The sequence below is a fragment of the Andrographis paniculata genome, unplaced genomic scaffold (genome assembly GCF_009805555.1).
Source record: "Andrographis paniculata isolate CXL003 unplaced genomic scaffold, ASM980555v1 Contig59END, whole genome shotgun sequence".
Lineage (NCBI taxonomy): Eukaryota > Viridiplantae > Streptophyta > Magnoliopsida > Lamiales > Acanthaceae > Andrographis > Andrographis paniculata.
The window spans coordinates 4551097-4608043 of NW_026137594.1; the positions used below are offsets into that span (position 1 = coordinate 4551097).

The 56947-nt window shown below is 34.8% G+C and overlaps 5 protein-coding genes across 9 annotated transcripts; 4 read left to right on the plus strand and 1 right to left on the minus strand.

Moving 5' to 3' along the window:
- Positions 1–18381: 18381 nt before the first annotated feature.
- On the plus strand, positions 18382–23113 carry LOC127258457 (glucose-6-phosphate 1-dehydrogenase, cytoplasmic isoform). Of its 3 annotated transcripts, none has more exons than XM_051285306.1 (16): positions 18382–18781; positions 19178–19404; positions 19568–19653; positions 19814–19868; positions 19962–20148; positions 20570–20727; positions 20816–20884; positions 20950–21008; positions 21198–21234; positions 21400–21471; positions 21589–21736; positions 21829–21924; positions 22047–22117; positions 22263–22378; positions 22468–22513; positions 22593–23113. In XM_051285306.1, exons 2-16 carry the CDS (start codon positions 19231–19233, stop codon positions 22758–22760), a joined length of 1542 nt encoding a protein of 513 aa, XP_051141263.1. In that variant the 5' UTR covers positions 18382–18781; positions 19178–19230; the 3' UTR covers positions 22761–23113. The 3 variants fall into 3 exon arrangements, with proteins under 3 accessions (XP_051141263.1, XP_051141261.1, XP_051141262.1); XM_051285304.1 differs by having other exon boundaries at positions 18382–18724; XM_051285305.1 differs by lacking the exon at positions 18382–18781 and adding an exon at positions 18788–18922.
- Positions 23114–32646: 9533 nt separating this feature from the next.
- On the plus strand, positions 32647–35669 carry LOC127258535 (F-box protein SKIP14-like). Its single transcript, XM_051285408.1, has 3 exons — positions 32647–33023; positions 33117–34139; positions 34382–35669. The coding sequence occupies exons 2-3, from the start codon at positions 33243–33245 to the stop codon at positions 34934–34936; spliced, it is 1452 nt and encodes a 483-aa protein (XP_051141365.1). The 5' UTR covers positions 32647–33023; positions 33117–33242; the 3' UTR covers positions 34937–35669.
- A 6539-nt stretch (positions 35670–42208) lies between these two features.
- LOC127258129 (cytosolic Fe-S cluster assembly factor NBP35) lies at positions 42209–44600 on the plus strand. Its single transcript, XM_051284813.1, has 3 exons — positions 42209–42445; positions 42527–42628; positions 43503–44600. Exons 1-3 carry the CDS (start codon positions 42403–42405, stop codon positions 44429–44431), a joined length of 1074 nt encoding a protein of 357 aa, XP_051140770.1. The 5' UTR covers positions 42209–42402; the 3' UTR covers positions 44432–44600.
- Positions 44601–45342: 742 nt separating this feature from the next.
- On the plus strand, positions 45343–48310 carry LOC127258130 (glyceraldehyde-3-phosphate dehydrogenase, cytosolic-like). 3 transcript variants are annotated; one of them, XM_051284816.1, is made up of 12 exons: positions 45343–45595; positions 45720–45776; positions 45954–46054; positions 46299–46414; positions 46508–46607; positions 46710–46856; positions 46942–47002; positions 47113–47210; positions 47349–47491; positions 47610–47693; positions 47774–47863; positions 47971–48310. In XM_051284816.1, exons 2-12 carry the CDS (start codon positions 45749–45751, stop codon positions 48014–48016), a joined length of 1014 nt encoding a protein of 337 aa, XP_051140773.1. In that variant the 5' UTR covers positions 45343–45595; positions 45720–45748; the 3' UTR covers positions 48017–48310. The 3 variants fall into 3 exon arrangements, with proteins under 3 accessions (XP_051140773.1, XP_051140772.1, XP_051140771.1); XM_051284815.1 differs by having other exon boundaries at positions 45670–45776; positions 47971–48309; XM_051284814.1 differs by having other exon boundaries at positions 45344–45776; positions 47971–48309.
- Positions 48311–48382: 72 nt separating this feature from the next.
- LOC127258083 (prohibitin-3, mitochondrial-like) lies at positions 48383–50801 on the minus strand. The gene is made up of 4 exons (XM_051284725.1): positions 50695–50801; positions 49845–50182; positions 48819–49423; positions 48383–48492 (listed from the first exon to the last, which is right to left on the minus strand). The coding sequence occupies exons 1-3, from the start codon at positions 50799–50801 to the stop codon at positions 48825–48827; spliced, it is 1044 nt and encodes a 347-aa protein (XP_051140682.1). The 3' UTR covers positions 48383–48492; positions 48819–48824.
- Positions 50802–56947: the final 6146 nt, after the last annotated feature.

Here is a 56947-nt window from a genome sequence, read left to right on the forward strand (position 1 = left end):
TGGGTAGAATTCCATGGATGCAGCGAGCGAATGATGAAATTGTGTTATCGGAAGCATATATGTATTTTACGAAAATGATGACAGAAAGATGTTGTAATTATATAAACTCGATTATAAAGAACTTATCACACTGGTATTTTGGCCTGGGGGGGGATTTACAACAAGACTTCAATGACGCCCAGAATTAAGACATTATAAGAAAGAAACCCTACTGTCACTAGGAATTTCTGCGACCTAATAGACCCCCGTCTATGTCCCGTTAATTTTCCCAATTTCTGCCTCATTAGTGGCTTTACCCCCTGATGTTGGTACTCTTTTATCAGAATCAAATTCAGCGCAGTAATTAAGTAGGTCGACAAGGCTCCCGCGTACTTAACTACGTTGAACTACCTTGAGACCGCTTTTGGCGTATCACAAGGCTTAATTAATTAATTCGTCTTTCGCTCTATACCAGTGATATGAAATTCTCTAAATTGATTTATATAAGTATGGAAAATTGTGAAAGGATTTAAATTGAAGAAGAGTGATATTTCTTTATATACTATGAAAACTGCGAAAAGAATTAGACTACAAAGCTGTAAATGAAAGCAGTAAGCTAGTCTAAGAAAGCATTAAAGATGTGGCCAAGGGAGGGGAATACACCCACTCCCTTGGCCTTTCCTGTGGAGAACTCCCTTACAGGGTTGGAGCTCTCGGAAACAGGAAGACAATGAACGCTGTGTATATTCTGAAAATCGTCCAAGAATTCGATTCTCCTATATGTTTTTACATACAGATATCTGGCCCTATTTATAGCAGCTGTAACAGGACGGTTGCAAGAAGCTGTTGGGTAGTTCCAACCGCTGGGCAGTTAGGCGGTTGCAGGTGGTTATTCTGTTGAAGCAGTTACTGGCCATAACTCCCAGGGTGTCCGCTTCGCTTGCGTTGATGGCACAGATCTTCCTCGCTTGCTGGAGAGCAGGAGGGCATCAGCGTAGCACGGCTCGCTTGAGCTAGCTGGAATTGGAATAGCTGTACCGCTGCATTTGAAGTACTTAGTTGAAGTGTGGTGATAGTCTGCAGCGGCGGGTATCTGGACTGTCGCTTGCAAGCGGGAGGGGCTATCGCTTGCGGCTATGAAGGTGGCCGCTTGCCCCTCGTGCCTTAGTGTTTTCAAGGTGCGTCTTGGGCGCTTGCGAGCGAAGGTGGCTGTCGCTTGCGGCGTCTGCCTTAGCTTTTCTGGCTCCAGAATACCGCTTAAGAGGGCAAAAATCGTTAATAATCTCAACAACGAATTCTGGGTCATGCCTGGTGATATAAATCAATATTGTATGCCGATTACGAATTATTTTGATGGTTCTTATGCAAAAATTCAAGTAACACACATTTTTGTCAAGCTAAGAATATGCTCATATTTGGAGTCATCAGTCACCATCAAGAATGCAAACAAATTTCGCAGGGCCATCATATATGGACAACACACTTCCAAGCGCCACAAATTTCAATCGAACAGATAGGGGAAAGACTCCTCTGACTTTCCCAAATAATATTCCTTTGGGACCAAGGGTTGAAAATGTGCAACCGAACATTATAAGAGAGGAAAGGCCAGGGGGACATGTGCAGGATCCCATTCATATTCCTGTGCAAAATCCCATTGATGTTCCTGATCATCAACAGTTTCGTTTAGGTGATGAAATTGCTCACGTATCGAGGGTTTAGTTTGGTCTAAATCCTCAGATGGCCAACCGACCTACTTATCAGAGACCATTTCCAGAAAGGATTATTAATGAATATCCTCTTCCAAGGAATTACAGGCCACCAGATTTTCATGCTTTTTCTGGAGAGGATGAGTCCTCCACTATAGAGCATGTGGGGCGTTTTACAGCGCAGTTAGGGAAAATTGGTAACAATCCTTTTTACAAGTTACAACTGTTTGGATAGTCTCTTACAAAGACAGCTTTTTCATGGTTTGTAAGTCTGCCACCTGGGCAAATACAAACTTGGGAAGGTTTAGAAATAGCGTTTCATGCCAGATTTTTCAACCCCCTGCCAACAGTTTCTCTGACTGATTTATTGGAGATGAAAAAATATCCAGAGGAATAAGCTTCACAATTTATTGAGAGGGTGCGATTAATGAATGGACGATGTCCTACTATAATCAATTAGAAGGAGATGACCAACTTAGTGGTCCGAAATATGCATGGTCGCCTAAGAGATGCGCTCACTGCACATGATGTCGAAGATTTGGCAAGCCTTGCATCCAAGGCTGGACGTTTAGAATCTCTTTTCAAAGAAATGGATCAGAACTTCAGGCATAATAAACGCCAACATATGGCTAGTATAGAATCAGAGGCATACGATTTTGATTATGATCAAACAGAAGAGATGGCGTCCAAAATAATTTCAGGGAAACCTTATGTTTGCTCTAATTTAAAACCAGCACCAGGAGTAGAAACTAAAGGACAACCGACTTTTGACAGTTCAAAGGCTGATGAAATATTTGATATTCTGTTGACTGATGGTCAGATCCGAATTCCAAAGGGACAGAGGTTGGCCACCAAGGAAGAAATTAAAGGGAGGCCATATTGTAAGTGGCACAATTCCTTCACACACAGTACAAGTCAGTGCACCTATTTTCGAAATGAGATCCAAAAAGCTATTAAGGCAGGACGGCTCAAGTATATCACTTTGGGAGTGGAGCAGCAACCATTTCCAAAAGTAACCACAACGATGGTTAATATACAAGCAACTCCCATAAAGGAAAAAGGGAACACATCAAACAGTGTCCGACCAGAGGAGAAACTCAAGGTTGGTGAAAAAACAGTGGCTGAAAAATGGGACAACCAAGATAGTTCTTTTAATGTGGAATTAAAGGACCAAGTTGTAGTTCGGGACCACCCGACCAGGAAGACGGGTGCGGTTGGAAACAAATGGACTCGAAATAAGAAACCTCTACCAATTGATGTAGATCCTCGCTTCCCAGGAATGAATCATACTCAGATTCGGAATGCCAAACGCAGATATGCTGCGAGATATAGAGACAAGGTCGCCTCATCAAAACAACCGAACAATAGCCGAGGCACTGCCAAGTATACTGAGCAAGGTCGGTCCATCAGGGTCGTTTCGTTTGAGCAGCCGAATGAGGCAGAAGAAGGTCGGTTCATTGGGGGAGCCTCTTCTGAGCAGCCGACCAGCGTCCGGTACAATGAGGGAGGTCGGTCCATGCAGAAGATAAATAAGGGCTTGTCGGATGAAAGAGTTAAGGGTTTCAGATGTCAACATTGTGAGAAGGTTAACTTCAATCCATTAATAGAGGAGTTTGGTTTGAAGTCTTTGACTTTTCAACCCGAATTTGAGGTTGATAATGAAGTTCCAGAGAAAGATTCAAGGTCTGTCAAATCTCGACTAGGGCCACGTATCCCCTGCTGAATGACAGATATTAATTGGTTTGAGGAAGAGCCTCCGTGGGCAAGTCTGGTGGATGAGTCTATAGAAGAGCCAGAATGGGCAAAGATTGCAGACCCTAACTCTCAATTAGAAGTCCCTCAAATAGTCTTCCCTCCCATTCCAGAAGGTGTGGCGTTTCATTTGAAGCCCCTGTATGTTAATGCTCATATTTGTGGGAAACCAATTACAAAGGTTTTTTATAGATAATGGGGCCGTTTTTAATGTAATGCCACTAAAGACTCTCAAAAAGTTGGGGAAGGGGATTCATGATCTATCTCCTGTAGATTTTGAGATGACTAGCTTTATAGGGCAACCGACCAGACCAGAAGGCATGCTGGTCGCTTCCATTGAAGTCGGTCCAAAGACGATTTCTTTTGTCTTCTTCGTGGTGGATGCAGACACCACATATTCAATTCTGCTTGGACGAGATTGGATTCATGCATCTAAATGTGTGCCGTCAACAATGCATCAACAATTGATCAGATTGTGAAGCAAAATGAGATCAGGGCCAAGACTTATCGAAAGAAGATCTTTTACAGAACATTTAAAGAAGGAGACTTGGTCTGGAAGACTATTCTGCCAACTTACAAGAAGGTTGATCAATTGGGAAAGTGGTCCCCAAATTGGGAGGGGCTATTCATAATTCAAAAGGAAATTGGAAATGGTGCCTATATTATTATAAATCAAGAAGGTAAAAGGGTACATGACTGTATTACTGTTAGATATCTGAAGAGGTATTTTCCTGCCTTTCCAGATTACAAGAAAGCATGAAACAATAAGTTTTCAGAACCATTTGCCAAGGGTTCGAACCTAACAAGGGTTCATTCATTGTCAGATGTTGATTCGTGCAGAGGATTATCTTCTTCTGAGTCAGAGGCTTCATTCCAGCGGTTAGGGATTAGTTCTGGCTCTTCATCAATAAGGTCGTCTAAGCTGGGTCAGTACTTTTCCCACTGATCTTGCAAATTCTCAAGATCATAGTCTGTTCGGGCTTTCATATCTGTCAAAACTTGTCGTTCACGATCAACAAGAGTGCGTAATCTTGAAAAGACTACACGTTGGTTGGAGAAGGTGTGACCCCAGCCAAGGTCTGGAAGTAGGGCTGTCACATGGTGTTCAATTAAATCCATGTGCTGATCAATATCGGGAAGGCGACTTTGAATATCCCGAAGGGTCTCATATCCTTCTAGCACGTTTTCCATCAGGCGAATGACACGGTGGATGGTCTTTCGGCCTCGTTGAGAAAACCTGAATTTGTAATCCAATTGTTGGAGGATGTATAGTAGGTCTTCAGCGTGACCTCCAACTGGATGATTATCCATGAAGAAGGGCTGAATGACGTCTTGCCAATTGTTTGCAGGAACATGGGGATAGTGAGATGGCATTTTAAGTGCTCGTGAACAAACGTGTTCAAGGTTGAGTAAACGTTTATCTGTTGGTTTACAAGGACTGCAAGTGTTTATAAAGAAGATGAATTGTTTGGTTCCCGAAGAGTTGGAGTTTTGGAAGGTGATCCTTAATAAAATGAGAGAAATTTTATTTACCAAGTCAAAAATTACAGAAGAGATCCTAATACAAGTTTTATTTGAGACCATTTGTCTTCCGTTCTGGAGCGTCGCCTGTTATTAGCAGCCGACTGGTACTGCTTTATGAGTTGGGATCGGGCCTGAATCTTCAACTCCTGGTCTAAGTCGGCTGCATTTCTTTGGTATCGATCAATCAAGCGTTGCTCGTCGTTGATATGTCCTTCAATGACAGACCTTTCTTGTTAAAGCGCCCTCAGCTCTGCCTCTTTTTGCTGGATTGACCCCTCTATTTGTGCCTTGGCATTATTCAGGCCTTCTAGTCGGCCAATTGCCTGTTGGATGGATTCTTTTGTTTTGGTCAAGGAAGTCTCTAGACTTATTCATTCCAAATCAGGTGAGGGTGTCTCCGCTGTCAAAAGTTGGCGAACAGAACTTCATTCCGGAATTCGGATAGTCATTCCATTAATTGATGGAGAATGGGGGCAGCAGCCGACTCTGAAGACATTTAGAACAAAAGACCACCAACAGCTTGAAGAAGGCTATCAAGCAAGTCTGACCCCAGGCTGGGGAAAGATTGGTCAACAGCCTGTGCAATTACAGTTCGGACGTCCGTTAGAATGGAGACTGCCGACAAGAGGTCTAGATCAAGACATCCCTGAAATAAAAAATGTTTATCTCAGGCTGAATGGAGAAATAAATGTTAAGAATTAATTGTGCAAGGTGGCACGTACCTTTGGACGGATGGTGGTCGCTGAAGGTGCCAAAATAACCCTAAGTTTGGAGGGTTGGGCGGCGGGTATTTTGATAGCTAATTCGTCGGCTGCTTCGAGTGGATACTGAGGTACGGATCTAGGTCCCTGAATGGTGGAAATATAGTGTGTCAAAGGTCATGCTAGCTTGTATTTTGGTACTTTGGAGGAAGGGATTTCAAGTGTTTACCAGATTGACAGAAGTCTCTGATTCGGAAGAATGAATCTTTTGTAACTCCCGTAAGAGCCCCCTTGGTTGAGCAAGTACAGGTTCTTCATCCTGTTTGTTCGCCACTGGAGGTGGGTCGGCTGCCCCTGGGTCGGCAACTTCCAAGTCGGCTGCCCCTGGGTCGGCAACCGCCAGGTCGGTTACTCCCAGGTCGGTTGCCCTTTGAGTTGACGCGTCTGGAGCGTTTGTATCAGGGGCAGCAGAAGCAGATATGAGCATGGCGACGGGTGCCATAATAGGCAGAGAAGGGTCTGAAGTGACGTAAGGTAACCTGCCCATCTCTGAAGCAGTTGCCTCACTGGCAGATGAGACCCTTGTTGTTGCCTGCTCGATGGGAGGAGGTAATTTCTTTGAGACTCGGCGTTTGGTCGGGGACTCGAGTCCTGGTAGTTGGTCGGTTGGTGACTTTGCTGCGTTAGCTGGTCTGAAGACAGGTTGGGCGGTCGCCCGAGCCGAAGTCACACCTGAGTATAAAAATAAGATTTAATACTATGTTAAGGTAAGGATCAAGTTAAATTGAGAATATGAGATTATACCTGGACGGGGTCGGGTCCTCATAGGGGGCCGACCTGATGAGCGCTTTGTTGGGGACGGTTGACTGTCCCCAGAAGGGGGAATAGTTTGAGTTTGAGAGGCTCTTCTTTTCCTCTGTGGAGCACCCGACTCAGTACCTTGAGTGATCAAGTTCCTTCGGGGGTTGGTCAGAGGGGTTGCCCCTAATGTTATTGCAGGTGGGGGAAGAAGGATGCCCAATAAACGATCCTTGTCAGGGGCGATCAAGGCCCAAGTAACCGACCACCACTCCTGAAAAGATTCAACTGAAGTTGGAGAAGATTTGTAAGGAATGTAAGAGTTGGAAGTGATATAATTTATGAGTTGGGATATGTATGGGGCGATTGCATCAGGAATGGCTCTACCATCCGGACTTTGAATTATTAAATGGGGATGAGCAATGGGACTAGGCAAGCCTTGTTGGCAGCCAAATTGGCGTGCCACAAATTGAGGTTGATAGTTGAAGGTATAAAATATCTTGGGGCTGTTTTTATCGATTTTCTTGCTGGTAAATAAAGATCTGGGTTTAAGGGCAACATCCCAGGAAAAAGAGTAAGTTGGATGTGGAAGTGGATTTGGTTGAGACAATGGTGATGGAACAGGGAATGGCCAAAACAGGCTGGATGCATAACCGATATACCTTTTGTGTGGGTAAAAGTGGTTATCATTTCGATTATCAGTAAGGATAGAAGTTATGATTGGATCAGACGCTTGGAGGTTATTACGACCTAAGCAAAGGCAGTTAAGGGCTATTCCTAGGGATTTCTCAAGTGTTGGGGCAACAGGAGGATGACCAAGTTGAAAGGCGTCGGGAAAATAGAGACGGAACCATAGTTTCAGGAACCAAAAAAGACCCGACGCAGCAGTATCTAACTTTTTACCATCTTTATCAGTAAGGCGGGCACTAACTCTAGATAATCCTTCAAAAAGGTTGGCAAGGAAAAGGGTGCCTAATGAAAAGAATCGACCCGAGGCTATGTGTATAGCAAGATCAAGGTGAGAAGGGAGGACACATTTTGAAGGAGAGACTACAATATACTTACAGAGGCAAAATAGCAGAAAGGTTGTGTGTTCTCGGTCGGTTACAGGGGTCCCATCGGCACCTTGGTGGTCATTTAGAAATTTAGTCCAGCCCCATTCTTTCACATCTGTCAGAGACCAGCCCAAGTGGTCTGAGTTGGGCTCTTGCCCATCTAGGGCACCCATTACAAGGTCTTCCCAACGATTGGCAGATGAGCGATCATGGCCACATCCATGAGGGTGGGGCCGATAGGGGCTGTTAGAAGAAGGAAGGTGCAGACCTCAGAGTGCCAGAACATTGCCATGGCCAAGAGGACTTTCTCATGTAAATGACATGGGAGAGTTGACAGACGTATGGCTTGATCGATTTGTTGAGTTTGCCATTGACCCTGGTAATGTTCTGCTACCCTTTGGTACCAGGTGCGATATGAATCCTTGGGGTCTGTCAAGTGTATTTTGATGTTGTCTTGGAGGCAGGTTGCGTTGTAGTTGGGGTTGTTGATCGCCAGCAGATTTCTTGCTTCCAAGACTTCTCTCATACGGTTGGAGTCTTCGGCAGTTGTGCAATACAGACGAACAGTTGGAGTACGTATCTTCGTCGATGCAAGAGTAGTTTCAAGGAGTGATTTGTCGATGGGAAGTGCAGGGATGTATCGATTTGCCATGGTTAGAGTTGTTGAGATTGTGATTCACAGAGGCTCATATTGAAGAAAGAGAAGTTAATCAGGAGTGCTGCAGTAACTAGTGCAGTTGCTAAGGGAGTTTTTTAGGGGGGTGGTGATTTATGAACTTCCAAACGACGATTGATAAATGGTGTTTGAAAGTCCCTTGGCGGCGGGCAAGTTGTTACGTATGAAATTTAGAATTAGGTTAAAAAGCCCAAGGTAAAAGAAAAGATGGGCCTGGCAATAGAGTTGATCGATTTGACTGAAGGGCACCGTGGGGAACTCAAGGAAAAATAGGTTTATTTCTAAGGAAAATGCAGGTCGGGAGGTCATCAGGTCGGGAAGTTCTCAGGTCGGGAGGTCCTCAAGACGGAAAGTCGTCAGGGCGGAAAGTTCGCAGGTCGGGAGGTTCTCAGGTCGGGAAGTCCGCAGGTTGGAAGGTCCTCAAGACGGAAAGTCGTCAGGGCGGAAAGTTCGCAGGTCGGGAGGTTTGCGGCTGGATCAAACAAGTCGGATGGTCTTTTAGTTGGGAGGTTTGCGGCTGGACCAAACAAGTCGGATGGTTTGCAAGTCGGGAGGATTGACAGTCGGGCTAAAAGGGCGGAAGGTGTTTGGTCAGCTCAAAGAGTGAAATAGAGTGATAATTTTGATCTGCTGAGGACACGCGTCAGCAGGAGAAGGGTTGGCAGACGGTTGAAAATGAGACGTTGTAACCGTTCGGGCGACAGTTTCCAGTACAGTTTCTCAGGGAGTATTTAAGGATTTAGATTTTTCGTCTACAATCATCTTCAATCAACTTCAACAAAGCAAAGTCAGATTTGGCGATCACCACTTTAAATTTCCAGTATTTTAATTTCCAGTTAATTTCTTTATGTACCGTACAGTGTTTAGAGATTCCTAATCTTATACGCTAATTAATCAAGTTTAAAGATATTTTTTATATCTTTGAATTTTACTTTTTGTTTGTTGAAAAAATACATCAACAACTTATAAAGGAGATTTTTTCAAAAAGAAAAAAAATCAAAACTAAGAAAAATATTATTGTTTAATAGGATTTTTGGATATATAATAAAACTGAAGAGGAAATAATTATTTAATTAATTCCCACGTCTCTCACCCACTACCACAATATTAGGATTATGTTGCAAATCAGTTGCAACGGATTAATTTGACTGTTTCTAATCAAATTTTACAAAATCAAAATTATTTTAAAATTAGATTTAATTTTATTGAGTTAGGCCCACATGGCCCATAAGCCCCTGCGACCCAAAGCCCAAATCTTGACTTTTAATATATCAAGCCCAAACTAGCCAACCCCATGCTTAGTTAGGCCCAATCCAATTCATACTTAATTTTTTTTTTATTAATTATGATATCCATTACAATATATAGTAGGTGGAGCTTGTTTCATCTTCTTATTTGAGACAAAGTCTTTTCAAATTTTCTCTATTCCTCTTTCATTAATACACCAAAAAAACAAGCCCTCCCGAATATAAAAACCGTAGTTGGAGACTCCTACTTGATGGAAAATCGACCAACAACACGTTCATGCCACTTATAATTAACAACTATCACTAGCATAGTTTTGATACCATATGTCAGACGATCAACCGCGAAATTAAGAACATTCAAAGCTAGATTGCTACCCTTATCAGACATAGCTTCTGTGCCTACGCCATTGCTCGCCATTGTGAAGAAAAGACAAACAACTTTGGTATAGTATTTCAAGGCGAAGAAATGAGGAATTGGAGAGGAACCATCAATGGGCAAGACAAGAGCAGATTCCTGGATCGTCACTGAAGGGGCGAGGATGGCTAAAGAATATTTATGTGAAAAAAATTAATTGATAAAAATTGTGTGAGTGCGAAAGAGAAATCTTTGAAGGGATGTCTTCAAATTTAAAAGGTGTAGACGACATAGGTTATTATCATCACATTTACAGGCCTTAGAAGCCAAAAAAAAAAACACCAATTTCAAATAGTCCCATTTAAACGTCACTGTTCACGCACTAATTGAATTTCTGTGTTTGAAATTGCCGAAAATAGGTGGGGAGAGTTGTTACAACACAAGAATCGGCCTTGGAAGTTTTCAAACTCAATTCACTAATCCAATTTAAAGGTCACTAATGTAATGTGTCTAGAAGCTGACACGCCGGCGCTAAGGCCAAGACCAACCGTCCCCTATGCGCAATACGCCCGGAATATACCATACAGTATGGGAGAATCATGCGGAACATGTACCTGCACCAAGATGTATTCCGTCAATAAGCCGTACAGGACAGGGGCTCGTACACATGAGACAAACTATGGCCGAGAACCTGGGGTAGGAATGTCAACCCGTGACAATACTCCTCCACTTTAAGTCACAAACGCCCTCGTGCGACGCTACTTAAGTGCACTGACGTTGTTCTTGCACCTTCGGTATGCCTCCTGCATCACTCCGTCGACCATTTTTTGCATACTCTTCTCTTTGTGCTCACCAACAACCAGCGAGGTCTTTTGCCATAGACAATCCACATGTGGTCCACATTCCGTTGCGCATCTCCACACACCATCTGGGACATCCATTGTTGCGGCTTGTGCATTCTTCGCTCAAACATCGTTCTTAACGTGGTTTTTTCCTCACGAACAAAGCTCGGCCCTCTTGGCCCTTCAGCAACGACAAGCATACTCCCCCTCATTGGGATGTTCAGTTACCTTAGGACATGCTCATCCTTGACGTGCCACCGGAATGCTCCCGGAGCAATGCCCTACTTTGTCGCTTCATTCGCCACCAGTGTCAAGGTCCGCTCTGATACCATATGTAACATTTCCGGAAGCTGACACGCCCGACTCCTAGGCCACGTCCGCGTTGAGGCCCAGACCAGCCGTCCCATGTACATAACACACCCGAGATATACCATACAGTATGGGAGAATCATACGGAACACGTACCTACACCAAGATAGCCGTACAGGACAGAGGCTCGCATACATGGGGCGGATTATGGCCAAGAACCTGGGGCAGGAATATGAACCCGTGACAATACTCCCCCACTTCAAGTCGCACACGCTCTCGTGCGACGCTACTTAAGTGCACTGACGTTGTTTCTTGCACTTTCAGTATGTCTCTGGCGTTTCTCTGTCGACCCATTTTCTGCATACCATTCTCTTTGTGCTCACCAACAACCAGCGAGGTCTTTTTCCATAAACAACCCACATACGACCCACATTCCGTTACGCATCTCCACACACCATCCGGGACATCTGTTATTGCGGCTTGTGAGATATTCACCCGAAGATCATCTTTAACATGGTTTTTCCCTCACGAACAAAGCTCGGCCCTCTTGGCCCTTGAGCAACGGCGAGCATACTACCCCTCATTGGGATGTCCAGTTACCTTAAGACATGCTCATCCATGACGTGCCACCGGCATGTTCCCGGAGTAATGCCCCACTTAGTCGCTTTGTTTGCCACTAGTGTCAAGGTCCGCTCTGATACCATATCTAACATGTCCGAAAGCTGACAGGCTTGGCGCCTAGGCCACACCCACTCTGAGGCCCAGACCAGCCGTCCCATGTACGTAACATGCCCAGGATATACTATACAGGATGGGAGAATCATGCGGAACACGTACCTGCACCAATATATATACCGTCAATAAGCCGTATAGGTCAAGAGCTCGCATACATGGAACGGACTAAGGTCGACAACCTGGGGCAGGAATGTCAACCCGTGACACTAGATTATGAAGTCAACAAAAATCGTCGATTAGAATGCTAATTGGCCTAATGACAATTTTGAGATTAGTTTATAATGGCTGGTGGCGCTTATAAGCAATTTTAGAACGCTTTTTAATCGAAAAGAACCTTTGCATGAATTTCCTATAATTCTATGATCGGAATAACCAATTTCAATTATTGATATCCTCCTTTAAATGCCTCACAACCAAAACAATTTTAGGATCTTCAATTACATTCAAGTTTATTGAAAAATTTATTGGGATCACTACTTTAATATCGTACAATATTTTATATTTTTTCTTATTTTTTTTTTCTAGTAGTTTTGATTTTTTTTTTCATATTTAAAAAATAAAGTTCAAATTGTTATCCTAATTTCATTAATTTGTTGTTAATTTTTTTTGTTTAACAGTATATATTCATGATTAAATTAATTGATTTTATAAAGAAAAATAAAGATGTTTAAATGTAGATAAAAATATTTATTTATTGAAGAGAGATATAAAGTTTGTTTGGTTGTCGTTCGAATTTAATTTGAAATAAGTTATTGATTTGAATTTTTGTATAATAATATTTTGATATGATATTTTCTAAATAAAAAAAAATGTATTTTTATTGTAAGATGAATGAATAATATTAATTTAAATTTAAAATAATAAAAAAATAAACACCATATAAATAAAAAATTTATTGACAAGATTTATTAAACCTTTAAATAATTCAGGACATATAAAATAAAATTTTATAAATTTTTGGGACATAATGAGTATTTAGGCTGCGGATCCGGTGTTTATGGGTGCTGCCGATCAATTTTGAATCCTTGGTTTTGCTCGATGAAATCCAATAGTTTAGATCAAATAAGGGTAAGATGGTCTTTCTAATATTATATTTTTCAGGGTAAATTTTCTCATTCTCGTTCGTTTTTCCTTTTTCTTCTTCAAATCATCGCAAATATCTTTGTCAAATTCGACAAGTAGTATTGCCGACTGCCGTAGCCCTCTAGCCGCGCCGCCAACAACATACGGCTCTCCCTCTTTTCTTCTTCTCTCTCCACCATCTCTGCCACCGATTACAGTCACGCCTAACTCTTTTACATTCTTTCCGGCGACCATTACGCCTCATCACTGATCATTCTCTCTGGTTCCGAACGGCACCGAAAAAGTAAGGAGAAAGATTTATCAATATCCAGATTCTTCTTGTTGTCGAACATGGCTGTGAGTATCTATAGTCTTGTGTGCTTAACACTTCAATTGAAAATGCTTATTGCGTTATTTTTATATGCTAACTTATAGAATTCAGATGCTTATAGTAGAAATTAAGTAATGATATGCTCTTTGTTGCATGTACTATATGGTTTATTTGAGATTGAAAATAATTTTTCCCATAAAAGTGAGAAGAAGTTGATTAAGGATTGAAAGTATCAATTCAATGCTTAATTTTTGGATTGAATACAGAAGAAATTGTATTCAAATATTTTTGCAAAAAGAGAATCGAAGCATTGAGTATGTGGAGAGAGGCGAAGCTTGCTACCGGTGAAGAAATTTTATGTGAAGAAGATGAAAATGCCGATGCTCAACTAAAGAAAGTATGAACGTGTTGACGAGGGTGAGGAAGAAGAAACAACTGACTGTGATGACTGAATGGATTGTTGAATTTAATGAATTGAATGTGAATGTGAATGAATTGTTGGATTTAATGGATAGATTGAATGTTATGTGAAGTTTATATACTATTATTTGTTTTTTCGATAAGTTTTGTAGAAAGTATGTTTACAGTGTTCTTTTTGTAACATTTTATTGTGAGTGATATTGTATCAAAGAAGTATAAATTAAGTTATGTAAAATTATATTTGTAGTATACTTAAATGCTGATTATAATATTTTGATATGATATATTTAGTATAGTAATATATTGATAATAATATTCTAAAATGCTTGTTGAGTTCCGAAGAACACTAATGTTGTTTGATATTGCAGTAATATGCTATAGACAATATAACAATATATTTGTAGGTAATCCAAAAAAAAATACTTTTTTCGGTTTATGTAAATGCTTTTTATAAGAGGTGAATATACTATCTTCAATAGAATAATATACTAACCATAACACAATAATATACTAGATTATGGATGAACCGCTAAAATATCAATCTCCTTCTTGTATCATGTTGTTTATTTATTTTATTAATCCTTTTATACTTCTTTTTTCATCTAAGAGTTGCAAATTGACACGTTTCTTTTAATTTTTCCTTTTGAATTATCCTTCGACTTTAAATTAAATTGTCTACGGTGACTGTGGTTTGTACTTCTCATGTAGTATGAATAATCAGTTAATTTGATATCAAATAAAATTCAATGAAAATAAAATATATAAGAGATGTAACTGTTATTTTGATATATCGATGCTCCTCAATTCATATTTGAACATGTAATTGTATTGTGAAGCAATTCATTGAATTTAACGAAGAATGAATTGTAATTATTTGGCTTAGATGCTATTTACTTTGCAGATCTTATAAAAAAGTGACACAATGATTTGTATCTTCATGAATAATTCATTTCCTTTTGGCCGGATGTTAAGTTTGTGTGATAATGCTGTAACATGTTCTTAGCATATTTTATTCATCTATTCGTATCATATTAGACGCTAAAAAATCTTCCTAGATTGCAAGCCAATATATGGAGCATGTATATATTATACGCTAAAAAAAATATCATATAATATGTTGTTTATTGCATTTTAAAATATTGTTATAGAGTTTAGAAAATGTTGAGTCTTGTATTTAAATTTGTCAAATTTCGTACTATATATTATAATATGAAATATTTCCGATGCACACGTAAATGCTAAATTGAACTAAATTTACTTTAATTAATAGTAATTTTGATGTTTTAATTCAAATATGATTGTTAATACATATTTGCGAAATTCTTAACAAATCACATGAGATTTTAATAGTTCCATTTATCTCTAAATTTTAGAAAACTTAAGTTAACACAATTTCATAAATTATTATTCAAATTTGACTAAAGAAACAATAAGCCGACAATTCGAATCAAGTAAATGCAATCCAATAAATTGATTTAGATATTGATGATTTCAATTTTATTGTCCAAATTTTACTTACTTGGTTAGTCAAGGAGACAAAGTATTGAAACTTAGATATCTTCGTTTCTTCTTGAAGATTGATTGATGTTGAAATAATGACAAATAAATTTACGTCTTCATCGATTTCATTCATTAATTTTGACTCTGTTTTTTGTTTTTCTACTATTTAAATATATTCACAAGGAATGAGAAAAACAAAAAGAAAAATGAGGAAGGAAAAACAATGACTTGCTATATTAGTTAGTCAAAGAGAGAAATTACTCATGAAAAATGAGGAATGAAAAACAATGACTGCTATATTAGTTAGTCAAATAAAGAAATTACTCATGTAATCTTCAATTACTACCCAACATCTAATTTCACCCAAATATTATTGTTGAAACCTAAAATTCAGAGGCTCTAAGACCGTTCGTCAATTCCATCGGTGTGAGTTCCGAAAGTACTCCAAAGAGCCTGTCTGCCGTCAGATTGGGGGCGGCTACTTCGGTGGAGCCTACACGGCTTTGAGCCTAAATGACCGATTTCAATGGATTTAAACTAACATCTACTAAAATTCGGATAAATCTACTGGAAAGTGGATAAAAATATGCTAGAAATATAAATTAACAAGAAATTAAGATAATCTCCTAAAACTTGTAGATAAACTAACAAAATGATAAAGACTTGTAGAAGATATGTATGTTCTTGTCGTGTGTGGGGTCTTTTCACTAGTTTTAATCCCTAAGATCAAGTAACTAGCTTTTCTACTAAAAATGTGGTTTCAATAATTTCTTCAACTACCTCCAACCGTCTAGTAACCTCCTTCCATCAGCTTCAAACCGCTGGATTTGCTTTGAACATCTTCCGTTGCCTCGGACCGGTTCTACTCGCTCTGAACTTCTTTTATTGCCTCTGGACCGGATTTGCCGCTTACCCCGATTTGCTTCCATCATACACTAGCCGGTTGATGACTCCAAGTATGAGCATATTCTTAGCTGGACAAAATTGTGTATTACTTGAATTTCTGAATAAAAATCTTCACAATAACTGGTTAAATGACATACTTTATTGATCTATATCGCTTGACATGATCCAGAGTTTGTTTGTTGAGATTATTAACGATTTTTGCCCTTTTAAGCTGTGTTTTGGTGCCAGAAAGGCTAAAGAAGACACCATAAGCGACAACCACTTTCGCTCGCAAGCGGCGATTACATCACCCAGAAAAACTAAGGCAAGAGAGGCAAGCGGTAGCTTCCACCGCCACAAGCGATAGTCTCTCCCGCTCGCAAGCGACGGCCCAGATGCCCACCGCTGCAGAGTGACAACAACCTAACTCAAATATTGACTAAGTGTCCCAACTGCAGCGGTACAACCATTCTATCACCACCCAGCACAAGCAAGCCCGCCTAGCTGCGCTGATGCCCTCCAGCCCTTTGGCAAGCGAGGAAGATCTGAGCCCCTACAATCCTATGCAAGAAAAGCGAACACCTTACGAGTTATGGCAAACAATTGCTTCAACAGAATAACTGCCATCAACTGCCTAACTGTTTAGCGGTTGAAACTGCCTTGTACCTGCTTGCAACCATTTCTTTTCACCTACTATAAATAGGGCCAGATATCTGTATGTAAATATACTTCGATTGGAGTATTATAGCGATTAAAATTCTGTGCATTTTAGCTGTCTTCCTGTTCTTCGAGAGCTTCAACCCTGTAAGGGAGTTCTTCACAGGAATGACTAAGGGAGTGGGGATTTCCCTTCTTCATTGGCCAAGACTTTACTACTTACTTAGTGTACCTTTACTGCTTTCAATTACAGCTTTGTAGAATTAGCAATTCCAACTTTATTAGTAAGTAATGAAATATCATTTAATTTTTCATCTCTACTTCTTTCATATCTTTTTCACACTTATATATAAACCCTGATTTTAAATAATTTCATTTAACTGGTTTAGAGCATAAGAAGAATTGATTATTCAAGCCTTGTTTTTTGCCAAAAGCGTTTTCAAGGTAGTTTAATGTAGTTAAGTACGCAGTAGCCTTGTCAACTTGCTTAATTTGTTTTGAATTCAATTTTGATTAAAAAAATATAACAGAAGGTAAAACCACTAATGAGTCAGAAGTTTAATTAACGGGGCATAGGCGGTGGTCTATTAGGTCACATAAATTTCTAGTGGCAGTAGGGGTTCTTTCTTATAATATTCTGATTCTGAGTGTCAATAAAATCTTATTGTAAATCCCTTAAGGTCATATTCCAATTATAAGAATTCTTTATAATTCGGTTTATATATTTACATCATCTTCTTCCCCCGCTTTCGTATTATACATATACCTCCGTTAACACACCAACATCACTCGCTGACTTCATCTAGGAAAACCTAGTCATTAAGTAGCACACAATTCAGACACAACATCTCTCATCCACTATGCACCACTTATGTATATACATATATATATTGTGTCATCCGATCATGTCCCGTTCACTTGACCATCACTGGTACTTCACCGCTCACCTCTGCTCCGCTCGCCTCCGCTCATTTTACCGCTTTTAGTGACCGTTTTCAGTAGAGTAAAAACTTAGATCCGCTGCAAAGTGGGTCTTTATTTTCTCGCCGCTTTGACAAGATCTACACTTGATTTGAAATTCATGACTTAAAATCCCTATGTTCGATCTGGACACTCACCCGTAAAAGAGTATAAATAATTGTGATAACTACTCAGGATCTACAACTTGATTTTCGAATATAAAATTCCCTGTGAACATATACAAATTACCTATTACAAATTTTAGTTATCATATTTTGGCGCCGTTGCCGGGGATTTTAAACTCACGGGGATATGTTCACAACAGTCTTGAGTCGCGTGGAGTCTTCGGCTTTCCAACGCAGTCCAATGGAGTCTTGCTTTCAACCCAATGCAGAGTAATTTTTTTTTTTTTTTGTGATCGGAATGGAGGCATCAATTTTTGACTTTATGCAGGCATTGCTCCGATCAAGTTAATGGAGGTTGCTGGCCCAAGGTTAACGATGCCTCAGGGTCCGTAGAGACCGCTGCTTTCGACCATGTGGAGGCAGTAATCATTGCTTTGTGGAGAGATCACAGTCCAATCGAGATTGTTGTTTTCAGTTATGTGGAGTCAGCGTTCTTTGGCTTCGTGGTATGAAGTTCCGGTGTTGTTGAATGGCTCTGTAGCTTGGAAACTTCGGCTCCGCTTTTGTCTTCGAATCACCTTCGTAACCGGGTGCTTTTGAACTTATGTCCAGCAATTATTTATAATGAACTATAAACGTGTAGGAATTCTCTTCGGTTAGAAATTGGCTGGAAAGAGTGTTCAAATTTGACTAAGCATAGTTTATGCAGTCGGGGGGCATAAATGAATGCAATAACAACTATGAATAATGACAGTATGTAATAAATTCTGTGCGCCCACTGAGGTCGATTCGTTATACCCTTTCTTTCATTCATTGCCATTGTTTCCGCACGGGTTTTCTTGTGCCAAATTCGATACCTGTCGATCAATGTATTGTGATTAAATCGAACAGATAGATGAAAGATGCTTAGTAAATGCTTGGGGCATGGCGGAGGTCCAGGAAGCTACGGATTGGGTCGTGTCTACGACGGCGGCTGGATTAATGATGCCATTATTCTAGTCAACAATCTCAAGCACGAGCGGCGAATGCTACGACGCTAGATCAATCCCCACAACATTAGGAGCTTCTCGAACTCGCACGCTTGATTGTCCACTGTTCAGCCAAAGTATCGTTTTCCGAAATCAAATGCAGAGAAGTTCTTTTACTGTTTTGACTTTTTTTCGTGCGTACCAAGATATTTTATTCGCGCTTCCTTCGATCGCTTATGCTTCCTTTCATTTTCTGTCACCTAATTGCTGATTGTGAAATTGGAAGGAAACTAATAGGATAGAGAAGTGCGAAGAGTTGGTGCTATTTCTGTTAGGTGAAACTGCTTGTCTACGTGTTGGTTGATCATGATTCTTGTTCTGTTTTTGTGGTTAAAACTTTTTTATTAGAGTATTACATCTCTGTGCCGATTACTTGCCAAGGACCAAACTGTTGGTTAGCCTTTTGCATTTTCAGTAGGGTTTTGGTTAAGAATGAAGTTTGGAGTAGTTATGATCAATAATTTACTTCTTATGAAGCAGTAAACATTATGAGGAATTGACTCCTAAAAAGATCTAGTTGCATTTTGCAGTGCAGTTGAGGTGATTTTCTTGAGCGTTGGTTTTAGTCTAAGAAATTAGGATAATGGCAGCCTCTGGTGATTGGCACTGTGAAAAGAGATCATATTCTAAAAACGAGTCCATGAAAGACAAAGAAAGTGTGCCGGAAACTGGGTGCCTTTCTATCACAGTTCTTGGTGCTTCGGGTGATCTTGCTAAGAAGAAGACCTTTCCTGCACTTTTTAACCTTTATCGGCAGGTAAGTCTGAGTCCATGTTTCAATTTGACGTAGTCATGAATGCTGTTATTTGTTTCATGGCTTGTTGAGTGTATTTAGACATAGAAAATGTGCTAAATTTGTGGCAGGGAATGATCTACTACTCAATTGTCCTTTTTGTCATTTTGAATTTAACTGTGTTCAGGGATTTCTGCAAATGAATGATGTTCACATTTTTGGGTACTCAAGGACCAAGCTTTCAGATGATGAGTTGAGAAATCGAATTCGAGAGTATGATTTCTTTGTCTTCTGTTTGGAGCTGATAAGTTTTTGCATTATGCTCTTTGTTTGTAGACATTCTCTTTTTCTAGACGAACTTGCTTGCTATTCCTTGAATACCTCTGTACTCTCGACTTTTGGCCTTTGTTTACCACATAAATCCCTGGCTTAGGTATCTTCCTCGGGGAAAAGAAGTCATATATGATGTCCCAAACTTTCTGCAGCTGGTTAGTTACACTAAGATGCCTATAGTTTCCTCATACGCCTGCGAAGATGATTATGTGTGCTTACAGTGGACAAAACCTTCCCTGATAATGTAGATCAAGTACTTAAGTGGCTCTTATGACTCTCCTGAAGGATTTCGAGAATTGGATAAGGCAATATCCAAGCATGAGATTTCAAAAAACAGTGCAGAAGGATCATCCCGAAGGCTTTTCTACCTTGCACTTCCTCCATCTGTATATCCACAAGTCTGCAAAATGATTAAAAGTTATTGCATGAACAAATGTATGTATACTCTTTACAAGCTCTTTGTGGTGATTCATTTTCTTCATTCTTAGATAATCTTCGGTAGTGTGAAGCAGTCTTTGTCCTTGTTCTTTGTTTGAGATTCACATGATGGTAACAGTATCCTTTAGTATTGGTGCATTCTAACTAGATGAAAATTTTGTACTTTGATGAATTTTTGGTGGATTGGGATATTACTGATCTTTTCTAATGGTTCAAGTCAGCCAATCATTTACTAGATCATGATTTAACAGGGGAGTTAAACATTTATATTGTATTTAGAAAAGTTGCAATTTTAGTTATGGGACAGAGGGATATGCTTTTTGATTGAGTCATCTAATGTATGATATCCTTTGAGTACTGGAACTGTATATGAGATAATGAAATATAAATTTTTGGTGACTTGGTACAATTCTTCCAGCGGATCTTGGTGGATGGACTAGAATTGTTATTGAGAAGCCCTTTGGCAAAGATTTGTCATCAGCTGAGGAACTGAGCTCACATATAGGAGAATTATTTGATGAACCACAGATTTATCGGATCGATCATTATTTGGGGAAGGAATTAGTGCAAAATCTGGTAATGCTCTCTGGTGCTATTATTACTATCCAGTATCCAGCACAAACAAGGAAAACATATTCATTTCCATGCTTTGAAACATTTGCAGTTGGTGCTTCGATTTGCAAATCGCTTCTTTTTACCTCTTTGGAATCGTGATAACATTGCAAACGTGCAGGTCAGTTATTTGATTTGTCTTATTTCATATGTATGTGGTGATGGAAAATCACTTCTGACTTGCAGATTGTTTTTAGAGAAGATTTTGGGACAGAAGGACGTGGAGGATATTTTGATCAATATGGGTAAAATCCACACTCACTTCTAGTGGCTTCCACTTGTAACTAAGTATCATCTTCCAGCTGCAGAGAATTATCTTTTGTTTTGAATACCAACGCCCTAGAATATATAAGCATTTATTTCCCACTTTTTGGCAATATTGTGGATATTGATATAAACTTTCTATATGGTTCTTTGTTTTGTTTACTACGTAGGATCATCCGAGACATTATGCAAAATCATTTATTGCAGGTGAATATTGCTGTCATTTTACTAAAAACTGGCTCCCATTTGATCACTTATAATCTGACCCGATTACACTGAAAACCATGACATTATATCCTGATATGAGTGGAATTTTCTGGTATAGTTTCTTTTACCAGAATAATATGACAGATAGTTCATGAGACTTTGCAGGTTCTCTGCCTTGTTGCCATGGAGAAGCCGGTATCGCTGAAACCTGAGCATATACGAGATGAGAAAGTGAAGGTATTAGATCTTTTGGTCCTGCAAGAAACCAATTTGGAGTTGCACTTTGTTCATCTACAGTTTTGTGCTTACTTTTGTTGCCAACTTATGTTTTTCCTTGTTGCCATGGAATGGAAGGTTTTACAATCAGTTGTTCCTATTAAAGATGAAGAGGTGGTGCTCGGCCAATACAGCGGCTATAAAGATGATCCAACGGTTCCGAACCACTCAAATACTCCTACTTTTGCAACTGTAATTCTACGCATACACAATGAAAGATGGGAAGGTAGACACCACATTATTTTAATCTATCATTTATGGAAAACTCTTGGATTTGTATCAGTTATGTTCTCAATAACTGTGAATCATTCATTGTAGGTGTTCCTTTTATACTCAAGGCAGGAAAAGCTTTGAATTCAAGAAAAGCCGAAATACGGGTTCAATTCAAAGATGTCCCCGGTGATATATTTAGAAGTGAGACACTCACATTCGAAACTTCTGACTAGAGAGCGCTAACTTTTTAGTTCATAAGTTTGATTAGCAGAGGCTTTTAGTTCAATCTTTCACTCAAGATTTGCGGCTTTCAATTCATGTAGGTCAAAAGCAAGGGAGAAATGAATTTGTGATTCGGCTGCAGCCTTCAGAAGCCATATACATGAAGCTAACAGTGAGTGCAATTCATCAGTGTCATTCTTGAACCTAGCTCATATCCTACTTCACTTATTCCATCTACTGGTGATTTTTTGTATGGTTGAATTCGACTATGTTTCTCTTCGTTTCTTGCTGAGGTTGCTGAGTTCCCTCTCGTGCAGGTCAAAAAGCCTGGACTAGAAATGTCCACTGTCCAAAGTGAGCTAGACTTGTCTTACAGGCAACGCTACAATGGGGTTGTCATTCCTGAGGCTTACGAACGACTTATTCTGGACACGTACATCTGCTCTTCATCTTTTTGTTTTATGTGATCTCCATCCTTGCTAAAAATGGTTCATCAAACTCTTCTTTTGGTTTTTTCTACAGAATTAAAGGCGATCAACAGCATTTTGTCCGCAGAGATGAGCTAAAGGTAACATGACTGCAACTCCGACACCATAAAATTTCTCTAAGTAAATGTTTCGAAAACTTGGTACATTTTCAATGATCAGGCGGCATGGGAGATCTTCACACCCCTTCTGCACCGCATAGACGAGGGAGAGTTTAAGTGCATTCCTTATGAAGCTGGCAGCCGAGGTCCGGCAGCAGCAGACGAGCTTCTTGAAAGGGCAGGATATGTGCAAACACATGGCTACATTTGGATCCCTCCAACCTTGTAATGCAACAACATGCAGATGCCTTAATTGCCTTACTTCGATCCAAAGCCCACATGTAATAAAAAGGGGTAAAAAAATGACTTGATGAATTTGTCTATGGTTTGGAAATTGCATTTGTTTGTGAAATGCTATATAAAATCCCCTCCCTGGCTGTTGCAACTTAATATTGAATGTGTATTTGATGTGATATAAAAAAGTGATAGAGAGGAGGAGGGATTCATATGTGTGTGTATATTCATTTGTATTGTATGGTGCAAAAGCTTTCTTCAAGGATTGAATGTAAGTAAGAAGGAAGCAAGGAACAAATTTGAATATACTTTGTTGAAACTTGGGAATTGAGACTTGAATGTATGTATGTGTTGGGGTACTGGAAAGAAGAATAATATAATAATAATAATAATAATAATAATAATAAGAAGAATATAAAAGAAACCCGATGGTTGGGTGGGGTGGGGTGGGTAAGGGACATTTTGGACTTTATGCGTTTCTTTACCCCTCTGTTTCTGCCCTGTCTGTGTCCCTCTCTTTTTGTTTCTGCGTGAAGATGGGATCCTATCGTAATATACAAGATCCGGTGATTTTTCTTTTAGTTATTTACATTCGTTCTAACTTCGTCACATATAAGATTCCGTGAAGTTTTTATTTATTTTTTATTTATTTATTTTTATCTTTTACTTTTTGAAATAAGATTTATATTCATTCATTAATACTTTATAAATATATAGTATAATAGAGTAAATGGGATTTGCCTAATGTCACTTGCCACACACATGGTTCAACTAATATGACTGATCTGTCAGACCTAGTTTGCAGGGTATTAGGGTATTAGGTTCGACCGGGTTTACGAGTAGCGACCTTGGATTTTTACATTATAAAAAAAAAATTATATATATTTTACAATTGACATTAAAATAAAAATTATATGAAAAATAGATGTATTTAGGTGATATTTAGTTGAAAGTTACTTTTATTTAAAAAAAAAGATAAAATAAAATGAGAAGTTTAAATTTAGAGAGACTAAAATTGTAAAATAAAACATTTACTAATGGATGAAGAGAGTATTTATTTTTTATTATAGCAAAAATATATATTAATACAAAAATATTATTTAATTTTTATATAAATTACAAGTATATCATACAGTTAATTTATATATAAAGTATAAAGAGCAAAAATTTTAAAATCATCTTAAACACTTTCATTAATCAATAAAATATTATTCCATATGTCAAAATAAATAAATAAAATATTACTCCATATGTCCCAAAATAATTTATTTATATTTCATTTTTTTTATCATTATTACACTAATACTATTACTTTTTACATATATATATACTCACAAGGACATTTTAGATTTTTACTATCTATTTTATTTTAATATAATAATATTATTCTTTAATTTTTGTGTCAAACCTCAATGACATCAAACTCTATTGTTCCGGAATAGAGGGAGTATTATTTTTTATTCTACTACAACACTCTTGGGTGTGTTTGTTTGGGGGTATTAATCCCATTTTTTCTCCAAAAATATCAAATCAAACACTTATTTTTAATTTTTTATATTATACTCCTAAAAATCAATTTTACATTCAAAACATCACATCAACAACTATTTACATCACATCATACAACTATTCAAATTCAAAATTTTTACTATTCAAATCCCAACTCAAAATCCAATCCTCCAAACAAACACAGACTTATTTGAATTAAGACAAAAAAAAAGTATAATATTAGTATTTTATTTTACGAAATACTACCTCCGGTTCTAAGAGTCACATTTACTTTTTGCGTGTTAATATTTGAATATTAGTTATTATACCAAAATATAGTACAAATTAAGAAAAAATTACAAAAATACTTCTATTAATGTCTTATAATACTAATAGAGGGACATTTGTAGAAAAAATTATACAAATATAAAAATATTTTTGTTATTATATATTGTTGATACGTTTTTCAACAATAAAAAAGTAAAATTCGAAAATAGAGAAATATCCCCGAATTTGATAGATGAGTGTCTGAAATTAGAAACCTCTAAACACTGTAGAAATAAAATAAAAATAAAGACCGGAAAATAAAGTGGTGATCCCCAAAAGCGATTTTCTTGAATTTGATGTCGATTGAAGATGCCCTTTCTATACAATACGGAATCTTTAAATAACCCTTTAAAGATACGGTTCGAACCGCTATCCGGTCGGTTACCATAACCGCTGTTAACTCCCCAAAAAGTTCTCTTCTATCGACACGTATGAGAACCGTCCTGTCATGTCCGACTTTTAAAAACCGCTCGCCAGTCGAAACTACCCTCCACAATCAGAAACTGCTTTTTACCCGACCTTCTTACGCCCGACCCTTGGAATTTGTCCCGACTTTTATAATCGATTTTTAGATCAAATCTGGTACATACTAACACACTAGTTTGACAAGAAAATTCATGTCTAAAAAATATTTAATTTTTTATTTCAACTTGAACATGCATTTGGAACCATCATGTTAATGAATGCCAGTTTTCTTTTAACTACTTTAATTTTTGGTTGATATTTAATCAAAGTCCTTGGAATTGAAGCCACCACACACAAATTCTTAGATTTATTTGTTAATTTTGATTTATTAAATATGCAAGGAGTTGAACCTACTTGATCACAAATGAATTAACAATTTACATAGCCACTAAAGCAATATATTTATTGGCCTTTTTATCACGAAGGATTTAAGGCGAATGTTTCATCGATGCTTCAATTAAACCTTTAATACTTTTGAATCATTTGTGGACATGTATTTCTCTAAAAAATTATACCTAAAAGTGTATATACGCATTTGATTAATCATGTTCCCAGATTGCATAATTGAGAGAAGTCGTCAGTTGTACTCTTGATTATTAAGAAAATAAGCGGGCGGCCAAAGAAATCAAGGAGGCCTTATGCGAATGTTGTTAATGATAAAAACTAAAATCTCACGTCAAGGTCTCACACACACTTGTGCAATTTTTCTTCAACGAGGCCATAACAAACGGAGTTACAAGAATCTTCTACATCCAAATACAAGACTCCAGAAGTAAATTTTAAATTGATTTACTTTGATTGTCAAACATGCATGATTACATTAATCGGTTTTAATAATTTATGCAGAAATCAACAACACATTCAGGTGTTGCAACTAAATCTCAATCTATTTAAGTTCCTTTGGAGATTCCATTGACCTATCAAGTTTATTTCCAATAATAAAATATTTAATTTATTTCAACAATTATTTATAAATTTCATCATAGTTCAATCCTTGTGTCTTTTTTGGCCTTTGTGTATAGTTTCGATCGAAAAAATAAAGGGTCGGCATTGGCTCAAAGATCGAATGCTACAACTCTCCACAGGTAAATGTTCTTTTAAATATGATTTTTGACAAATAATTTGGATTGTAAATCATAAGTTGCGTCATTTTAATAGACACAACGTAGTATGACTTAAAGAATGATAGATATACCCATTGAGCTTTCAAACATAGAATCACATATACTTTCATGTCTTTACATTGTAACTATATATCAAAGGAATCGCTTAACCATTTATCCTTAAAACTATGTATTCTTTCCAACAAAAAAATAGATTGACGTCAGGTATACATAATCCAAAAAGAAATATATCATCATGGGATAACACCCGTACTACGATAGCTTCACCTCTTGTAGAGGGGTTTTAATGATTTTTTTTTCCAAGTGTTAAGGAAAAATATTTTGAATCATTATTTCTAATCCGATGGTATGTGTTTTATATATATATATATACATATATATATATATAAATAGTATGCTCATTTCAAAGCACAACCGGAGAAATAAACACAATCCAAGACTGACGGTGCAATTTCTAAACAACATAAGAGTAGATTAACACGCATTTGTAGGACTAACTTGACTCCAAAGGTATCCTCATTCACTGCTCAGCTCTGTAAATATAAAGTTTTCATACTAACCAAGAACGTCAACAGGTTAGTTAAATCAAAAGTGCGATACAGATTCAACCCAAAGTAATTGAGATACTTATGAATTGGATTGATGTGTGATGGATTGGAATTCATAATGGACATTATGGCTAACGGAAGTATAATGCCATATTTTTGTGTATTTTTTTATGTTGTTTGTAATGTTTATAAGATGATTGTCTATTTTTTATTTTTTTTTTGGAATGGTTACATGTTGTTTGTTATGATTTATGATAGTGTATTATGACATTTTTTTTTTTCTATTTCAATGTTATTTGTAATTTTTAAGATGTTTTTTCTATTTAATTTTGTTAACGATAGAAATGTTCCTAATTAAGAAAATGAATATGAACAAAAACAACACATAATTCATAATTTGGACAAGATTATGTCCAAGTTCATTGTAATGCATAGCAACAAAGTATACAAACTACATATATTATTCTTTCAATATATTTACAATAAAGCTTTTCTACAACATGACTCGCAATTCAACATTATATTAATTCAATTTTATTTATTTTTTATCATTTAATGGCTTAAAATTATTTTCAAATTTGGAGTTCAATTTTGATCCAATTGTGCATTTTAGTACTGTTAAACATAACCAAATTTTGCACAAATTTTGCACAAATGCAATACAATATTACTATACAAAACAACAACCTTTAGAGAGTGTTTTCATCCTAATAATCACACATATATATATATATAGGTTAAGAAGACCTACCATCATTGCCGCCACTGCCGCCGCCACTGTTATCAGAAATAGTCTTCTCTCACAAGTCATTGCTATGAATAACAATGGGTCCATCCGGCTTAAAGGATAAATTCATTGTCTTACCAAATATAAATTCAATAAGTCTACTATATTGAATCATAAAAAACAAACACTTCTAATACAACATAGAACATGCGATTACATGCCTTACCAGATACTTAAAGCTTCTATTACTTCAAACAACTTCATCGTATAATCGACGTTAAAATTCAACTTATTTAATCAAGACAACACATCTTATTAGTATAATAGCAACGAGGATACACATTCAATTTTCTTTTCAAAATGATGCAACTCTGTATTCGTTTCTTCACATAGTTTGATCAACCACATAAGATCTTTAACTTCGTTCTCTTTCAGATCGTGCATATTCAACCCCGAAACAACTTCATCTTTATTGAACTTATATACTTTGTGCAGGCTTTCATATTCCTTAATTATGGATTCAAAGGTTCCAACCAATAAAAAAGTTACATCGCCTAAGCTTACAATTGTAAAATAATTTATCTTAAGTATCTTTCGTGTACCCAACAACTCTTATAACCGCATATCTTTGCATGAACATAATGGATTCTTGTATCTCAAATCCAATTTTCCAATATTGTTTCTATGTTTTGGCATCAATAAACTACTTCTTCCGTCATGCAAATGTGTATTCATTTGACCGGGCACGTATTTTAATAAAAGTGAGCAATAATTATTAATTTTTCCTTTTATAGTAAAAAAAGTACAAAAGTGTAATAATTTTTTACTTAAAAAATAAATGAAAATATTTTTTTATGACAATCCAAAAAAGAAAGTGAGTATAAATTTGAATGATGGAGAGAGTATTAAATATAACTACTTTTATCAAAGTCGACAACAAAACAAACACTACTGAAAATGCAAATTAGAACTTTACTTTCGTCTTTAATAATTTACCTTCGACTTATATAGTTTCTTTTCTAAAATCTTTTAATTGCAAATAAAAAAAAACATTCAATTATGAAATTACTTAATTAAGTTCATTTTTTAGCAAAATTCAAAAAATAAGACCCTTCTATAAGACCTAAATCAATCACAATAGAAAATCAAACATAAACCCATCAACAAAACAAGCAATTGCTAAGCTAACACTGAGTAACTTATTTGAAGCAAAGATACTTTTTTCAACAATTAGACAATTTAGTTTTTGCAGTCGACTAAGTTGAATCAAACACAAATTAAAATCTGATTATTTCGCAATCCACTCAATTGAATCAAACACAAACTCAAACCCAAACTCAATGCTTTCACAACTACTCAGTCGAATCAAATACATACCCAAATTCGATGATTTCGCAATCAGCTTAGTCGAATCAAACACAAACCCAAACCCAATGCTTCCGCAATCAACTAAGTCGAATCAAACACAAACTCAAATCCGATGATAATTCTGTCAATCATGACTTTAGTTTTTTGCAACCCGATGCGTTCAAAAATACCAAATCGATTACTACGAGAAGCTTAGATTCAAAAATAAAAATTTACCCTTTCTTCGTAGAATCCACCATCACTGATTACAGAAGCCGCCATCACTCAGTTAACAAAGAAAATAATGACAAATTGTATTAATTGAAAAGACGATCCCTTAATTTTGGAATATATGAAAAGATAGAATTATTTACGCGTGTATATAATTATCGTTAATTAACTACAGTTGATCATTTTGCATCTTATTCTACAAAACACAGAAATAATTGGTGTTATTTTTAAAATATAAAAGAATGTATTGTTGCTAAATTAAAATACTTTGGGACAATAGAATCTATTATTATTATATTTTCTAGTATGATATTAAATATTTACTTATTCTTACTGTTACAGAAATTCCCAGGAGATCAAGATGAGACAACAAAGACAAAAGAACACAAGATTTGGTAACCCAGTTCGATCACGATGATCTACGTCTGGGGGCGCTGCCAAGCCAGGAATTTTACTATAAAGTACGCAGGCACATGTTAAAGTGAAAATACATGGATATTTATAGCCTAAGCCTTTGACAATAATATCCAAATCATATCTCTAAAATCTAAAATATAATATCCAAATCATATCCCTAAATTTTAGGATATAATCAGGCTTCATATCCCAACAATCTCCCATTTGAAGACTGATTTCATCTTCCACTTCAACATACCTTATCCAATCTCCACTCCCCACCATTCGGTGTTCTGATTCGAATCATTCTTTTACCTACAATTTTCAGTGTCTCATCATCTGCAAGATAGACAACACCAAAAAATTACCTGTAGTATAGGATTCCATGATTCCCGAATCACTGCATGAGTGGAATAATGCTCCTGAATCAGCACATCGGATATCTCCTCCGCTGTGTTTGCTGAACCCTGATCCTTCTCCGGCACCCCGCACTCTCGTTTCAAGTGCCCCTTGCAGTTTCAACATACCACCTGACTTGCATCTTCCTTGTCGATCATCTTTTACTCGACTTCATCCATCTTGACTCCCACAAACAAACATAAGGCTCACTTGATATGAGAGCACATCAGATATTCCGCTGCGTTTGCCGAAACCCTTATCCTTCCCTGCCTACCTTGCACCGTCTATCACAAAGGGACTCGCTGCTTGACCTACCAGTCGGGACCAACCCAACAATGCCAGGAGACTTTCGACACAAGGCACTTCCGCAAGTCACAAGGGATTCCCACAACGATCCAACGTCCGATTCCTCTCAATCCACCCTATCAACGAACTAGGCTCTGATACCACTTGTTACGGAAATATCCAAGAAATCAAGATGAGACATGATTTGGATATTATTGTCTAAGGCTAGGCTATAAATATTCATGTATTCTCACTTTAACATGTGTCTGCGTACTTTATAGTAAAATTCCTGGCTTGGCAGCGCCCCCAGACGTAGATCATCGTGATCGAACTGGGTTACCAAATTCTTGTGTTCTTTTGTCTTTGTTGTCTCATCTTGATTTCCTGGAAATTTCCGTAACAAGTGGTATCAGAGCCTAGTTCGTTGATATGGTGGATTGAGAGGAATCGGACGTTGGATCGTTGTCGAAACCCTTATCCTTCCCTGCCTACCTTGCACCGCCTATCACAAAAGGACTCGCTGCCTGACCTACCAATCGGGACCGACCCAACAGCGCTAGGAGACTTTCGACACAAGGCACTTCCGCAAGTCACAAGGGATTCCCACAACGATCCAACGTCCGATTCCTCTCAATCCACCCTATCAACGAACTAGGCTCTGATACCACTTGTTACGGAAATTTCCAGGAAATCATATCTCTAAATCTCGGATATTATCTCTGAATCATATCTAAATCATACCCTAAAATTTAGGATATAATCAGGCTTCATATCCCAACAATCTCCCATTTGAAGACTGATTTCATCTTCCACTTCATTATACCTCATCCAATCTCCACTCCCCACCATTCGGTGTTATGATTCGAATCATTCATTTACCTACAATTTTCAGTGTCTCATCATCTGCAAGATAGACAACACCAAAATTACATGTGGTATAGGATTCCATGATTCCCGAATCACTGCATGAGTGGAATGACGCTCCTAAAACCAAAATCCATGACTTCATTGGACTGCTAACGCTCAGAATCAGCGCATCGGATATCTCCTCTATTGCGTTTGCTGAACCCTGATCCTTCTCCGGCGCCCTGCACTGTCTTTTCAAGTGCCCCTTGCAATTCCAACATACTACCTGACTTGCATCTTCTTTGTCCTTATTATTCGGCTTCAACTTTGACTTGATCTTCACCATTTCCTTTTGCCTCAAATCTAAATTCAGTCGAGACATTCTCCCAAATGGTTAGTCGAACCGCACTCATCGTCTTCCTGTCGATCTTCTTGTATTCGGCTTCATCCATGTCTTCGGATTTCTCCTTCAATACCGCATCTAGATCTTTACCATTCATGTGATCTTCTATATGCATATTTTAGAAACCGAAGTTGATACTATCGAATACCTTGACAACATGACGATCACCCATCTTGACTCCCACAAACAAACCCAAGGCTCACTTGATATGAGAGCACATCTCTGATATCTTCTCCGTTGCGTTTGCCGAAACCCTTATCCTTCCCTGCCTACCTTGCACCGCCTATCACAAAGGGACCCGCTGCCTAACCTACCAGTCGGGACCGACCCAACACCGTCAGGAGACTTTCGACACAAGGCACTTCCGCAAGTCACAAGGGATTCCCATAGCCACAATCAATATCCGATGCCTCCCAGTCCACCTTACCAACGAACCGGGTTCTGATACCACTTGTTATGGAAATTTCCAGGAAATCAAGATGAGACAACAAAGACAAAATAACACAAGATTTGGTAACCCAGTTCGATCACGATGATCTACGTCTGGAGGCGCTGCCAAGCCAGGAATTTTACTATAAAGTACGCAGACACATGTTAAAATGAAAATACATGGATATTTATAGCCTAAGCCTTTGACAATAATATCCAAATCATATCTCTAAAATCTAAAATATAATATCCAAATCATATCCCTAGATTTTAGGATATAATTACGCTTCATATCCCAACACTTACAAATATCATATTCTATGTATGTCATAATAATATTCTATGTATGTCATAATAATAGTTTGATTTGAATTCGGCAAAAGTTTAATGGATAATAATTTTATATTAAAATGGAGCATATAGTGAATATAGTAAAAAATCAAAATATTCTTGTTATTGTATTTGTATTTGTATAAAAACATATGACATATGTATAATAATAATAATAATAATAATATAATAAAAATAATATTAGGGTGATATAACTATTTAAAATAAAATTATTATTTTAAAACGAATAAAAATAATACAATACTATTATTTTGAAAAAAAAAATAGTAAATACTAAACATTTATTATTAAAAAAATAAATAAAAACGGAAAACTCAAAAAAAATAAATAAATAAATACATAACTTTTTTCGTACAAATTGTACAAATATTTTTACCCCACAATAATCATCTTGGAAAAGTGACAATTTGCGCGCACAATCTTAAAAATAAAAAAATAAAAAAATAAGAAAAATGGATTCCTTCTGTGGTGTGAAATGTTCAAGTTCAATTGGCACCACGCGTCCGTCGCTCAAATATCGTACCGATTTTCGCTCTCTGCCTTCCATCTTCCCCACGCCACGCCCTCTTTTTCTCACTTCCCTTCCCCTCCCTATTTACTTGGTCTACACATACACGCTATTTAATCCCCTCTCTACAAATTTCATCTTGATCTTGCTATTGCACTCAATATATTACGCATCCAAGCTTTCTTTGCTTCCTGTTCGGATTAAATAGTTAGATTCTTCGTCCTTCGGTTTTATTTTATTCCATTTCATTTCACCCCTTTTCTTTCTGAATTAGCTTCCTAGTTTGTTGCATTTTGCGCTGGTTATTTCCGGTGATGCTATTTAGCATTGCGGTTTGGTTTAGGGTTGGAAATTGGGTCGCCGTTTGCGGTTCCCAATAGACAGGTGTGTATTCGTCGCGAGGTGTATGCAAATTTCCTGAAATTTTGTGGTTTATTTAGTCTATGCTGATAGTTGGCTATTGTTGTTCGTATGAAGATGTTAGGTTGCACTGAGATTGGAAATTTCCTCGGTTCGTGCGGTTTTTGTTGTTTGGGTAAAAAGTGAAGGCCTTTAAATTTCTGGTGTTGTGATTTGATTATACGGGGCTTGTTTGTCGAAGATATGGCATTGGATGAAGGAGTGAAATTATTTGGTGGTGTGAATTTTGATGATCGATGTTCAACGGAGGAATTTCTCCGTGCTGGTGGAAAATATTCGATGGAATTTGAATTATTTGATGATTCTAATTCTAATAAGTGTTCTGATGATGACATAGTTAATTTGTTGCCTAATGATCCTTTTGGGATGGAGATTAATCTATGTTTGCCGGTAGATCCGTTTGGGATGGATTTTCCTGTTGGTGAGCCCAATGATACTTTTGATATAGATATCAAGGTAGAGACTACCATAGCTGACACTGTTGGTTGGATGAAGAAATGCGAGTTGATGGCTTGTGGGTTCAAGAATGATGATGCTTTTATCGACAAAATCATGGATGACAGCATATCTTTCACGGGAGTGAACTTTGTGCTTTCAGGCATTTTAAATTACGAGCAAGAGGAGGGAAACAATGCATTGGTTGATAGTGCTTTGGCAACGCAATTAGGTGGTGGCGGTGGTGGTTCATATGATGCCGAAAGTCGGAAACTGGATTATGGCACGGGGGAGGAGATATTGTGCTTTGGCTTTGAGAAGTACCAGTTAGATGTTACAAACGATGGTAATGTAGGTGCTCCACCAAACGCCATGTTTTTTGCACTTGGTCATCTCGGTCTTAAAGATCTACTATCAGTTGAAATGGTTTGCAAATCGCTCCGTGATTTTGTCCGAGATGATACACTTTTATGGAGAAGTATTGATATAGAATATTCATTGAAGAATAAGGTCACTAATGATATTCTCTGTCGGTTAACTGACCGGGCACAAGGTATGCTCAGCAGCTTGAACATTGAGAGGTGCCCAAAGATCACAAATGCTGGTTTATTTTATGTGCTCAGAAACAATCCAGGCTTGACCAAGGTCGGTCGGTCTATGTGTTTTGTGCTTCTTGTTATTTATATTATTCTCAGTTTTTGTTTACTATGCCATTAAGCTTTATGATTTAACTTTGTTGTGAATATTCTTAATGTTAATAAACAATTCGCATATAGTTGTTTCTTGGAACTATTATAATGAAGCTTGTCTAGTGCTCAATCGAAAATAACTAATTTGTTCTACAGTTTCAACAAATTTATGCCTTATTTCCATTCATGAATGTGCAGTTAAGTGTGGCAGCGTGCAACGGACTCAATGCTAAACAAGTATTGAGTGACCTGTGGGTGTTTAATTCCAGTACCGTGCCTGGTATCAAACGACTCAGAGTTGGCAACCTTTACGGTTTGACAAGCCAGCAACTCGAAGAGTTTAGGCTTTTATTGGGGATGGATGAGGACACGAATCCCATGAACCACAAGCCAATATATTTTCGAATACAGGAGTCCTATGTTTCTTTGGACGATGAACGCCCTCTTGACGTTGAAACTTGCCCTCTCTGTCTGGGAATAAGACAACTTTACGACTGCCCATCCGAAAGTTGTCAAGCAAATGCGCACTCTGCAATGGCATGCAGGGGCTGCAGTCACTGTATTATACGTTGCTTGAATTGCGGAAGCTGCTTGAATGATAAAGAATACCAGGAGACTTTCTCCTTTGAATTTATATGCATGGATTGCTGGGGTACTTTCTTTAATGTCGACGATGTGGCTGGAATGCCACCACCACCGGGGCTTACTTTCTATTATCAAAAGGGGACCTTCCATTTTCTCGTCTTCAGCTAAGAATGTGAAAGTACGACGACCAAATCACGAGGCTCTGAATCAAATCGAATCTGACAGCTCAGTGGATATTCAAGGTAACAGATAACATCGAAAGATCAAAAAGCAACTCAAAGTCAGCTCAGTGGAGATATTCTAGGCAACAGATAACATCAAAAGATCGAAAAGCAACTCAAAGTCAGCTCAGTGGAGATATTCTAGGCAACAGATAACATCGAAAGATCGAAAAGCAACTCAAAGTCAGCTCAGTGGATATTTAAGGTAACAGATAACATCAAAAGATCGAAAAGCAACTCAAAAGTCAAAACACTTGGTTCCGTAGGTTATTTGCGCGGGCTTTTGCTTGAATGCCGGCTGCCTGCCTGCCTGCCTTTCGATAGTTCTGAGAAAAAGGAAAAACTACACCACCCTATGCTGGTAAGGGATAAATGCTTTAGTCTAAGGTGTCTATATTTGGGCTTCAAGGAAGAAGATATGATTATGATATGTTGAGGTGCTGGTATGAGTTTCAAGTCAAGCCTAGCCTAGCAGCCATTGTTGGCAAGTGAAAGATGATTGTGAATGCAGTATGTGACAGTTTACTAGTAGTGAATGTTGATGGTGGGTTGGCCGCAAAAACTCATGTTTAGATTTCAATTGAGAGGAAACTTTCAAAAAAGTAGTGTTTGTTTGATGTTCATTTCATGTTTCTTCTTGTTTATTGTAATCTCTTTATGCTTACTCTTTACTATGAAAATAGCTTTTCTTTTTTTGTTCTGAGTTGAAATAACTCTGGTCCTCAAGAATGTATTAAATTAAAGTAACAGTGCATATTATTAACTCATTAATTTACTGATTAAAATCGGATTAATTGGATTCCTATAATCAATTTACTAATATGTTTTTATGGATTGAGTTATGTTGCTTGTTTTATATACTCACAAATGAATAAAGTTGTAGTTTAAATGATATATATTTGCAGTCCATACATATTAGATGAGATTTGTGTTTGCCTGTTTGCCTCCTAAGAGCATATACAAATACAATAGTAATGGTTAAAAAAAACTAAAAAACTTCTAAAATGGTGTGTCTATCTTGAGGGTTTGGATTGAGATTTGAAAAGTAAAAATTTTATATGATATTTTAAATGTAAAATTAATTTTTAATATAATATAAAAAATAAAAAATAGGTGTTTAATTTAATATTTTTGAAAAAAAATAAATAAATGAATAATGAAAATTAAATCCAATCTTCCAAACAAACACACCTGTGTTCAAGAAGAAGAGACAATTTAATTTTTATCCCACAATGGTCAAATTCATTTAGTCAAATATGATCTGAGAGAGGAAAGAGAAAAGGGAAGATAAAAAGCTTCAACAATGCCTCGTTGCACTGGACTGTCTCGGTGGTTTCATATTTTAGGCGACTAAATTTTAGAATATCTAACAAAAAGCTTCTGTTGCAGTGAAAAAAGCTTCGAAATAGTGACTATTGTATTTGCTCTAAGCTTTTGGCTCGAAAATTAATACTATCTTCATCTCATAACAAATTATTTATTTTTTTATTTTGTTCTGTATCATAACAAAATATTAATTTTTTTTTAATAATTGTACTATCTATTCTAACGTTATAAATATCTATAATTTACAATATATTACACAAATTTTATAATACTAATGTACCTTAAATTACTTGCAAAAAAGCAAATAGATCCTTGTTTAAGAGATGGAATGAATACTGCAATGATAATTACAATTCAACTAGTTCATTGCGTGAGTTCCTTTAACATAATTCCTTTTTCGTAAATATCAAATCAAATAAGTATATTTTATTTTCTATGATAGTCTAAAAGTTATTTTCATACTCCCTCCGTCTCATTGAAAGGTTACCGTCCGTTCCAAAACAAATTATCATTTCCTAATTTAGTAATTATACTACCTACCTAACATAATAAATACCCATTCAACTTACAATATATTAAGCAAATGTCATTACTTTTATCTTACACCGTACTAATAGGAGTATTTTTGTCTTTTTTACTAAAATTTAATATAATACTAATATTCAAAAATTTACGTACAAAAAGCAAAATGAATGGAGTATTTAAAATATAAATATATAATTCTATTTCAATTGAAAACTTTTATTATTCAAAATGGAGAGATTGTTTTGTGAAAAATTTTAGACATTTTTTTTTTAAAAAAAAAAAATTATATGCATTTTTTTTATATTATTTACACAATTTTTATATTTCGTATTAAAAAAAATCATTCAAATCAAAAGACAAAACAGACATAAAATTGTTAAGAAACAGTATAAAATATGAGTGGATCTACTTTGCAAATTTGAACTGAATGGATAATTTGGGTGGGCGAACCATAAGTATGTTTCTTTTTATTAGTTTGGAAACAAATTTGATTTGAATTTTATATTAAATAATATTTGATGTGATATTTGTGAGATAAAGAAATTGTATTTTTTCGAAAATCATTGAGATCAAATAATAAATAAATAGGGAGTTTTGGGGTAAGAAACACGCCATTGTTTTGACTATAAATATACACACATGCTAATAAGTTAGATTTATTCAAACAGACCTTTTATTATAATTTGTTAAAATATTAAATCAAAATCGGATTTTTTAATATTTTTCATTTTTATTTTTAAAATTTTCTAAATTTAAAATTGATTCATAAATAAATAATTTTAATTTTATTTAGACCTTACTTATATTTATTTATTAGGTAAAAATCATATAAAATAATAATTGATTAAAGTATTACTATAAAAGTAATTAAAATAATTAAATTAGTAAATAATTAAATATTTTTTATATTTAAATAAATAAAAATAAATTATAAAAATATTGACATATTAAATTATAAAATAATTTATATTAAATATAATTATACAACAAAAAATACACAATTTAAAATAAAAATATGCAATATTATTATTTTTTTATATTATTAATAGTTATTTATTTTTGTTATCAACTCTACATACAAGAATTTTAAAAAATATATTGGTAAAAATAGATATTATAATAAAAACAATTATATATTAAAATAATTAAATAATTTAATTAAAATTAAAAAATATAAATTATTGTTATATAAATACTTCCTCCATTCCCAAAAGAAATATTCATTTGTTTTTTGCACGTAATTTTAAAAATATTAGTATTATATTGGGATATAGTAGGAATAAAATGAAAATAACTAAAATAACCTTGTTAGTACGTGTGATATAAAGGTAATGACATTTGTGTAATATGTTGTAAGTTGTAAGGGTATTTGTAATGTTAAGTAGACAGTACAGTTACTAAAAAAGGAAATAGATACTTTGTTATGGGACGGACTAAAATGAAAAAATGGATACGTTGTTATGGGACAGAAGGAGTAATATAATATGTATATTTGTAAGTATATATATATATGTATGTTGCGTTTGTTTGTAAATGAGTAATTGAAATGTTATAATATATATACTAATACTCGTGAACGCAATACTCGTGAACGCGCTACGCTGCGTCACTCGTTTGTTTGTTTCATTTTTTTTAAAGAAAAAGTTGTTATATTGTGTATTTTAATCAACGGAAATATCTAATTTATATGTAGTCTATGTTATTCTGAATAGCGGGTGAGTTTTAGATTTCAGTAAACTGAAAACAGCTTTGTTCCAACCTAAGGTTAATAAAATGGATTAAATTTGTGATATTATATTAGAAATGTTTATAATTAAAAAATAATAATAATTACGAAATAAAATATACCAAATGTACAAATTTTAATAACGATTTAAATAAAAGTTGTAATAGAGTAGTATCATGTTGTAATCACTCGAAATTATGATTTTATAAAATGGTTTAGTTATCTTTTATTCGTTTGATTGAACAGAGGAGAATAATTAAGTTCCTGCACAGTGATAGAGTAACCTGACATTCAAATTAATTATGTTTAACATATTTTATAAGTAAATTATAAATAAACCAAAAATATAGATATTTGTAATAGCGAGATCCGTCGGGTGAGATAGCGCCGACCAGTTTGGAAGGGAGTGATAAGGAAATATGAGAGATAGCGGCCGACCAGTTGGGAAAGGAGTGACAGCAGGAGTCCGTTCGGTTGAAGATTGATATGTGCAAGATCGGTTTATGTTTCAAGAAGTATTTTTTGGGGTCGGTAGACCTATGGTAAAGTTAGAAATTATATATATTTGTATTTTGGAACAATTACAAAGTAAGCATTTTATTGCAGTTTTTTTTATATAAATACTTTAATTTATTATCATATTATTACTTTTATCCCAAAAAACAAGGCCAATAATGTTATTACAATTATTTGTAATTATCCAGTATAATTAAAGTATTATAATTAAAGTATTATGTTATATATATATATCAATATTATAATTTTATTTTTTTAAATATTTTTTTATATTATACTTTTGTGATAATTTTTTTTCTATTTTATTAAAAAATTATAAATTTATTATAAATATATATTTTTTATATTTATGCAACCAACCAATTTAAAAATATATATATTTTTTTGAATAATTTTTTTCCTATTTTATTAAAAAATTATTTTCTACAAAATGATATATATACTTGTTGATGCCGATTTTCAACAATAAAAAGTAAAACCCGAAAATAGGAATTATCTTCGAATTTGATAAAATAAAATGCCTGAGATTTAAGAATCCCTACACACCGTACGATACATAAATAAAATAGGAAAATAAATACTACAGACTGTAAAAGTAAAATGATGATTCCCAAATGAAATTCACTGAATTTGACGTCGATTGAAGATCGTTTCTTTAGGTCATGAACAGACCTATTTAAAACCTATGTCAACCGCCACAACCAGGTCGTGCCTTCATATCCGCTCGCCGGTTGTAACTTCTCTCAACCGTCATGAACGGACCGAATGGTGGTTGCTCGAGTGGGCAACTGATTAGTCGTTTGGTCTAGCGACCAGTTAGTATCTGGATTGGTCGGTTGGTCAATCGTTGGGTTATTCGATAGGTTCAGTGGGTGGATGGTTCAGACGGTTTCTCAGTCGGATGGTGATTTATGATTCGTCTGAAAAGGCGTCTATTTTATTAAAAAATTATTCTCTACGTAAATAATGCATAAAAATATAATTTAAGAAACACATCAATTAATTTAATTTATACAACACAATAATTATAAAATATACTTAAAAATTAATAAATTAATATTTTACACACAAAATACAATAAATATAATTATTGAGTTAAATTAATATAAATTATACCAAAACTCCATATAAATAATTAATTAATATGATAAAAATAAACTATAAAATATATCAAAATCAAGAGTTATCACCGACTTTCTTCTGGACGATTGTCTTCAATCCTTCCCATGTGAGGCCAACCGACTCCCCCAGTTTTGACTCTCTAAAATATATTTATATAATTCATTCTTTTTTTCTCTCTCATCATTCCATTCAATCAGCCGTCCAATCGGACAATTTTTTTTTTGTTTTGCGTGCCCAACAAATTCGAAAACCGATACATTAGTTTTAAATACATTTATTTATATATGATAACATTAAAATATTGTAAGTAAGTCATTGTATTAAAAAAAATGTTGTGATCTACAAAATGAGATTCATATCAATATATTTTGCACAAGTAAATCAGTACAAAATAGCAAATAGAATTGAAAAAATACACCTCTCAACAACATTCCAATATCATCACTGTAAATTACAAGGGGGTTAATTGACAAATTTAGTCAACTTGACGACAATATTACCGGTACGTATAGTTGATGTAAATATACATTGTTTCACTATTAAGACTAATTTAGTAAAAATAGGTAGTCATCCGTACAACTTTTCATATATATATACACACACGTGTTTCAAGAATATATACACATATGTAATGATGAATTTAAAAATGATTCAATTTATAGCAAAAGCAAATAGAGAGATGAATAAGTTTCAGTGCAATGCTGATTTATGAAAAATGGATGATTGTATTTCATTTACATACCCATATTTATAGTTACAGGATCCTTCAATATTAAGAAATACCATCAAGTCATATATACACGTAGCTACTATGTGTTCTAACAATTACGTAAGAATAGATGAAAATAAAAAATATGTAGTAATAATTTTAATATACAGGTGTGTTTGTTTGGAGGGTTTGAATTTCGAATTGGAAATTTAAATAGTAAAATTTTTTAATTGAAATTTAAATAGTAAAATTTTTGAATTGAAATAATGGTATAATATGATATAAATAGATGTTGATGTGATATTTTAAATATTAAATTAAATTTTAATATAATATAAAAAATAAAAAATAAGTATTCTATTTGATGTTTTGAAGAAAAAATATTTTAATAACTAATAATTTTGGGAAAGAATCCGACAACCGAACGCACCAGTATATTATTATTATAAAATATATATCTCTTGCCCTACTTTAAATATCCACATTCCAATATCTTCTTGTTTTTTTCAATTTTTTTTCTTGTTTCCTTTTTTCTCTTTCTTGACAGTCTTCCTCCGCCCACAACATTCCACAATCCATTTTATAACGGCGGTTTGCAATTTAACAAATACACAAACCGATCGGAATGTTTCGATCAAACCAAAACCGCCGGTTCGAAAATTGGCGGTTCGGAACCGTATGGACAAGTCTATCACAAACACCGCCACAGCAGTCACTCGGACGTTTTCCCTAATTTTCTTCTCAATTCATAATTCTGGTGCCTGCGGGTTTGCTAGCATCGCAAATAAAAATCAAGTCGTCCCGCAATTGTTGGACTTGTGATCACGATGTCATGGGTTCAAACCCCCTACATCTCAGTAACCTGCCACACATAATTCGCTAATAAAATTTAATTAATATTTTTAATAAAATATTTAAAAAATATAATAGATAATTAAATAAAAAAAAATTTTAAAAATGGTCTCTCCTCCCTTCTTCTATCTTTCATCTAAAAATAATTGAACCAAACTTTTAGATTGTCTCTCCATCCTTCTCTTTTCCTCCTAAATCCTCCAACAAACAGACAGCAAAGATTTTAAATTCTAATCTTTTTTAAATATCGCATTATATATCATTTTTATTTCACAAAAATATTACATCACCGGCATTTGCGGTATTGTTTGGGCGGTTGCTGTCAACATTCCATATTTATTTGTTGGAATTTTCAGGCCCATTATTATAGTCGAGCATCGTTTTGTCCAGCCCATTCAATTTCAAAACCCAACACGCCGACATTATTTCTCATATCACAATCACAGGTTTGCAATCAAATTTCTCAACTTCTTGCAGCTGAATTCGGATTTTTTGCTTTGTGCTGTGGTGGTTTGGAACTGCTATATATACATATTCTTTTGTGGGAGGGTTTTTGGGTTGAAAGGTCTCCTTCTACCAGGTTCCTTCTTGAATAAGTCTAAGAATTATCAGCCTGCAGCTCAGGAATAGGGAAAGAATGGCAAGCAATGGAGGTGAAATCCCTGAGAACGCCAACGAACGTGCGTATTCGTGTCGACTTTCGCTATACTATTCGAGGTTTCTCAATTTGATGATGCTTACATCATAATATTGGTTTTCAGATTGCCCGGGGCCTCAATCGGAATCAGCTGGAAAATCCGACGCCTGCGCTGGATGCCCTAATCAGGAGGCTTGCGCTACTGCTCCGAAAGGCCCCGATCCTGGTGCGCTTGCTGCTTGCTTAATTTTGATTATTATTTTTCCGTGTTGTGGCAAATTTAATTTGCTTTTGGTCTCGATCGTGCCAATAGAAGTATCCTAACTTATACTTGTAAGATTGGCCTGTGCTTGAGTTGATTAGGTTTAGATGGCTCAACTTTGTACTCTAGACGAACATAGTTTCTACCTGAGCAATTCATTCATGTTAAGCTTCATAATAATAAGATTTTGTACACATGGATTAATTTGTTTGTTCTCTGATTTTAGTTCATTTTCTCTATCATATAGAGATAGAGATTAGCTGTATACGTTCTGGTATGTTCTGTTGGTATTAGCATGTGCTAGATTAAATGATAGTAAGCATTGATATTTGTAAGGTAAAGGTAATGTGTTTGTGTGATTTGTATACATTTAACTAAACACCTGTTGGTCTTGACTTGTCTATGCGTGTCTGTGAAATGCTTGCCTGTATCTAAACGGATTTTGTATTTGTAGATTTTTTGTACACTCTTCTAATCATCTACATTTCTTGGTGTTTAATCCGAGGCTAATTTGATTTCAATTGTCCTTGATGTTCTAGGAATAGGAACTGAGTAATTAGAACATCGGATTTTCTGGCATTTTAGATATTTAATTAAGGACATTTCTTCATTCATCCAATAGGAATAGGATATATATATATATATATTAGATAAGTGGAATTTGCATTGTAAATTTTGATCTAGGAATATTTTTCCCTTTTTTGCTGAAGAAGTTGAACGGCCATAGAACTATTTCCTTCCATCTACCTTTATTATAGCCTGATTTCTTTTACTGTGCTTGATTTTATTTTTTTTTTTGTCTTTGATCGAGAAGTATGTTTTCTTTTATTTGTGTCAGATTTGGTCTCCATTGTTGAAAGAATGGCGACGGTGAAACACAAAATACTAGTGTTATCCGGGAAGGGCGGTGTAGGAAAGAGTACATTCTCTGCCCAACTTTCATTTGCGCTGGCAGCTATGGATTTTCAGGTTGGCCTTCTCGATATTGATATCTGCGGACCGAGCATCCCAAAGATGCTTGGTCTTGAGGGACAGGAGATTCACCAAAGCAACCTCGGTTGGTCTCCCGTGTATGTGGAATCAAACCTCGGAGTGATGTCAATTGGGTTCATGCTCCCCAATCCCGATGACGCTGTCATATGGCGAGGCCCTCGAAAAAATGGGATCATCAAGCAATTTCTCAAGGATGTCTATTGGGGAGAGCTCGATTTTCTCATAGTTGATGCGCCACCAGGCACCTCAGACGAGCACATTTCCATTGTTCAATTTCTCCAATCCACTGGAATCGATGGTGCCATCATTGTCACTACCCCACAGCAGGTATCACTTATAGACGTCAGGAAAGAAGTCAGTTTCTGCAAAAAAGTCGGGTTGCCAGTTCTTGGTGTGGTCGAGAACATGAGCGGTCTGCGCCAACAGTTGCCCGAGTTCAAATTCATGAGCGTGAGTGAAAATGGCGAGCAAAAGGACATGACACAATGGGCTATTGCGTACATGAAGGAAAAAGCTCCGGAACTGCTGAATCTTGTCGCTTTTAGCGAAGTGTTCGATAGCAGCTCTGGGGGCGGTGAGAAAATGTGCCAAGACATGGAAGTTACCTTCCTGGGAAAGGTTCCATTAGACCCGCAGCTATGCAAGGCTGCCGAAGAAGGAAGATCGTGCTTTGAAGATGGTAAATGCCGAGCAAGCGCCCCGGCGCTGAAGGCGATCATAGAGAAGCTGCTGTCACAGATGAAGGTATCAAGAATGGAGGAGAATGGAGCCTAGCTCAGCTCTATGTGTATGTATATCAGTATATTGCATTGTGTCAGGAATTTGATTTTATTTTAGGAGAGTATGAATTAATGTTTTTATGGATTGAGTTTTGTTGCCTCTTTTCTTTTTTATATGCATGAACAAATTTGTCTAGTTTCTATAGTAATATATTCTTGTGGTACTCATTAGATAAGATTGGTGTTTGCCTTGGAACTTTTGGCTGGGAAATAGGGCTGGTCTGGTGACTGTTGGAAGTTGGATCGGTAAGAATTTTAAATATAAATTTTTAAAAAATAAATTTTATATAATATAAATTGATAGAAAATGTATACTACAGAGTAATATTTACTTTTTGTAAATATATTTTTTAATATTAATATTATATTGGTCAGTTATGATATTTAGATATTATTTTTTAAAATAGTACATTGTTCAGACAAAAATGGGAAAATGGTACGGAGAGAGTATATTTATTTATTGATTAAATAAAATAATTTTATAAAGTTTTGAAACTTTTAAATGAATTTAAAATATAATTGTGTATTAAAGAAGTATTGAAATAGAAAATTTTGAATAATTCATATTCTATTATTTTGCAAAATGCATCTTAAATATTCGGCCATGTTATGACACATCAAATATAATGATAGGTGTCATTTATTTATTATTGTTGAATCATCCAATTTGGTGACTAATTGTTTTGTAAATGATCTATAAATAGACCTAAATCTCGTGTAATAAGATGAGATTTGAATAAGTCCTATACTATTATTTTGCAAAAATGCATCTTAAATATTTGCCCATGTTATGACACATCAAATATAATGATAGGTGTCATTTATTTAGGTGGCCGAGTCACCCAATTTGGTGACTAATTGTTTTGTAAATGGTCTATAAATCAGCCTAAATTTTGTGTAATAAGATAGGATTTGCTCTCTCCATTCTCGTCTTTCAAAATTTTAAAAAATCACACAAGTATATACATATATAGGCGATATACTTATTATTAGTATAGTTATGTTTTATATAGTTCTCAAAGTATTTCATTTTGGGTTATTTTTTTAACTAGTAAATAACAATTGTAGGATATACAAGTAATTGGTTTAATTAATGAAATAACAGAATCGGTGGAAGTGGTTAATAAGACCCTATAAAAGCGGGCTTACTTTTCAGACGGTAACATCACAATCCACATGCTCTGCCGCGTCTAACTATATAAATACACACACTCACTAACACTCTCGCCACAGCACTCGGATACGTTTCCCCTAATTTTCTTCTCAGAACTCTGCTGCTACAGATTGTTTCTCTCTGTATCTCGTATTCATCATGGCCAAAATCAAGATCGGAATCAACGGTATTTGTCTTACTGTTTCGATTCGTTTTCATGTGGATTTAATCAAGTTCGTCTTTAATTTCCATGCCGAAGCTGTTTCTCGAATAAGAGACCTACGAGTTTATTTCTTTATTTATCTTTCCTAAAAAAATCTGTGTATGTAATGTCTAACGATCTGGTTTGTGTGAGAATATTTAGGATTTGGAAGAATCGGCCGTTTGGTTGCCAGAGTTGCATTACAGAGCGATGATGTTGAGCTTGTTGCTGTCAACGATCCATTTATCACCGTTGAGTACATGGTAGGTATATTACTTCCTTCCATGTTTACGTGTCGTTGGAAGTTGCCTTTGTCAAGGTAGATCTGATCTGATCTGAGTACGTGAGTTATGAGTGACGAATATGACATCTATCTATACATTTTTCATATAACTCACGATGTCAAAAGGTTAATCAATTTCAGTTGACACTTTTGTTTATAAAAATTACTAGTTTATTTATTTGATGTAAATGTGCTTTCTATGTGTATGAATCTTGTTTGTACAGTCGTATATGTTCAAATACGACACCGTTCATGGTCAATGGAAAAAACATGAGCTTAAGGTTAAAGATGACAAGACCATTCTCTTTGGGGACAAGCCAGTGAAAGTTTATGGCATGAGGTGCATCTTTAATTTGCTTTCGTATAATTAGGTTTAGCTATAAATTGAGCACTATTCATTCATTATCTTTCTCTTTTATATACTGATGAATAGGAATCCAGAGGAGATCCCATGGTCTGAGGCTGGGGCTGACTACGTGGTAGAGTCTACTGGAGTATTTACCGACCAGGACAAGGCTGCAGCTCACTTGAAGGTTGCCATCAACATTCTTATTTTATTATTATTAACCAATTGTTTGTCGGTTTGAAATTTTTTGTTATTGAGTAATTGTTTCATGTGTCGAATTCGATATTAGGGAGGCGCAAAGAAGGTTGTGATTTCTGCCCCAAGCAAGGATGCTCCCATGTTTGTTGTTGGTGTCAATGAGAAGGAATACAAATCTGACATTAAAATTGTTTCAAATGCTAGTTGCACTACCAATTGCCTTGCACCATTGGCTAAGGTGTGTTATCATCTACAAAGTTTTTGTTACAGATGCAGATACAGGATCGAGCTTTATGTTAGTTTTGTGTCTTTCAATATTACAGGTGCTTAATGACAAGTTTGGCATTGTTGAGGCGCTGATGACCACTGTCCATTCCATCACTGGTATGTGAATTCATTCATTACTCGAATTTGGACTCTAAATATGCATGCGTATGATAGCAGTCCCAGGTTTGTTTGATTGATTTATCGTGTTTTTTTTACCTGTCATTCAGCAACACAGAAAACTGTTGATGGTCCATCGATGAAGGACTGGAGAGGTGGAAGGGCTGCTTCATTTAACATCATTCCCAGTAGCACTGGAGCTGCCAAGGTATCGTAAATAATTGATCGATTATTTTCAATCATGATACATTATTGCTTGTTTTCACTAGAATTACTAATTTGAAGATAACTTTGTATGATAACTGCTTGAAAACAGTTTGAATGATGGATTTGTAAAAAATGACAGGCTGTTGGAAAAGTTCTCCCTGCCTTGAACGGAAAGCTTACGGGGATGGCTTTCCGAGTTCCAACAGTTGATGTTTCAGTGGTGGACCTTACTGCAAGACTCGAGAAAAAAGCCTCGTATGATGAGATTAAGGCTGCAATCAAGTAAAAGCCATCTTCCATTTCTTGTTTCCTTGAGGATCAGATCAGATTAGATTAGATTAGATTGACAAACTTGAATAATACTCTTTGTTTTTTTCCATGAATGATTTTGATTGTGTAGGAAGGAGTCGGAGGGTAGCTTGAAGGGTATCCTAGGATACACAGAAGATGATGTGGTGTCATCCGACTTTCAAGGCGATTGCAGGTGCGTGCACTTCAGTTTGATACATTTACAAATCATCTGCTTGTAGTTGAATTATTTGATTCGAATTCGATTGGATTCAGGTCTAGCATCTTTGATGCCAAGGCTGGAATTGCGCTTAGCGAGAACTTCGTGAAGTTGGTGTCTTGGTATGACAATGAATGGGGTTACAGGTGAGTACATACTAATATATTTTGTTACTGTGTATCATTTATATGTATGTATGTATGTATGTATTAAACCTGGCTAACTAACTAACTCCAAACTGTATGTATTGTAGCAACCGTGTGGTCGATTTGGTCAGGCACATTGCAAAGGCTGGCTGATGAACAAACCACTTATCTCTCTCTCTTCAACATCCCATTCCCTTGCCTTGGAATGAATAATCGTAGCAGATAGATAAGATAGATGTTCCTTAATTTTGAAGAGCAATTTGTCATATGATATCCAAAGTTTGAGAAACTTTTGGACCTAAAATAAGTTTCTGCACTCGGCCTCTCCAACTTTTATCAGCTATTTCCTTCCATCCCCAGATGAGAGAAAATTACAATTTCAAATGTTTAGATGAATGTAATTTCTCAACACTATACCATGTACTTTGGGCATAAAGGAAATTCTGAAACCCATCTCATGTGGTTTTTTGCATTATTATCGTCATCATCGTTATTCCTTCCTATTAAATGTTGATACAAGTAATCAACATATGATCAAGAAAAAGCAGCAAATGTCGTTGAAACGAACTGTATTGGTGAGTGGATGAGAACTGGCAATGTCAATAGCAGATGAGATGCAAGCAAAACACCTGCAAAAAACCAAAGAGAAGCTAATCAATCAATCGGATAAATATTTAATGGAAAACAAATTTCAATATTCCCTATGTCTGGTGGCTATGTATGATCTTCCACATATTATGCATGTTATACTAATTCAACTAACATCTCTGTATGCCCCTATTGTCTCTCTTTTCTTTCCAATCAAACATCAGATTTCAAGAGAGAATTTTGCATAAAAGATAAGTAGTAATGCAGTGAAATAGCTATTTGCCAATGCTGCTCAAACAGCTCGGTTAATCTGAGAATGCCAATGGACATAGAAGAAGAGTCAAAAGTATTTCAATATTAATCTAACCTCAGATCAGCGCCGTGCACCACCAAAGACCATGTTAATGTTGTTGTTTTTCTTTTTGTTGGGGATATACATCACATTCCCGTTCCTTCCCAGGACCATTGCATTAGTCTTCGATGCCTCAATCTTCCTCAGCTGAATCAAACCCAATCCTGCAGCAGTAGTTGCATCTGAAATCAGCTTTGCACACTCGCTCTCCCCTTCACTCTTAATCACTACTGCCTTCTTCTCTTGCTCTGCTTTTGCCACCGCTAGTTTAGACCGCTCCTCTTCCACCTTTGCCACCTGTTTCTGCTCCACACTCTTTACAAACTCCTCACTGTAGGATAAATCAGTGATCGACACATCATCCACAAAAATGTAAGACTCCTTTGCCTTTTGCACCATAGCCTCGCGAACAAGTTTAGAAACATGAGAATGTTGTGAAAGCAGCTGGTCAGCATTTAGCTGTGCTACAACCTTGCGGACAACATTATTTACAATTGAAGGAAGAAGAGTATTTTGATCGTAGGAATGTCCAAGGGTTTCGAGAATCTTAGGGAGTGACTGAAGCTGAGGGTGTGATAGCACACGCACAGTGAGCTCCACCTCCTGGAGATCTTTTGTGCCTGTTAACGAACACAATTATCTTGAAGTTGTGCATACATACTAAAAGACAAATACCGATTTATTTTGAACAAATTTTAAGAAAAATAAATAAATTAATCCTTGTCGAGAATGCAGTCACAGATTTACAGAGATTCGTTGCTGAAAAACCTAAAATGAGACGCAATCAGTATTTTGCACTAGTCTAGACTCTAGAGAGAGAGAGTTGAGAGATAATCAGAGCAGCAGCTGCAGCACAACTGAGAAACCATTCAATAACTGAAATCTATATTCTATAGCCAAAACACCATACAATTTCATATCTAAAACACCAAAACAGACGCGCCATACACCCTACCACTCACTGTAGTTTTGAGAAATTCGTTCCTAATATCTTGAAAGAGCAGCGGATTCATTCAACAGAAGGCGGAAATCAAATGTTACCTATAACAGAGGAGAAGGTGTAGGGACGCGTGCGAACATCGAATATGTAGGGTTTTTGAAGCCACGGTATGTAGAAGTGTGCACCTTCGCCAACACTGTAATTGAGAACGCCAAGGAAACGATGAAATATAACACCGCGGTGGCCGCTTTCGGTGGTGTAAAAAACCTGTCCGATGACAGTGGAAGCGAGCAGAGGAAGGTAGATGGCCCTAACGCCATATTTGAGAAGTCGTTGTACTCTTTTCCCGTACTCAACAGCATCAAAAAACTCATCATTATGACCCCATCCCATGACTGATGACTGTGGAGTGGTTCTGGTTCTACTTTTGATTCTGATTCTGGAGGGAAATTTTGAAAACGGTTATGAGGCGGTTACCAGAGAGAGAGATGGGCCAAGTATTTATACCACTGACTGCCTCCCAATATGGACCTGGGCTTCGTAAGTTAGGCCATAGAGTAAAAAATTCATTGAGCTTAATTATTTCTAAATTAAAAAATCCGTACTGTCCAAAAAAATAATAAATAAAGGAACAACACATTGCATAAGGATAATTATTATTTTTTTTAATGATATATATATTATGTGTTTGAGATCAAAGTAGAATTTATGAATTTTAGAACTTTTTTTTTATATATATAATGTTTCTTTTACAGTTTTCTAAGTGGATTAGTGAGTTTACACTTTTACATATAGTGGATCAATTTCACTCATTTTTACCTGTTTATTTTACTGTAATTGTATATATATATATTTTTTTAAATATGAATATACCCAATTTTTTTCCTTACTTTCACAGTTTATATCCAACTTCTCCCCCTAAAGCTTATGTCGGCTGCCGTTCACTTCTACCGTGCATATTCAAGCGCCGTCAATCTGTCGCCACTTCCACCACCGACATGCTCTGTCAATCTGCTGCTCACTTCGACCGCCCGCATCCGATTTTCCCTGCTACGCATTTCTGATAACTTTTTTTATTAGAAACTTCTCTTTATCGTGGACAAAAGTTAGATTTTTATAAATATTTTATTTTTTATGCTTTTATTTTTGCTTTCTAATATTTTGTTTTTTCATGTTTTTATTTTTGCTTTCTACTATGTATAAATAATTTAATATAATATTTTTGACATTATTGCGCATTCCTCACAATTTACCTCCATTTGGTATTTAAATTTTTATTTTTCATTCTTTCTACTTTATTTTTAGTATCATGTTTGTTTGATTATTGTATTTTTAAATATGTAATTATAATTTTCGCTAGATTGTGTTGCTGCTGTAGACCTTTCTTTGTGGTCATTGGATACATTTTTTCGTCGTCGAGTTACGTTGACTTAGAGTGTATTTGTTTGGAGGTTTGAATTTTGAGTTGAGATTTGAATAGTAAAAATTTTGAATTGAAATAATTTAATGATATGATATAAATGGATGTCGATGCTATGTTTTAAATGTAAATTGATTATTAGAATAATATAAAAAATAAAAAATAGGTATTTGTTGTAATATTTTTAGGGAAAAATATTTGGACAAATAGTGAAATTTTGGCAAAATTCCTCGAACAACCACACCCTAAATATATTTTATTTTATACTTTTATTTCTATTTTTTTTGTATATAAATAATTTAATATCATATCTTTTGTATTTTTATTCAAATTTATTTTCAATTATTTTTCTTAATTTTTTCTCTCCTAAATTATTTTTTATACTTTTATTTATACTTGTTACTATGTATAAATAATTTAATATGATATTTTTATATTTTGCAAAGTTTAATTTATTTTGTAAGTAATTCTTTTATTGGTAAATTATATTTAATTTTAAAATTATTTAAATTTATTTATATTATTCTTATATTAATTTTTTCTCTCCTCAATTTTAGAATATTATTGTTTTTAAAGAAATATTCAATCACATTAAATATTAAAATATATGTATAATTTTCTAATTTGTATAAATAATTTAATATATAATTGGATATTAAAATTTATTTTCTATTATTATTATATTAGCTTTTTTCACATCAATTTTTGTATAAATAATTTATTATATAATTGGATATTATTCTATATAATATTGTGTCCATTATGATTTTATTGATAATTTTTTATTAATATATAAATTTATTATTAATTTTTTGGAATCATATATATATAATGTTCAATTATATATATAAATAATTTTATATAATTTTAGTAAAAATTTTAAATTCGAATAGTTTTATATAATTTTAGTAAAAAATTTAAAATTTTAAATAGTTTGTTTTTATTTATAATAATAAATGTAATTTAATTTTTAATTTTAATTTTAAAATAAATTTAGGTTATTGTTATATTTTTATTTATAGTAATTATAAATGTTAATTTGTCTATTTAAATTATTTACATGTCATCCATACTATTTTTATTTAAATTATTACGAATATAATGCTATTTTTGAAATACTTTTAAGATGATACAGTTACACAATATTTAATTCTGACAAATAACCATGACAAATAATCAATATGATGTGAATTCTTTCATCAACAATAATGGTACAGTACAAAGTAAGGTAACATTATATTATTTACTTTAGCAATTAAAAAAGCATAAATATATTACATATAACATATAAATAAATATATAACATTTTTTAAAAAAAAAAATTGTTTTAAGAATATTGTCTTATATTATTTACTTTGTTTAATATATCTTGAAAAGAATTTTTTATTATTATTATTATTATTATTACTTTATCATATTATTAAAATAATTACTCGATAAAATCACTTTAATTTATTTCATTCTTAATCATAATTTAATTTATTGGTATATTATATCATATAATGTCATTCATATTACTCTTATTTTAATTATTACTAATATGATGTTATTTTAAATATATTTTTAAGATGATGAAGTTATACGTGATCAACATGATGTGAATTTTTCATCAATAATAGTACTACAAAGGAAAGTAGGAGTATTATATTATTTACTTTGGCATTTCACATGTTTTCACTTCGATTTATTAAGTTTTAGGAGAATATTTTAAAATTATATATTACAAAATATTAAAATAATTTTTGGTGAATTTATTTTTTGAATAATACTTATATTTAAAGTATATACGTGCTCATGTGTGTATATATATATCTTTGAAATAAATATATAATTATTTTTAATTTAATGTTTTATTATATTATTTATCTAATAGTATTTCAATAATTTATATATTTTAAAATATATAAAAACTGAGGAAATTCAAAATTCAAAATTGGATATAAAGATGATTGATCATTTTTATTTTTTTTTTCACCGAACATAACAGTATATATTTATTCTTAGGCATATACAGATACAAAATACACACCCGATATAGATCATGCATACACGTATTTCAAAACAATCAATACATACTACGATTTTATATATATATATATATATATGGTGGGATGACTAGTGACGTAACAAGTCGTAAAATTTTAAAGAGATAAAATATCAGTTTACCTTTTCTATTTAATGTTTTTTTTTTTTTTTCGATTTCTCCTATGGATAAATAAGATTCAGGGAAAAATTAGGTAAAAAATTAAATATTTAGAATTTTTTTAAAATAAAATCCAATATGTTTTTACTAAAAATAATTAAAACATAAAAATATAAATCAACAAAATACAAAACATAAAAATAAAATTGAAAAGTAAATAAGAAAAAATAATAAAAATTACATAATTTTATTATTTTTTACACTAAAGAAACCTATATTTTGGAGGGCTGGGTCAACTACCCTTAATCCTTATATAGAACAGTCCTTGGGTGACAATCCGGTGTATGGTGATGTAGGTTCGGAACTATGTTGAACAAATCCTATTTTTTATATTTTAAAATTAATTACTAATTAACATTAATTTTATGGGTAAAATTGTCAATTTATCACTAATGTTAATTATGATATTGATTTTATCATTTATGAACTTGATTTAAACATTACAAATATGAAAATATATAATAATATAAATTAATTTTTATTTGGTGGCAAAATTATTTCACATGAAAAATTATTTTTTTTTTTAATACTACTCGTTCGAAATACAAAATTACCAAAAATAAAAAAATAAAATTGTATAACGATGTAGATCAACTTGAAAAGAAAAACGATACATTTCGAAATATTATAAATGAAGATTACATTCATTAAATTTTGAATACTAAATAAATTTTCATGTCCAGAATAAATTTTTATATTTTGTTTTCACCGATCATATATTTATTCTATATACGTCATCTTAGACGGCGTAGGAAAGTATTTATATAATAGACGATTATCATTTCATCATTTGTATTTTCAACGAACAAATATATTATTCTTTAGTCATAATTATTTTCAAAATATATACGTAATAATTTTTTTATTTTCCATTAATATAAAATTTCAATTCTCATTATCTTAAAAAATTTTAAAAAATGATTGAAATTATTTTTTTTAAATATTGTTTATATGTTTTTCAAATTTTCATAAATTTTGCATACTAGCTTGAATTTAGAAAAATCATAACCTGTTTTTTTTGTCGTTTTATAAATCTAAAATTCAATTAAACTTAAATAAAATAAATTAACAAAAAAATGAATATATATTCATATTATGAAAAATAATAAATTTGTTGATTATAATGTCATAGAATTGACTTATAATTTAGGTAATTGGAATCTACTTTATTTATCCACCCAAAATATAGGGCATTAATTATGAAAATAGTTTATACATATAATTTTTATTTCCATAAAAATTAAGTCCAATAAATCAAATAATTTTATTCTTCTAAAATATTATTTAGAAATGAATTTGATAAATTGTAATATAGTCTTAACGTATAACATCAGTATTATGTAGTAAATATACTATATTGTAATACTATTGAAATCATATTACATTATTGAATACAACATCTTGTCTAACAATCCACTTCATTTACTCGCATATACTACTAGGATTGGACAACAAAAAAATTTGTAAGCTCCGACAATACATATAGATCTACACTCCTAGAATATAACGACTGCAATTTTTTAAGCTAACAATGATGAATACAGATTTACACTCATAGAAAGCTAATTATAAAAAATAATAGTAAAATTGTTTCAATCTTCACTTTTGCTTAGAACAATTAGCATATTCATCTAAAATGTATAACGTCTCGTAAGAGATGACTTGGTGACGTGGGGGTTGGACTTGTGACCATGAGGTCATGGGTTCAAATCCCCGACGCCTCAGGTCGCCTGCCACATATGATTTGCCTAGTGTGACTTGCATGTCTGGCCTAGTTTGCAGGTAATTTAGCAAGATGCAAGGTTGGCCATCAACTTTCCTTTCAAATCTAGCTCGACCAGGTAAAGGATCTTCCAAATTCGGTACAAAAATGTCTTTTTCAAAGCAAATTCTTTTTATCGTTTCCAACAAATCATCCTAACCATAGGGTTGCCGACAGTATACTTGTTTTTGCTAGCAATTTCAACATGAAATGAGCAATGAAAACAAATTTGAAACTCATCATTTTACCAATTACGTCTGCTGCAGTTCCTCGAGTTTTTTTATCCGGGCCATCATCCGGAATAGTATCAAGAACATCTTTTATTGCATCCCACATATTTAAAATTCAGTCTAATATCCTATAATGCGAATCCCAACGAGTGCCACCTGGATGAGCCAAACTTGTTTCTTGATTTTTGCCATTTCCTTTAGCAATTTCACCACACTCAATGCGCCAAACAAGATTTTCATGGTGTTTTTGTCGCATTGCATCCCTTCTTTTACATAAAGCTCCAACAAGATTCACACTACGGATTAAATAATAAAAAAAGTCGCTTATTAATACCTGATCTTTTGAAGTTGCAACAACCACTAACTGAAGTTGATGAGCAAAACAATGAATATAATATGTTTGCTTATGTTAATTTAACATTAGTGTTTTAAGACCATGAAACTCACCTCGCATATTGGAAGCCCCGTCATGACCTTGACCTCTAAGGTTAGAAAGTGATAAACCATTCTTTAAAATAATTCATCAATAGCACATTTTAAAGAGTTTGAAGTAGTATCACTAACATGTACTAGTTCAACAAATCGTTCATTCACTTTTCTCCTATTGTTTACATATCTCAAAACAATAGATATATGTTTCTTCACAGAACTATCTCGAGCCTCGTCATTCAAAATTGAAAAAATTTATTTCCAATTTCATCAAAAATAATTTTACTCACTTCCATAGCACAAGCATTAATAATATCCTTCTTAATCTTAGGAGAAGTCAATTGATTATTTCCCGAAGCATTTAAGTTCATCACTTTCTTAACATCTTCATTGATCACAATGCCAATTCTAAATGTCAAGAAAATTACCTATTGGGACTGGGCCAAACTCAACACTAGTATGATATTGTCCGCTTTAGTCTGAGCCCGCAATGATTTGTTTTTGAGCTTACTCCAAAAGACCTCATTTTAGTGGGGTTTATGTGAGACTTATAATGTACGGATTTTTTTTCTCAATTTTCAATGTAGGACTTAGGTTTGCACTCCAATAATCCTCCCATCAAACCAAGGACCAACAAATGGACCTTCCTTGCGCACATTGCACTGCCTATCACAAAAAGGCCCGCTACCTGAACAACAACTGTCGCGACCGATCCAACGCCAGAAAACATTCGACACAAGGCACATCTGTAGGTCATAAGGGCGAGCCCACCACCACAACTAATGTCCAATGCCGCCCAGTCCACTTCACTATCGAACCGGGCTTTGATACCACTGTTGAGACTAAGTCAACTCAACACTATTCCGCTTTGGCTGAACCCGCACGGATTTGTTTTTGGACTTACTCCAAAAGACCTTATTCTAATGAAGTTTATATGGGACTTATAAGGTATGAATTTTTATTTTCAATTTTCAATGTGGGACTTGGGTTTGCTCCCCAACATTACCTCTTTGTAAAGATGTTTCTTATTTATTATTATCACGAAAAGCAAAATCTTGTCGTAAAATCAATCAAACTACGTTCACAACCGCTATCAAACGAACACGATAATCAAGCTCTATTTCCTTACTTCTTTGGGATAACAAGTAATCAACATTGTT

Coding starts and splice junctions, on each gene's coding strand:
- LOC127258457 (XM_051285306.1), top strand. CDS start 19,231: ATGGCAGCCTCTGGTGATTGGCACTGTGAAAAGAGATCATATTCTAAA. Junction 19,869..19,961: donor TCCCAAACTTTCTGCAGCTG/GTTAGTTACACT, acceptor CTGATAATGTAG/ATCAAGTACTTAAGTGGCTC. Junction 20,728..20,815: donor AGGAATTAGTGCAAAATCTG/GTAATGCTCTCT, acceptor AAACATTTGCAG/TTGGTGCTTCGATTTGCAAA.
- LOC127258083 (XM_051284725.1), bottom strand. CDS start 50,801: ATGCGTAGCAGGGAAAATCGGATGCGGGCGGTCGAAGTGAGCAGCAGA. Junction 50,183..50,694: donor ACGGCGCTTGAATATGCACG/GTAGAAGTGAAC, acceptor ATTTCCCTCCAG/AATCAGAATCAAAAGTAGAA. Junction 49,424..49,844: donor CACCTTCTCCTCTGTTATAG/GTAACATTTGAT, acceptor GTTCGTTAACAG/GCACAAAAGATCTCCAGGAG.
- LOC127258130 (XM_051284816.1), top strand. CDS start 45,749: ATGGCCAAAATCAAGATCGGAATCAACG. Junction 46,055..46,298: donor TTATCACCGTTGAGTACATG/GTAGGTATATTA, acceptor TTGTTTGTACAG/TCGTATATGTTCAAATACGA. Junction 47,864..47,970: donor GACAATGAATGGGGTTACAG/GTGAGTACATAC, acceptor TATGTATTGTAG/CAACCGTGTGGTCGATTTGG.
- LOC127258535 (XM_051285408.1), top strand. CDS start 33,243: ATGGCATTGGATGAAGGAGTGAAATTATTTGGTGGTGTGAATTTTGAT. Junction 34,140..34,381: donor ACAATCCAGGCTTGACCAAG/GTCGGTCGGTCT, acceptor ATGAATGTGCAG/TTAAGTGTGGCAGCGTGCAA.
- LOC127258129 (XM_051284813.1), top strand. CDS start 42,403: ATGGCAAGCAATGGAGGTGAAATCCCTGAGAACGCCAACGAAC. Junction 42,446..42,526: donor CCCTGAGAACGCCAACGAAC/GTGCGTATTCGT, acceptor ATTGGTTTTCAG/ATTGCCCGGGGCCTCAATCG. Junction 42,629..43,502: donor TCCGAAAGGCCCCGATCCTG/GTGCGCTTGCTG, acceptor TATTTGTGTCAG/ATTTGGTCTCCATTGTTGAA.